At 35.0% G+C, this 69,265-nt stretch overlaps 9 protein-coding genes and 2 long non-coding RNA genes across 12 annotated transcripts; 1 reads left to right on the forward strand and 10 right to left on the reverse strand.

Annotated features, from left to right (window-relative positions):
* Positions 1-4,252: 4,252 nt before the first annotated feature.
* On the reverse strand, positions 4,253-5,158 carry LOC120261917. The gene is made up of 2 exons (XR_005536658.1): positions 4,900-5,158; positions 4,253-4,816 (listed from the first exon to the last, which is right to left on the reverse strand). It is a non-coding gene; the product is annotated as an uncharacterized LOC120261917 (long non-coding RNA).
* Positions 5,159-6,655: 1,497 nt separating this feature from the next.
* LOC120260772 (probable 2-oxoglutarate-dependent dioxygenase AOP1) lies at positions 6,656-8,081 on the reverse strand. Its single transcript, XM_039268332.1, has 3 exons — positions 7,676-8,081; positions 7,234-7,558; positions 6,656-7,112 (listed from the first exon to the last, which is right to left on the reverse strand). Exons 1-3 carry the CDS (start codon positions 8,023-8,025, stop codon positions 6,948-6,950), a joined length of 840 nt encoding a protein of 279 aa, XP_039124266.1. The 5' UTR covers positions 8,026-8,081; the 3' UTR covers positions 6,656-6,947.
* Positions 8,082-10,017: 1,936 nt separating this feature from the next.
* LOC120260053 (probable 2-oxoglutarate-dependent dioxygenase AOP1) lies at positions 10,018-11,241 on the reverse strand. Its single transcript, XM_039267497.1, has 3 exons — positions 10,892-11,241; positions 10,510-10,715; positions 10,018-10,187 (listed from the first exon to the last, which is right to left on the reverse strand). The coding sequence occupies exons 1-3, from the start codon at positions 11,239-11,241 to the stop codon at positions 10,018-10,020; spliced, it is 726 nt and encodes a 241-aa protein (XP_039123431.1).
* A 2,904-nt stretch (positions 11,242-14,145) lies between these two features.
* LOC120261173 (transcriptional corepressor LEUNIG-like) lies at positions 14,146-24,894 on the reverse strand. Of its 2 annotated transcripts, none has more exons than XM_039268937.1 (18): positions 24,659-24,894; positions 23,896-23,993; positions 23,699-23,808; positions 22,411-22,842; positions 22,246-22,334; positions 21,784-21,871; positions 21,635-21,710; positions 21,342-21,391; positions 20,517-20,825; positions 19,581-19,754; positions 17,242-17,472; positions 17,025-17,142; positions 16,771-16,880; positions 16,509-16,658; positions 15,684-15,839; positions 15,353-15,469; positions 14,985-15,191; positions 14,146-14,546 (listed from the first exon to the last, which is right to left on the reverse strand). In XM_039268937.1, exons 1-18 carry the CDS (start codon positions 24,688-24,690, stop codon positions 14,403-14,405), a joined length of 2,691 nt encoding a protein of 896 aa, XP_039124871.1. In that variant the 5' UTR covers positions 24,691-24,894; the 3' UTR covers positions 14,146-14,402. The 2 variants fall into 2 exon arrangements, with proteins under 2 accessions (XP_039124871.1, XP_039124870.1); XM_039268936.1 differs by having other exon boundaries at positions 15,353-15,478; positions 16,771-16,883.
* Positions 24,895-28,932: 4,038 nt separating this feature from the next.
* Positions 28,933-29,771, reverse strand: LOC120261786. The gene is made up of 2 exons (XM_039269771.1): positions 29,593-29,771; positions 28,933-29,506 (listed from the first exon to the last, which is right to left on the reverse strand). The coding sequence occupies exons 1-2, from the start codon at positions 29,694-29,696 to the stop codon at positions 29,146-29,148; spliced, it is 465 nt and encodes a 154-aa protein (XP_039125705.1). The 5' UTR covers positions 29,697-29,771; the 3' UTR covers positions 28,933-29,145.
* Positions 29,772-32,813: 3,042 nt separating this feature from the next.
* LOC120261382 lies at positions 32,814-34,750 on the reverse strand. Its single transcript, XR_005536599.1, has 3 exons — positions 34,620-34,750; positions 34,234-34,386; positions 32,814-34,143 (listed from the first exon to the last, which is right to left on the reverse strand). It is a non-coding gene; the product is annotated as an uncharacterized LOC120261382 (long non-coding RNA).
* Positions 34,709-37,752, forward strand: LOC120261381 (probable inactive receptor kinase At2g26730). The gene is made up of 2 exons (XM_039269257.1): positions 34,709-36,125; positions 36,913-37,752. Exons 1-2 carry the CDS (start codon positions 34,844-34,846, stop codon positions 37,536-37,538), a joined length of 1,908 nt encoding a protein of 635 aa, XP_039125191.1. The 5' UTR covers positions 34,709-34,843; the 3' UTR covers positions 37,539-37,752.
* Positions 37,753-41,393: 3,641 nt separating this feature from the next.
* On the reverse strand, positions 41,394-44,200 carry LOC120260409 (pentatricopeptide repeat-containing protein At5g55740, chloroplastic). The gene is made up of 2 exons (XM_039267884.1): positions 43,229-44,200; positions 41,394-42,988 (listed from the first exon to the last, which is right to left on the reverse strand). Exons 1-2 carry the CDS (start codon positions 44,193-44,195, stop codon positions 41,796-41,798), a joined length of 2,160 nt encoding a protein of 719 aa, XP_039123818.1. The 5' UTR covers positions 44,196-44,200; the 3' UTR covers positions 41,394-41,795.
* Positions 44,201-46,176: 1,976 nt separating this feature from the next.
* On the reverse strand, positions 46,177-52,956 carry LOC120260842 (ABC transporter G family member 39-like). Its single transcript, XM_039268418.1, has 22 exons — positions 52,441-52,956; positions 52,212-52,332; positions 51,783-52,116; positions 51,575-51,651; positions 51,442-51,492; positions 51,246-51,336; positions 50,848-51,149; positions 50,450-50,731; positions 50,061-50,377; positions 49,810-49,970; positions 49,621-49,724; positions 49,370-49,535; positions 49,192-49,272; positions 49,012-49,115; positions 48,558-48,890; positions 48,188-48,478; positions 48,013-48,096; positions 47,799-47,932; positions 47,485-47,712; positions 47,228-47,399; positions 46,887-47,141; positions 46,177-46,676 (listed from the first exon to the last, which is right to left on the reverse strand). Exons 1-22 carry the CDS (start codon positions 52,761-52,763, stop codon positions 46,416-46,418), a joined length of 4,272 nt encoding a protein of 1,423 aa, XP_039124352.1. The 5' UTR covers positions 52,764-52,956; the 3' UTR covers positions 46,177-46,415.
* A 4,391-nt stretch (positions 52,957-57,347) lies between these two features.
* Positions 57,348-58,835, reverse strand: LOC120260843. Its single transcript, XM_039268419.1, has one exon. The coding sequence runs from the start codon at positions 58,799-58,801 to the stop codon at positions 57,635-57,637; it is 1,167 nt and encodes a 388-aa protein (XP_039124353.1). The 5' UTR covers positions 58,802-58,835; the 3' UTR covers positions 57,348-57,634.
* Positions 58,836-59,436: 601 nt separating this feature from the next.
* Positions 59,437-61,341, reverse strand: LOC120260845 (V-type proton ATPase subunit c''2-like). Its single transcript, XM_039268420.1, has 5 exons — positions 61,221-61,341; positions 61,047-61,120; positions 59,906-60,042; positions 59,718-59,786; positions 59,437-59,528 (listed from the first exon to the last, which is right to left on the reverse strand). The coding sequence occupies exons 1-4, from the start codon at positions 61,338-61,340 to the stop codon at positions 59,764-59,766; spliced, it is 354 nt and encodes a 117-aa protein (XP_039124354.1). The 5' UTR covers position 61,341; the 3' UTR covers positions 59,437-59,528; positions 59,718-59,763.
* Positions 61,342-69,265: the final 7,924 nt, after the last annotated feature.

A 69,265-nucleotide genomic window follows, 5' to 3' on the forward strand; every position in this document is an offset into this window, starting at 1 on the left:
GGTCGTTGGATTTCAATCCAACGGCTGCACACCATTCTATAAACAGTAATACTGTGCACTATTCATAAGCACAATAAAAAGTGGGATGCACAGTATTTTAATCTGAATCATCCAATCAATCTCAACACAGTAATTGATTCAATCACAGTCGTCCAATCCTATTAAAGTTACTGTACATCATCTGCGGATGTTCTACGAACGTCCGCAGATGATGTTTGGCCATATAGAGGATGCATCGTCTGCCAACGTTCACAAATTCGTAATCTGTGAACGTTGATGTGGGCCGTTGGATTTCAATCCAACGGCTGCACACCATTCTATAACATGACACTGCCGCACTATTCATAAGCTACAAGAAAAAGTGGGATGCATAGATTTTAATCGAACCATCCAATCAATCTCAAAGACAAAGAATCGATTCAATCACGCTCCAATTCTATTAGTGTATCAGATCATCTCGCGACGTTCTACGAACGTCCGTAGATGATGTTTGGCCATATAGAGGATGCATCGTCTGCCAATGTTTACAGATTCGTAATCTGTGAATGTTGATGTGCCCGCTGATTTCAACCAACCACCGCACACCATTCTATAAACAGTAATACTGTGCACTATTCATAAGCATAGTAAAAAGTGGGGTGCACAGTATTTTAATCTGAACCATCCAATCAATCTAAGCACAATAATTGATTCAATCACAGTCATCCAATCCTATTAAAAGTTATCAGAGATCATCTCGCGGGACGCTGTACGTAACGTCCGCAGATGATGTTTGCGCCATAGAGGATGATCGACGCCAACGCTCACGCATTCGTAATCGTGAACGTTGATGTGGGCCGCTGATTTCAATCCAACGACTGCAAGCACTATTCTATAAATGTAATACCGGCACTATTCATAAGCACGAAGAAAAGTCGGGATGTACGGATTTTAATCAACCATCCAATCAATCTCAAAGACAAGAATTGATTCAATCACCGTCCCAATCCTATTAAAAGTTATCAGAGCATCATCTCGCGAACGTCTCTACTTTAACGTCCGTAGATGATGTTTGGCCATATAGAGGACGATCATCTCGCCAACGCTACGATTCGTAATCGCGAACGTTGATGTGCGTCTGGATTTCAATCCAACAGTTGCACACCATTCTATAAACAGTAATACTGTGTACTATTTATAAGCATAGTAAAAAGTGGGATGCACAGTATTTTAATCTGAACCATCCAATCAATCTCAAAGACGAGAATCGATTCAATCACGACCGTCCCAATCCTATTAAAAGAGTCAGAATCATTCGCGGACGTTCTACTAACGTCCCGCATGATGTTTGTATATATATATATATATATATATATATATATATATATATATATATAAACAGGTAAGAGAAAATTTTACATGTCTTTATTTTTTTTTATAATTTATTCATGTCTATGTTAGACAATATATTTTGTTTAAATTATGATTTTTATTTTTACCACATGTTAACTAAATTTATGTTATAGATGTATTATTTATATATAATAATTATTATATTTAACCTGTACAACAACAGGCATGTAAATATTGTTATTACTCTTTCTTTTCTTTTTTTTTTTTTCCCCATTTTAACTTATTCACACTATTAAAAAAATCAATTAAGATTAGTTATTATATTAAATTTATAAAAAATTATATCAACTCTCTAAAATTAACCCAATTTAAAACAGATTTAGATTTCATTAATTTTTTATTATAATTTAATTTAATTATATCTTTTATTCTTTCTCAACATAGTATTTTAGTTTTTGTTGATTATGATTTATATAACGCAAGTATACTCTATCGCAAACAAGTAATATAATGATAAGAGAGTATCGTTCCCACGAGGATTGAGCTTATTAATTACCAAAATTACTAAACCTAATTCTACTTGATTAATGAAATTGAAGAAGTTTAATTTAGAAAATCTAATTCAAGGACTAGAGAGACAGATAGAGATAAGGAGAAATCAATGTCAAGAGATTCTAGGGTTTCCGACTTCACCTAGACTAATTCCACCTAGATCATCTAATTCAATCAATCAATGTTTGTTTCTTATGTTGTCATCAAATTTCCCTAAATTACATATTGATCTTTCTCAAGCATCAATAGCATATTCCACTAGATAAGTTAACATCATTCTCTGAGATAACTGTGAACCTATGGAACTCATTAAGCTCTAGAAATTTATAATGATGCATACAACCTCATAAATATCTCTATCTTATGATGATTGTACAATATTTCAACCAAGACCTAATTCAATTATCACCTCTCGGTCTCAAATTAAATTAATAATCATGCAATTGGTGATCAAGCAATTACAAGCATTAAGCATAGATTAAAATATCCAACATAATCTTGAAACAAGCATAAATTAAATTAAACAAAGATGAATCTAGGGTTTCATAGTCTGGCTACATCGTAGCCCTAGAAAAAGTATTTAGAACATAATAATTGCAAAGTTCGACATATTAATAAGGCTCATAATCAAATGAACAAAGAAAAACTAAAAACTAAAGCCTGGCAATGAATCCGCGCCGAATCTTCGCTCCCGATCTCTTGATCTCTGAAATTCTCCCCCCTTTTCGTCTCAACCCTATCCTCTTTTATAACATAAAAATCGGGGTAGCGCCAAAGACTGTAGCGCCTAGGCGCTATAGTTTCTGTTTTGCACCTCTTAATGTTGTAGCGCCTAAGCGCTGCATGCTAGCGCCTAGGCGCTAGATTTTCTGTTTTGCTTGTTCACTCTTTGTTGAAACTTTGCTCTTCTTTCTCCAATCTTGTGCCTTTACATGTTCTTCCTTCGAATCATTCTCTTTCTTTCCTACAATGCAATAATACTAAAATTAGGAGTAAAATTGGTTTAAAATAATTCAAATTTAATTCATTATGAGTTAAAGAATGTCTATATATTAAGTGCAAATTATACTCATCAGTTTTCCAAAAAAAATATTAAAAATAAAATAATATATTAAAAATAAATGGTAAAATTAAAAAAAATTGTTCATGTCATCCTATAACTTTAGCACTTGATTAAAATATCCATGAACCATTTCATATTCCCAAAAAGTCCTTCATTTTTCTGATACCATATGATAACTTATTTTTCAGTGCATTTGTCAAAAATGCCCCTCAGTGGTTTTAAATAGAAACTCAAAATAGTAAAAAAAAAAACTAAAATATTAAACATAAAAAACAAATACTAAAAGAAACATTATATTTTAAATGAAAACTTATGTAGTTACACATAAACACAAAATGTTAAATAAAAAATTATAGTTAATAAACAGAAAATAAATTTTATAAGGGGGCAGAATTGAAATTTTAAATAAAACAAACTGATTTAGGGACTAAAAAATAAGTAAACTGAAAAAAAAATGAGAGATTGCAATGAAAATTGAAATATTAGAGAGATTGCAAGGGATATTTGAAAAATTACAAAGATTAATAAATAATTTCCCAAAAAAATTATTTAATGCTTTATGGATTTTTAAATAAATATGTAAAAAAGATTTTAAAAAAAAATTTTAAAATGAGACAAGTAAATGTAGAGCAAATTTTAGTGAAATAGGTAGGGTTCACGCACACATGAACACTGAGATTATTGTCACACAACTATTACTCAGGGCCTATTTGGATAGGCCAGAATTATGGCATAATCTGTACAATATGCCATAATTTAATATTTTCTGAGAATTATGCCATATTAGCTGTTTGGGTACTTATTTTAGAGTATAAAATTATGGCATAATATAAACATTATGGCATAAAAAAATATTCCACTCTTAGTGGAATATTTTTTTATTATGAAAAGTCTTTTTCTCTCTTTTGATCCAGCAACCAGCCACCAGTCCACCGGTGGTTCGCCCAGCCTCCGGCCACCGGTCCCGCCGGCGGTCCAACCGGCCTCTGGCGACCAGTCATCGGACCACCAATAGTCCGATCAACGGTCCACCAGCCTCCAGTGACACTCCGGCGATCCACCGGTGGTCTAGCAGGCTTCCGGCAACTGGTCACCGGCCCAACCACCGTTCCACCGGCCTCCTGTGACACACCGGCGATCCACCGGTGCTCCGGCCGACCTCCGACGACCGGCCACAGGTCCACCGGTGGTCTAGTTGCCGATCGGTCGATTTACGTAATTTTTTTTTATTTTGGTAACCAAACACTCATTCTATAGGAATAAAATATGTTATAATTTCTGTAATAATTACTTGTAATTCCTACATAATAAAATTATACCATATTTTTTTATTTTGCAGCCAAACAAGCTTTCATATTCTAAAAAATATGCCATTATCCTAGATACAAGAGTTCTAATGGTACCGGAAATCCGTTAATAACAAAAAACGCATGTTGTTGTTGCTTGGCATGTTGAAAAACATGCTAGATGTGATAACGGCATTGGTTGGATCAAATGGAGGGTGATCATGGTCGACCACATACTCCCGAAGAAGCCTGGTGTGCCTGCACCACCAACCGAAGCTAAACTCCCAAGCACAGAGAATGAAATACGTACAGAACACTTTTGCCTCATCCATGCAAGGCCCAATTCATCTCGTCCGCTTCCCAATCTAGTAATTAATTTCATGGGTTCTTGTTATCACTGATAGTCCTAAACTTCCAATTACTGTTACTCAAAACCTCACATCTTTTGGATTTAAACCTTGCCTCTCTAATTATGGTTGCTGATTCAGTGTGGCACAGCGCTGAGACAAGATCAACAACAATTCATGCTGCAGGAACTGATGCTGAAGGCAAGAGAGATGTTTAATGGAGGATTCAACACCTTCTGAATAATTTTCAAATCTGTTATTGTGAGAGAAACAACTGGTAGAATAAAAAATAAATAAATAAATAAAAATTCTAGCTAACATTCCATTGTGCTGCCTTCTTTTTGATGTCTGAGAACCGCCTACTTTGAATAAAGATGCATGTACTCTTCACTTCTATGTACATTTATATGCAAGTATGATAGCAAATTGCTCCAGTCCCTCCAGAATACTCTGACGTTCATTTCAGGATACTTTTATTTATTTTGTGGCTGAGAATTTGAAGCACCGAGAGAAAAAATCATAACATTTGTCAACATTAATCTGCTTTTTATTGGACAGTTGAAGCACTGAATTATCAAACGAAACTCCCATCTTGACAACTATATCATTTATTGCTATCAAAGTGTCATCTGAAGAAGAAAATTATTGTTGACAAATGTCTTGGATATTTTTTAAGGGCTGAACTCAACCACATAGAAAAAGAAACGAAGACATTCACCTGTCAATGCCAACTGTGGAAAAGAAAGGATTTGGATAATTAATGTATAACATATTGGAGGGTTTAAATCAAATCACATGACACAAGAGCACATTATTTGTAGCAGAGTGAGGTTATGATCATACAAAGTCATGTCTACCACAACAAAGTTGCTAATTTTTTTTTAAAAAATAAATATGGATAAATCACAGTTTTATTGAAAATAGCATAAGAGAACAGAAGAGCAGTGAGAATCGAACTCTCACCACTCGGTGAGAGCTTTATTGGCGACCCGAGTACCAATAAACCCGAAAGTCGTTGGCTGCTACATCAAGCTTTGGATCATCAGTTTGGTTGGAGACTCTAGCACTAAGAAAATTGAGAGAGCGCTTGATTCGTTGAAAAGCCTCAGTAAGACACTGTTGATGACTATCGGTAGTTGTTGAGAACCAGGAAAACAACATGTTAGCAGACATGGTTGTTAATTTCATCATCATCATTTAAGATATTTTTAATATGATTGTAACATCACCATTCCAATGAAACTTATCCACATATGTCTCAAACTACACGCTAAACTCTGACGCTTGATGTATGCCTAACTCTCATTGTAGAGTGCATTATGGTCCATCTAAGATTTACATCTCTAAATGACCACCACTTACGTGCACAAGGATTTTTTCTTAATTAGCTGATGTGGGGTTAATTATGGATCCATTGAATGGCACCCCTAATTGAAGTCATTAGCTCGTTAGACCTAACCCAAAACCAACCAACTTAAACGCTCTTGTTAGACCTAACACGAATCCAACCAGCCTAGATGCCTGTTAGGTCTGAGTCATTCGGGGGTCCATACCAAAGGACCAAATGCAAAACTAGCCAACTTGTATTCAGGCTTAGGCACAAGACCACAATTTACTAATATCTATAATTCAAACTCAGAGAGAGAGAGAGAAATCAATATTAAACATCTAAAAACAAAGTAGCAGTAAATGTGAAAAGATCTGGTTCAACTTGATTAAAGATAACATGGCATGAACCATGGGTAAATTTTTTAGTAAGTCACTAAACTTTGACTTATTTTTACTTTGATCACTGAACTTCAATTTGTATCAATTTGATCACTCAACTTTAATTTGATTTCAACCGGTAATAAATCAAGGATTTTAATCCCCAATTGATTACATGGTTGTCTAAAAATCTAAATCAGTCCTCCCATTGACACATTATTAAGTCTATTAGCGATGTCCACATCATCGAAAAAGAGCCACATCATTTATTTGGAGGTTGAAATATCTTGATTTACTACCAAGTAAAATGAAATTAAAGTTGAATGACCAAATTGATACAAATTGAAGTTCGGTGATCAAAGTAAAAATGAGCCAAAGTTTAGTGACTTACTAAAAAATTTACCCCATAAACCACATTTCATTACAAGCTACAACATATATAGTCAAATATATAGCAGCCACAACATAGTAAAATAGATGAGTACATGACATTATTATGAGACACATAATTAATATATAACCCGTACAAGCACAACCAACAAAATAGATGATCAACCATGATTCTCGATGCCACAAACGGTCTTAAGTGGTTTGTTTGTGTTTGTCTTGAAACGCTCGTCGGAGATGAAAAATTGAAAATTGTTACTAAAATCAAACGTCTTATATAGTGCTGGCCGGCTGTGTCTCATCAATTAACTCTGAAGGAGCTTGTATAATGAACCCTTTTGCCGCTATTGACATAAATAGAGTCTCATATCTTCTACTATTATTTTTGTTCTTAACAACCCGATGACTTGTTGCTTGCATCCTCCCATTTGTCAATGCCTATTTTAACAAATGAAAGAAAGATAGTGAAAATTGAAATTTAAATGTAAATGAAATATATATATATATATATATATATAGACTTGAGCTGAACTCAAGCCTTATCTGGTTAGAAGTAGACCTCCATAGAATCTCCGACTAGAACAATGAAACAATAAGGGGCAGGCCTAATCCATTGACCAGTACTCTTGATCAGAACCTCAAGACCATCAAGTTCATCTTGCCCAACAATGGTGATGACAGTAGGATCAGTGTGCGATCCCATATATTGATGATCATCTTTATGATCCTCCTCAGTTTTGTAATGAGATGCACTCAATGAGTATTCTGTCTTCTGAATCATCTCATCATAATGCTTGTCCTCAACTCCCAAAGCCTCCATTATCATCTTTTTTATCATTTGATCCAATTCTTTCAATGCCTCCACGTATCTTTCCATCGTCTCACTGTCCATTCAAGTATATATAAAAGGTATATATTATCAATAATACACACACACACACAGACAGAGGGAGTGAGTCACTGAATTACATATATACTGATATATATAAAATAATTATTACCAGAAGTGAGTGTTTCCTTGAGGCCACATGAGAGCAGTGAAACTGGGAATACTCTGCTTGTTTTCTTCGTAGATAAAGAAAGCCTCCACGTTTGGAACATAGAGCTTACTGTGGTAGGTTGCGGAGAGAGACTTGACATCGGCGGGCAGGTCAAACAAGTCGGTGATGGCTTTTTTGAATACCTGCTCCCTCAGCTTCGGATCCAGTAGTGGATCATACACAGCCTCAAAGGTACCATAAATATTGAGTGCGGTTATGACCTCTGCTCGCACTGCATTCCATTCTGATGTGCCGATGACCAGGCCGGAAAAGTTAATCTTGGGCAGTTGCTGATCGGTCTCTGACTTCATCTTGCTACAATGCTATATTTTTATCAATTGGCCACTAGCTCATTTAATCATCTACTATATATATATATATATATATATATATATATAAACGAATTGACAATGAAGTCCTCGATATCTCTTGTAAATATTCAGCAACCAAAAGAAAAATTCTACTTTTCAAAATACGGTAGGATGGAAACAGAGGTCTGTCCTTTTTTTGTGTGTATGGGAGCAGAATGTGAGTGGGCAAAAGAAAAAATCCACCTATTTCTCTTGGAGCAAATACAGCTACTAACACTAAAATATTAGAGAATAGTGAACTAGATAGAGATACTAACAAATGAACAATAATAGTCAAGACATTAACTCATGAACAATAAAGCTACTAACAAATGATAGAGATACTTACATAAGTTTGAAAGTCTCTGTAAAAAGACAAAAAGAAAAGAAAAATAGAATGCATGACAAGAGACACATTTTATTACTAGTGACAACATGGTGAAATTTATAGCACCAGACTCTTTTTACAAGAAGCAAAAACATAGTGAACTAGATGAGTACATAACATAGTGAAATTGATGTTGATATGATATTAGACACATAATAACGTGCACTACCAATAATATTGATATATAAAATCTTATTGATGATCAAACAGGATTTTTGATGCCACAAAAAAAGTCTTGAGTGGTGTGCTTGTCTTGAAACCTATTTTGGAGTTGTAAAATTAAAAATAATCACTAAAATTAAATAGCTTATATAATGCCGAGCACATCAATTAACTCTGGAAGAGTTTGTATGATGAATCCCTTTGCCCTGTTGATATAAACAAAGTCACATATTTTATGCCATTACTCTTGTTCTTAATAACTCGATCGATGACCAGTTACTTGAAGCCTTTCATTTGTCCATGACTATTTTAATAAGTTTAAAAAATATATAATTATATTTGTCTAACAAAGGCAAATCAGATTGATTTTAAAATATATTTACAAATATATAGGATTGAAATTTTATTTCAAGGTAAATCTAGTTAGACTGAAATGATATTGAGCAGTTGCTGCTGGGTCTCTGACTCTGAGTTCATCATGCATGCTACAATTATGAATTGGGAATGAAGCCCTGGAGATCTCTTGTAAATTTTGAGCGATTATATATGAATGGAAACAGATGTAACGTTCTTTTTTGAGTGGATGACAAAGATGAAAGAAGAATTTGAGTGAAAAAAAGTTAAAAATTTTAAATCGGATATAATTGTTGCGTTGATTCCTTTAAAAGCAAATAATAAAAAAATAATAATATAAAGATTAAATATGGTATTGATATATTTTTACATTTTGTTTATGAAAAATATCAAACATCCCAAAGATTTCATTATAATTTTTTTTGAAAAAAAAAAACAACAAACACCGCTCTACAAGGGTGTTCAGGGACAAAAACTATTATACAATTTTAAAAGAGAGAAAAATAATATATTTCCACAGATACTACTTTGAGGAGAGAAAAATGATAACTTTTCACATGGGCCTGAAAATAAATAATATTTTAATCCAAAAATTTAATTTTGGGTCTGTACATTCACCATCCTAGTAATATTCCACTACACAAAGTAGTGATTGTTTATATATTTATAATTTCATGGTGATCAACTTAATACCACAGCCATTTCACTTCACGAACATCACAAATTAATATCAAACATATCCAAGAACAAAATAGCATTAAATATTAAAAAGACGATCGAGTGCATGACACTAGACACATTTTATAACTAGTAACAACATGGTGGCCTATATATATAGCACAAGACACGTTTTTACTACAAGCAACATTAGAGTGACATACATAGCATCATTGCACCAGATACATTTTACTAGCAGCAACAACAAAGTGAAATAGATAAATACATGACATCACGTACATTTTATTCCTTAGAGGAACTTAATAAAATAGATGATGATATGATGTGAGACACATAGCTTGCATAACTTGCAATACCGGTAATATCGATGATCAAACAAGATCATCGATGCCACAAAAGGTCTTAAGTGGTGTTGTAGTCTTGAAACTCATTTCAGAGCTGTAAAATTGAAAATAGTCATTAAAATCAGATGGCTTATATAATGGCGGGTGTGTCGCATCAATTAACTCTGGAGGAGTTTGTATAATGAAACCCTTTGTCCCTGTTGACATAAATAATGTCACATATCTTGTGTCATTACTCTTGTTCTTAATTACCCGATGGCCAGTTGCTTGAAGCTTTCCATTTGTCCACGCCTATTTTAACAAGTGAAAGAAAGAGGGTGAGAGTTGCAAGTTAATTGTAAAAAGATATATTTATATTTGTTATATATGATTGAAATTTTATTTCAAGCTAAATCTAGTTAGACTGCATGAACTCAAGTTTTTCTGATTAAAATAATAAAGGTAATGAGTTTGAGTGGACCTCCATAGCGTCTGCGATGAGGACAATGTAACAATAAGGGGCAGGCCTGATCCACTGACCAGTTTTGATCAAAACCTCAAGACCATCAACTTCATCTTGCCCAATGATGGTGATGAAATTGGGATCAGTGTGCGCTCCCATGTACTGTTCATCTTTATCCTCCTTCTCCTCGCTTTTGTAACAAGATGCATTCAATATATACTTTGTCTTCTGGTTCATCTCATCATAATACTTGTCCTCAACTCCCAAATCCTCCATTATCATCCTAGTTACCATTTGACTTAATTCTTTCATTGCCTCTGCATATCTCTGCATCGTATCACTGTTCCCAAAAGTATATATATATATATATATCAGAGATATATATATATCAGAGATCGATATTGTCAATAATATATATATATATATATATATATACACACACATAAGACATTAATTTACCAGAAGTTAGGGTTTCCTTGAGGCCACATGACACTAGTGAAACTTCGAATACTCTCAACGTTTCCTTCATAGACAGTGATACCCTGCGCGCTTGGAACATATAACTTATTGCTATAGCTTGCGGAGCGAGACTTGACATCGACGGGCAGGTCAAACAACTCGGTGATGCCTTTCTTGAATACCTTCTCCCTCAACTTCGGATCCTGCAGCGGATCATACACTGCCTCAAAGCTACCATAAATATGGAGTGCATTCATGACCTCTACTCGCACTGCAATCCATTCCGGTGTGCCGACGGCCAGGCCGGAAAAGTTGATCTTGGGAAGTTGCTGCTCAGTCTCTGAGTTCATCTTGCTACTATTTTTGGCCAATACTGATCTAATCATCTGTTCTATTTATATAAACGAATTTGGAATGAAGGCCTCGAGATCGTTCATGCATTTTCACCAACCGACAAATCTAGTCTTTTCTTTTTTTTCACCGTTTTTCAAAATACATATATTCATCTTGGATGATTTCAGAATCATGATATTATTTTATCCTCCTTTATTCTATACTGACATGTATACTATTATTTTTTTATTAGATTGTGATAGAGGAAGACCGGGTAATAACTAAACAAAGCGAGATGACTTCATTCAAATTCTTATTCACAGGAACTATGAGTTAGCCCAATTGTAATTGCTCGCGTCTACTTGTGCTTGTAATTGAAAGGTTTCAAATTCGAGCCTCTTAAATTATAATGCACATTATGGTCTCCTATGAGAATTCTGTGTGAGAAATATTTGTCATTCTCCCCTCTAAAGTTGTAGAACATGAGGTTTATTTTTAGAATATCAAGCCACTATAATTAGTGCATCTCTATTCATGTTTATTATTCGTTTTGTAGCTTGTTGATTACATAAAAAAATCCTCATTCGCACGTGAATTGTCGAGCTCAATGGCGTGTGGTGTGCTTTTTTTTTTTGGGAAGAGGGCAGGGCGAACCCACTGGAGGCCGGGAGACGCGCATGGCCTTGGTGGAACAAGTGGAGACATGGTCGTGCTCACGTGGGCGCTGGAACCATCCATACACAACCACTATTCACAACTCCCAGAAATGTGATATGCTTGATAATGACAAAATTGCTAGTGTGTCAAGTCCCAACGGAGCCGGCGTAGCAAGGTGCTCAGCTCCCTTAGTCAACCTCGGCTTGAGGCCCGCAACATCACCAGTGATTTAATCCATTATTTTAAACAGAATTGTTTTTTTTTTTTATTTAAATGATAAAATAATAATAATAATAATAAGAGTTATGTATAAATTAAAGATTATAATTTAGGGTTAGTAAATATTATTAGTTTGCGTAAAAACCATTTGATTTATTAATACTATATTTCTTCTGTAGAAAATATTTATCTATGTGCTTGTCTGTAATACATGATTTGCCCATAAAATATACAAATAAATAAACGGCTTGGTGCATTAGGCATATATTACTCATGCGAATATTATTCATATCATGCCTATAATTTAATAAGGATTAAGGGGTGTTTGGTTGGGGTAATATCACATTATCCCCAGAATGTGGACTAACTAATCTTATAGTACATTGTTTCAGCATAAAAGTGAGAATATCATATTTCTAAAATGTAATAACTTGGTCAATATTACCAGGAATGTGATAATTAACGTAGCAGATAATAATTTCACATTCCCACCATGTAAATTTTTATCCCATTATATCTTTTAAATTTAATAAAATCTCAAAAATATCAATATTTTAAAATTTAAAAATAAGTAAAAAAAAATTATATTTATTTAAAATAGGTAAGTTTTAGTTAATTAATATTAATCAAAATTAATTATATCAAAATTAAAACTTATTTTTTTAATAATAAAAAATATTTATTATTAAATAATTTTGATATTTACTTCTAATATTATTAACTTTGATATATTTAATAATTATTAGATAAAAGTATTTTAGTAAAAATATAATTTATAATAAAAGATTTCCAGCTAATTAACCAAACATTGTAATGTTATATCTAGCCATATTACTGTATTGTCAATTAAAAAAAAATTGCACATATTCTCATAAATATTATTTGAGAATCATATTCTTACTAATCTTATTCATAACGAATATAAGATTTCATCAACAAAACGGTCTCTAACGTTAATTCACTCATTTTTATGTATATATACTTAAAAATTATCAAGTAAATTAAAAGAAAAAATAAATTAATTAAAGTCAAGTTTTGGTTATTTTAATTTTTAAATATAAGTTTTTATCCTTAATTAATAGTTTTAATTATAGTTTTGTTATATAACATTACATTTATTCCAGCATATTTTGTGAGTTCACACAAAATAAAGAAATATACAAAGTTATATTATTTATATGGTAAAATAAATATTTTTATGGTGTTTTATAACCTGAAGATTATCTCAATATTATATATATATATATATATATATATATATATTGGCCATTCATCTATATATATATAAATGAATTGGGAATGAAGTCCTGTAAAACACTTGTAAATTTTAAACAACGGACAAAACTTATTTTGGAACTTGTCTTTGCATGCAATTGACGAAGTTAATTGTTGGCGTGTGGCTTAAGGCAGATCATGTGCTCTAGTTTTGGACATGCGTCAGCTCGTCTCAGTCTCAACAACCACGTGTTTCCATAACCGATGCTTGTACCTCCATTTCAATGACACGTTTCATTTCAGTGGCTGTGAGATCCCGCCATGCCATGCCACGCCACGCCCAGCCATGCAGATCACGTGCTCTAGGGTAGAATTGGACATGCGTCAGCTCATCTCAGTCTCAAGTCTCAACAACGACGTGTTTCCAAAACCGATGCTTGTGCCTCCATTTCAATGACACGTTCCATTGCAGTGTCTGCATGCAGGCCAGATGTAATTCCCACATGATAGTATGATACCCCTTAAACCAAGTTTAATCTATTGCTAACCAGATCCCATTAAAACCTTTTCCAAACAGTAAAAATTTAAAGCATGATTGTGAGCGAATAATTCCAACACTCGCATATGCATAAACCTTATCTCCACTTAATCCTCTAAAACTTGTACACACTCATATTTTTTTTAAAGCAATCTAATAGTTTTATCTTGATAAATAATAATAATAATAAATGAAAGAACACAAATATGTCTCCTCCCCAGCTAGGCTGTAAACAAAACATGGAAAACAAGCATTCATGTGTATATATATATATAGGTCAAAAAGTATGAGCTGGCATCTAATAATGTATATATATATATATATGGATATAAAATATCAGTGGATGTGACAAAAGAACGTTGATAAAAGATAAATTGCCAGGAAGAAGAGAGAACATCTATCTCAAGACCATAAAACTCATCTTGTTTCCTCCTCAGCAATAACAGACAGCTTTACAAAAACCAGACAAAACACAACGGAAACAGGCAGGCACGAAGAGATGTTAGAATTGCTGGGAAAACTAGAGATTTTAGAGGCTTGAAAAGGGATTTATTTCCAGAGCTTGACAAGCTTATCATGACTTGCAGAGGCCACCACCCCAGTAGCGTTTGATACTGCTAGTGCTGCGACGAGCCCATCGTGAGCTGCGAGGGTCATCGTCTTGTTCTCCGACATGTCCCAGAGCTCCAGAGACTGCATAAAATTCCATTACCACAATAGATGAATATATTTATGTCTGCATTTAATTTAGGTTACACAACTACTCTTTTCGTTTCGTTTCTTTTTTATTGTGGTTAATGGAATAGAAGTTTAGTTATTTTATAAAATTTTATAAAAAATTTAGTTATGTTTTTAATTAATGTCATATGAAAAAAAAAATTAAAAAAAATTATTAAAGATAATTTAAAAATAATAATAATAAATGTCTTTTTGATGGAGATAAAAAAGAACGGAGGAAATACTATTATAAAGATGAATTCCGGAAACACGCAAACATATATAAAACCAAAAGGATTCCAATTTTTATTACTATTCTACCAAAATTTACTGTAAAAATTAACGCTCAAATATGAAAAGCAGCTTAATGATGGAGTGGAGATCTCATCGAAGAAAACAAGTTTAATTACTTGCCTGATAACAGCCAATGACCAAGAGAGAAGGGTAGGTGGGGTGAAAAACACAAGAATGGAACTTGTTGCCGCTGCAGCACAACTCATGCATGAACTCGCCTTCGTTCCCCGAACCAAATGACCACACCCTGACCGAATCTTCACTAACAGAAGCTAAGTAACTGCCGGATGGATCCCAACACACAGAATCAATTTGTTTGGTGTGTCCCTGCAGATTGAAAACCACAATGGATGAGAGATAAGAGGTCAATATTCAGGAGAAATGCAAAAAACAAAATAGCAAAAACTTTATGTTCCATTTAAAACTGAATAATTCATGAATCATTGCCGTAACTTATGTATGTGTGAGATCTCCTATTTTGTAATTACCTGTAAAGAATGCAGAATAGCCTTAGTCTCCACATCAATGACCGAAACTGTGTTCTCAGCTGCAGCTGCAATGTATCTGCCCAAACGAGGTTGAAATCTCATTTGGGTTGTTCCCCCCTGCATGATCTCAAAATAATAATAACAATAATAACAAAAGAAAAAAACATAATCAATAATATGAATGAAACACACAAATAAATAAATGAATTGCTGCAGGAGCAATTATTAATAGGCTTATATCAGAACAGGAAAACTTAAACAATGAAAACAAAATATAAGTTATTCTGTGAAGTGTGAAACAAAAATTTGTCAAAAGAAAATACATGCATACCTTAAGAACACCCATGCAGCACCCTTTATTTATGCTCCAATATCGTATTTCACCATCCTTATCGCAAGAAGAAATAAAATCTTCCTTGATTGGGTGAAAATCTAGGGACACAACAGATGCCGAATGCCCCGTAAAAGTACGAAGAGAATATCCTGGCTGCACCAAGGAGGTATCCAATCAAACAATTGTTCAGAAAGTCTGTTCTTTTACAAGGAAATCTGACAAACATGAAAAATGATTTATAATGCAAAATGCCCCAGAACCACAAGTGTTCCCTTGCTATTTAGCAAAGTTTTAGAGGCTTGTACACCAAGGGCTGAAATGATGAATATTCTATGGAAGTATTCCTTATCAGTAATATTCTACAGTTGAAATATTTGAAGCGTTGATTAATAATGACTGCCACGTGTACTTGATAAATTACCAAAACCCACATGTAGAAAATCACCAGAACGCAAAAAACCATGACAAGACACAGGGAAAAAAGGAGCTTGTATGTCTGTCAACCGTCTATGGCAAAAGCTCCTCACGAAAACAGGTAGCAAGTAATGAAATGTCATGTGATTTAAATTTATTTGCAACAGCATAACCAGCCTAACAGTATGTCACGCTGTAGATGGCACCAGATAGACTACAGCATTCTAGCATTGAAAACCCTTCAAAATTGATATGCTGATATCACAATGCAGTCAAGAAGTAAAACATAAGTGCAGTATAATTTCCCGGCAACGATGCTAAAACTCACTCAGATGGTATTTAACAGAAGCCACTAATTTCAGCTGTTATCATAGAAAAAAAAAAAAAGAAGAAAAAAGCATTACTGACATTATCTGCATCCCAAACTTTCACGGTTTTGTCAAATGAGGATGTAGCCAAACGAGGAATGCTTGAGGTAAACCGAACATCAGTGATCAACATAGAATGCTCTTCTAATGTGAACTTCAACTTCAAATTCTCAGCATACCACAAAAAAGCCTGTATAGCCAGATCAACAAGACACAGTAAGGAACTTGCATCAACTTGAATTAGCAAACACCTCAATCAAACAAATGATTGGTAGGAGAAATTCTATCAGTTTGTTTTTAACCTTTTTATCATGGCCACCTGTAGCTAATAGCTTTCCATCAGACGAGAAGTGGCAGCAGTCAACTTTATTTGTACTGGCTTGGGTTGAGCAAATCTCTCTAAAAGAACATCCTGCTAAAGCAACTTTGGAAACATCACATAAAAGGTAATAACTTATAGATAATAAAATGATAACACTCATGTTCCTATCCTTAAACTATTCTTTACTAGCTCTACTTTCAATACATCAACTCAAAGGCCAAAATCAAAACATACCTTTGGTATCATCCATACCGCGACCTACTGTATCCCTTGGATCAGGGTCATCATGAGACAAAAATGACTCCACATTATCATCCAGAGAACCATCCTCAACAAAATGATCCATGTCAGCCTGAATTTCAATATGTTTATTATAACAATGCTAAAATAGACTGCTTGCATTCTAGGCATATAAGACAAGTAGGCAAACAAAGCTTAATTGTATACTCACTAACTGGGTTGTTGGAGATGTTAGGGCTCCAGTGGCATCAGAGGCGAACCCCATCAAAGGCTTGGAAGAGCTGTTGTTGTGTTGCAATACATCTCCTGGTGTATGAGTAGAGGGTGTCGAGGGTGCTGAACTTGGTGATGGTCCAGCTGTATTCGCAGTTCCTGAACTATTCGCAGGACCAGATGATGATACTGGTTGCTTCCTCTTGCGAGCATTTTGATTCTTTGAAGCCTAGAAAGTAGTGCAACACATGATAAACCGCAGGATTAACAATGGAATTATTTACTTGCAAGGATATTGTTTTCAAGAGAGATCCGACACACAAAATTCAACAACCTGCTCAATAAGCACATGTTTTCACAATATGAAAATGGGCATCTGGCATGAATGCCCAGTGGAATCCATACCAAAATGCAGGCTCAAGTATCTCTATGCATGCCCTTATATGAGTATATTGCATTTGTGTCCCTAAGAAATTTAGTGTTCAAAAATTTCCTCAAGGTTAATGAACTGTTCAAACCATACAATTTTATCTTTTTTATATAGGAAAACATATTCAGCTAGCACATTTTGCCAATTTAGAGAAACAAGAACTGCAGCTGTCGCTGGAATTCAGGGTTCACTCTGAGAAACAAGAGACACATGACATGGTTGAATTAATACATTCAAGATAAATAACGATTCACAACAAGGGTGTTCTTGAAATAACACAGATTTAAAAGGATACAATCAGAACTTTACAAGAGAAAACCTAGAAAGTCTTGATAAAAGAAATTTGATAGTAAGTGATACAAAGTCGATAATGTCAGAAACTATCATCAACTGATATTGTTATAAACGCTTATCCTGATTTGTTTCTTGGTTATTGTGGTTGAGATTTTATCTCAAGTTGGATATTATTTTTAGATATACTTTATGCCTATATATATTCCACGTCAAGTAAAGGAATATTTGTTCTTCTTTTCATAAGCGAGGAGTTTATCTTACATAACTTTTATTAGATATCTTACTTTACGCCTATCAACCACGTGCATTTGACACTCAAATGTTAAATGAAAAATCTTATAACATTTCAACTTAGATTTAGGTCTTAATTGTTCATTAATCATAGTATTTTTGCTTGAATACTATCATTTTGGCTTGGGCTACTGCTTTTTGGTGCTTTATATGCAGGTGGTTGGAAAAAGTTGTGAAGATAAAAGAGTACAAAATAATAAAACATCAAAGAACACAACCTGCTAGTGTAACCCACCAGGGGCATGGAGCACAATGCAGGATCTCACTTCAGAGCGGACCATGACCCACCCATGGTGCACACCACACCCATGGCATATGGCCGCCGAAGAAAACCCTAGTTTATTTCACCCTATATAAGACCATGGAGAGTTTTAGAAGGGGATCTTTTGACCACCGTGGTTAAAGTTCTAGGTTGAGAAGCATCAAAAGACAAAAGCACGCACACCAAAAGACAGAGGAGATCAAGAATTAATTGAAGGTCTATCGACTTTCAAGCGTGGATTATTTTATTTATTGATGCTTAGTTTGAACATTATGAGTTATTATTCGAACATGAGCGAGCAGATTTATCTTTGTAGGGTTAGGGATTAGCCCCTTGACGAGCAAAAAAAAATCTTTATATCGACTTTTCTTTTGATTTTAATGCTTGAATTATGTTTGATTTAATCCGTTAATACTTAATGCTTGTGAATGTGATGAATCCCATATTTGCATGATCTTAGACACCAAAGAAAGGACCGAAAGGTGAACTATGGTGTTAGCCTCAAACCATAGCTGATCTAAGTTAGATACATGAAAGAAAATAGTGAATTAGGAAAACCCCACTCAAACAACTAAATCTTATAGAAAGAGTCATAACATTATAACATCTTTTGTTTATCATTGCGGTGAAACCCTAATCCTAGAAAGCCTTTGAATTTTGAATTCTCTCTTTGCCACTAGCTATATTTTAATAGTTTTCATTGCAATTACAATTAGTTTTATTTATCTTCTTTATTCTTATTTGGATTTGTCTAGATAACCTTTAGTTGTAAGAAATTAGTAATTAGCATCATAATCCTCGTGGGAACGATATTTTATTTACTACCCAAGCATTTGCGGTACACATCATCAGACACCTTGCTAGCTGTTTACATGACATCAAAAGCAAATGGTTGTACTCCCTCTTTGTAAAGAAAGATGCTCATAGGTGCAAATGTAAGTTTATAACTAATTTAGATGCAGGAGGAATCAAGTGGTACAAGCATCTATTGTGCCTCTCAGAATAATTCATTGTACAAACTAAAGCCCAATAACATGGACAACTCAATTTTAACACATACCTGATCAGTTCCTCGATAGGAGTTCGATGTGCTTCCATCAACTGCTCCACTCCCAGTTCCTATTTTCTCTGGCTGATGAAGATGATGATTTGAACTCTGCAACTGTTGGCCTGAAATAGCATGCTGTTGGGTGCTGCTCTGTTGTTGTTGCTGCTGATGTAGCTGAGCTATCTTCTACTATATATAAACAGGAAACAATAACATATATGGCACCAAAATGACAAATTAAAGCAGTTCGCAAATACAAGCAGATCAAAATTTTATAGCACAAGGACTTTAATAATTACACAAAATAGCCAGTGGATAGATCCCACAAATCAAAAGGTAATAATAAAAAACATGCCAAAGAAAAATGGGGCTGTTTCTCATGCAGTGGCTTTTAAATGTGTGCATCAGCTTTAGTACACAATATTTATTATTGGTAATTAAATATCACTGTAGTGGGCACAAAGAATCAATAACTTCAAAATATTCATCAAGCCGTGTCTAGTATTATACAGAAAATATCAGAGTTCATTAGCACCGCTGCACCAGTGAAAACATCAAGAGACTGGCTACATTTATCAAAAATGATGGTAGCACCTAATAATGCAGCCAAAAATTATAGATAAGTCCTCTGACAAGTTCACTGGAGTATGAAGTATTAAAGAAACCCATAGATAAGAGTAATTGGAGTATATTTCCAACATTCAAGAAAGCTTGATTTTATACTCTAGCTAACAAAAATATGTTTTAGACATCAATACCACAAAAATTAAATGTGTCCCACAGTATTTCATTATTTTGAGGCAGGCATCAGCAAAAACCTTAAAAAAAGAACAACATGCAAAATAGGGGAAAGAGATGCGCAACTAGAAGTAACAATTAAGAGCACAACACCAATGGTAATAAAAAAATCTAGGAAAACTAGGTAATTATGGTGAAGAAGGGTCACACCTTAATCAGTAAATCAGTATCAGTACGAGGCAGAACAGGACTTGCAGCTTGCATTGGGGAACCTGCATTCTGAATAACATCACCGACGATAGTTGACTGGCCATCTTTGCCAAGCACCATATTCCTATTGCTTAAAAGCATCTTTAGCCTCCTGGTGTCAATGTCACCAGTAGTTGGAGACGCCAAATTTTGTTGTGCTTGAAGAAGTTGTTGCTGTTGTGGGCTCAAAAATTGAAGTTGATGAAATGGATGGGGTGATTGCATGAATGGCTTCTGTTGTAGGATTCCTGACCGAAGCTGATCAAGCCCCTGAAATGTTTATGTGAAATACTCAAGACCCACAAGCACTTCAGATAGGAAGAAGTACCAGCAAATTAAAAGTTAAAAAAAGAACCATTTTTGAAAGATACAGGTAGAGAACAAAAAAAGAGGACACTTCATTATGAAGACATGGTGCACTCAGAAGATCTGCAATTAATGGTCGCAGATTCTTAGATTCACACCAAAAGTATAGTTGTATATGGAAGAGATAAAAAAGAGGAAGAGAAGACTTTATTTCAACATTTCAACATTACTGAGAATGGTATAAACAAACACAATAGAGCTGAAGGATAAGCGAGTTCTAATAAACCCCTTAAATAGAAGACCAAGAGAAGCTAGGAATGAAGAAAGCATATTCTAGTAGCAAGATAATTTGCTAGGTCAGAAAGCTACACCAATAACGTACATCAGTACTCCAACAAAGCATCATCAAGCAGAACTCTCTCTACCACCCTAGGCCATTGAATTGAATAGATTCTAATATAAAGCAATTTAGAATCTTACTGTGAGAGGCCATCCTTTCAAAGTCAAGTTGTTCCCAGCTTGATTTGATCCTGCCAACACCAAAGAGTCTCAATTTACTTGGGTCACAACAAATAATAAACAAAGGATGAAAATGCACCTGAATTAGCATTAGACCATATGTTAAAATAGAACAAAGACTAGTAATCTCGCTCCTTCTAAAGTAATGACCATAGAAAAGAAAAGAAAAGAGAAGGGGAAAAAATGAAAAAGATGAAACACCAAGGAGAGAACACATATCCACACACAATAAAATAAAATCGAACTTTATGAACCTGGCATCCCTATCAATGACCCATCAGGAGCAGCAGCTCTAGAGTTCAACACTGGATTTATCTCAGACTTAATGTCCTGTAAGAAAAATGAGTCATACCACCAACAAAATGATAGATAACAGCAATAGCATTATGCAAAAGAAACCCACAGGCATTGGTCCAGGAAGTTGCTGATTCCTTTGCTGAACTTGCAGCAAAGTCCCAGGAATACCACCAGCAGATCCATGCAAAACTTGCCTGAAATAGAGAAAAAACATGAATTAAAGTGCCACTTCTTTAGTCACTCTGTCCCTGTAACATCCCGTACAAGGTTACACAAGCATTATATATATTGTATAGGTCCACTAATTTACACAACCTTAAAAGTTGAATTTCATACAAAAAAGCTAAGGTTCCATCCACCTTGTCAATACTAAAAAATTCAATCAGCAAAAGCACACCAGCTATAGCTTGGAAATCAAAATTTATTTTATACGCCAAAAAGGAAAAAGGCAGATGTAAATGGTATATAAAGAGATTAAACTTAACAACATTGGGGAGTAATGGAATATTACATCATTCATTAAAGTCTGCATTAATTAAAAAGTCAAAAACCAATAGGGGAAGTATACCCTGATGATTGACCAGATGCTGCAGGTGACTTTAGCATTGAAGCCTGGCTTGGATCCAACAGCTGGCCAACATTTTCACCAAATCTTTGCTGTAATCATATTTCCAAACGAGAGAGATTAGCGCTGACACTATACAGAGTATGCAGTTTATAATATCAGGGATACCTTCATGGATGCTTCATCCAAAGAATCCCGCTGTAGAGGTAACTTTAATCGTTCCTCATACATCCTAGTTGCTAAGGCATTGGCAGTTCCGGGGCTCGGGCGCATTAAAGGATCACCGCCAACAAGCCCATTTGCTGTGCCATTTAGTAGATGAGTTCCATCCCTACGCTGCTGCTGCTGCTGCTGCTGCTGCTGCTGCGGCTGCTGTTGTTGCTGTTGTTGCTGCTGCTGCTGATGATGCTGCTGCTGTTGTTGTTGTTGCTGCTGCTGCTGCGCCTGTCTCTGTAACAATAGCTGTTGCATTTGAATCTGCTGCTGCTGCTGCTGCTGCTGCTGTTGTTGCTGCTGCTGTGGCTGTTGTTGTTGCTGCTGCTGCTGCTGAGGCTGCTGTTGTGCATGTTGCTGCTGCTCCCGAGCTTTAATAAGCTGTGTCTGGCATTGTAGATAACCTAAATGTCAGTTTTAACTAGTACATTGCCTAATTTACTCATAACATTGAGTAAGTTGTCAGTCATTGCCACATGTCTATAGAAACTGAAAATTGGACAATAATAGCCTTTCTTAAGGTTTATATTTTTAACCAAAATAAGAATTAAAAAAAAAAGGAACAAACCTAGCATGATCTTCCCAAAATGGAAAACTTATTCCTACTCAATTCATAGCCAACAATAAGATTTTAGAACCCCTTTCTGGTAAAGTACATTAGAAAAGATCTCCATGATTTTGTCGAAAGAATAAACCAGAAAAGACAAATTTGTAAGTGGAGTTTGATAGTGTACACGACCAAGAATGATAATTTCAACAAATAAATGGACAAATTAACAGAGTATTGAGTGAGATATCATCTATCACCTGCCCATTATCTGTCTACAGATATTGCAAGCAAGACAACACAAGCACTTAGTATTTTTATATAGATATTTAAAGGAGGAAACACAAATTTGATTTCTTTTCAAGAACAAGAACAACCGTCTAAATTTAGTCAAACAAAAAAACCAATGAGAACAAGGAAATTTTCATTTCAAAATTGAATAGAAGCTATCCATATAAGTATTTCAACAAGTTGAAAAGATCTTCTAACCAACTGCATTAATCCAAGAAACGGCATAAACTTGTAATAATGAAGATCCAAATAAAAGGTTAAGCAATCTTATGTCATGGAATATTGACAAGAAAGCAGAAAACGTAATTTTGACGCAATCTTGACACATAAATAAAAATCCAAGCTGTGAAGATAATCACAGAGAGCAAAATGCAATATAGAATAAGAACAGCCCTTAAAACTTGCCTCTATGTAGGATGCAGCAACGTCAGAATGCTTTTCATTTGTCCTTGCAATGAAGATATCCCAGAATACAGACCACCATTCAAACAGAAAACCACCAGGGGCATCAATTGCTGAAAACACGTGTAGCACCAGGATTATATGGAGCAAGAAACCAGAACAACTTAAAAAATTAAGCTGAGGACACGTTCATCACTCACCAACGGGGTCCGAGGATACCTTCCCTTCAGCCTGAAATGCTTTCGCAGTCGCTTGCAAATTCCTCTTAACAAAATAGTCATATATATACACATCCAGCCTGTCCCAACATAAGCTCAAATGAATTAATATGAAGAAAAAAAAAATCTGTTCCAACTAACACAGCAAGAGAAAGAAATAAACTTAACAAGCTCAAATCTGTATCAACAGAGCATAACCAGACCACAAGTAAACCAACCCATCAACATTCTAAGCAAATGGTTTCTTCGTTCAGGAACCTTAATCAAGTTCTCTCAAAAAGAGAACAAAACGAGTTATATAAGATTACAAACAACCAATCAGTGTGTATTTTGATCAAAACAATTACCCAACAAAAAAAGACGAGGAAAAACGATGAAAAAAACCTCGGTCAAAAGTGCTTCAGTCTTCATCGATGGCAAAAATGGCAAGCAAAATCTCTAAGCAAAATCCAGCATCTAAGATTTTCTATAAACAAAAAAAAAATAAAAATGCCATTTTTTACCATTAAAACAACCAAAACAACTAACCCCGATTAAAAACCATCTAAAATCTACTCCAAAACCCTAACAAAGCTTACCACAATCTAAAATCTCTCAGAATCTACATTAAAAACCAAGTACAGCAAATAACCAACCCAAACAAACAATTCCAACAAAACAAACACCATCATCATAAAAGCAATATATAACAAAAACCAAAACTTTAACAAACAAAAACATCACAGAAATCACAAGCAGAGCTCACATTTTATCAGCTTCCCAGTTGGTCTGCGCCATAATCCCCCCCAAAACCACAGACAACTCAAGCGATATCCAATCTCCTTCTCAAATTAGATTCAACCAACACCACCATGCGCGAAAATCCTCCAAAATCTCAACTCAATCCCCAACGAAAGCCCTCTCAAAGCCCTAACAAGGGAAGCCACCGCAAGGAATTCCGAAGTGGGGCAGAGAGAGCAAGAGAAGAGAGAGACGCCGAAGAACAACAGCAAGAGAGAGAAATAAATAATAAACAATAAATACTCAATTTATTACGAAATTAAAAATAAAAGCCCAGGTTTTGGGACATCTTAGTTTGACCACAAACGTGGCAGACACGCAGTGGATCAAGTGATGGGTCACTTTTATTGTATTTTTTAAATTAAAAAAAAAGCTAAAGAAATATAGATAAATAATAATTAATTTTTTCCCTTAATTAATTTTCCTTATTATTATTATTTTTAGTTTATATTCTACGGATCAGTCTTGGGACATTCACCTTTTCTCCAGCTACGGCTCAGGCGTGTTCTACGTCGCCTTCAAATGTTTTTTACGAAATTTTCACCGTCCGATCAAAATCGCCGCATGATGGACGGCTACAAATAATTCCATCAAGTACCATTTCTTGCAGGTAATCATCATAATAATCTCGGAATACCCGGCAACAAAAATTCGTTAAATAGATTAAACCCGTTAAAAAGGATATCGGGTTCGGGTTAGGGTTAAGTTGAAGCCCGAGACCCGAGTGTAACGCTTTGGGTTGCGCTGTGAGGAGAAGTGGGGGTCCACTGATTTGACCGCTTGGATATGCGTGTCTTTTTTGGATTTCTTTAAGATTTTCCTCAGTGCCGTACGATTTCAATCCGACCAGTGAAATGGACGGCTGAGATGCCTCTCAATAAACGGACTTAAATCGCCTTCTCTTGAATCGGAATATCTTAACCTGGTCTGTGTTTTACGAGGTTATTATGGTCATTATCTTAGTTTCTGGTCTTTTTTATTTAAGTAAAATTACCAAAATGACATTCCATGGGGACATCATTCCTTGGCCGCCTGGTGAGAATCGGAAGGTAGATTGAAATGACATGGATGCCCCTGCAGTATGAGCTGAGGAATGCGGGGTATTTTAGTCATTTAATACGTTTATTCTCCAGCTTTTGTACGCCGCCAATGAATGTCAGACCCTTCCCCGAACTTAGGTCTGCGCTGGATGCCTACGTGGAACACGAAATGACAAAAACGACCTTCCACCATTAATGTGCATGAATGCTTAGAAGGGTAAACTAGTAAATCTAATTGGAGAGAAAACGTGCCCAAATGATTGGAAAGCAATCGGGACCGTACGTTAATTGGACGGTCAAGATGGATCTTTCCAAATAGGATCATAGTTGATTCGCGGATCGCACCGTCCAAAACAAGAAGCTGATTTTTAAAAATAAATAAACAAACAATTGAAAAGTAATGCAGATAAATTTAATTTAAAAACTGGCATTATGCGCTCATTTTTAATAAATTTATGATTTATTCAAAACTACTGCCATTATTTCTTAGTCTGGCAATTTAAAAACAAAATTTACTATTATTTATTTTGATTTTATTGTATTTTGATTTTATTTTTAAAATCAAATTGCCAGATGAGGGGTTATTAACAAACTAATTAATCCAATTATTAATTGGTATGTGGATAAATATAATATAATGTTTATATAAATTGATATAATGATTAAAACTATATGCACATATGTATCACTGGAAATTTTCAATTTATTAGAAAAAAATATTATTGGATAAACATAAAATATAAATTAACAATTTTTTTTAAAGATTTTAGTGATAATTTAAAGATTTCTTGTTAAAACAAATTTATTCATTTATAACTATTGACAAAGTACTTACTGTTTTTATCCGAAAATGAGAATATCTCCCTCGATTAATTTTTTTGAGTTTTATTAGGGTAGTAATTTTTATTTTATTTTGTCTTATTCTATTTTATTCTATTTTTGTGTTAAAATTAGGGTAGTTATTTGAGATACAAATTAAACATGTCTATGCATCAGGCCAAGCCAGGCTGGGTTGAGTCTATAATTACTAAAGTTATAGCTTACCCATGCCGGCCCAGGCCCAATAATGCGGGTCTTAACTTTTACAAGAACCCGTCCATATTTGATGACCTTTAACGAAGGCCCGCCCAAATAGGTTTTTCATCAAATAATAAATAAGTTATAAAAAAATAACAATAATATTAATCTGTGAACATAACCAAATATTATTTTACAAAACACATTAAAATTAAAACACAAAATGCACAACTTTATTCAATCACAAAAACTAAAATTTAAACCATTATAATCAATGGAATTAACAATAAATATATATTATATAAGTATACACAAAAATAATTAATAAAAAATTAATGGCAATTCAAACCATTATATATAGATGTATATACAAAACTTATTAATAAATATATTTTATAATTCAGGTCGGCCCAGGCTTTTTTACAATAAAACCAAATCCGACTCTATTTTAAAATAGGCTCTTTTTTTATCCAAGACTAGGTCATCGAGCATTATATATTTGTCAAATCTCTTTCATTTTTCGGGAGGACCTTTTAGCTTGGACAGGTTTAATGCAAATCAACCTTTGTAAAGAAAAGTTCTTAAAAAAACCCAAGTCATTGATGATAATTTTTCTAATTATATTTTGGTAGTACATCCAACATTTTTAAAAAGTGAGGAATATATACAAATATAGGTTAATACCTCGATATACTTTACAGTGAGTTTTGAGATTAAATTTTAAATCATTCCTAAAATAAATATTTACACACGTGCCAATAGATAAAAATGGCGTTTGTGTTTTTGATTCACTAGATGATGTACAACCTCTTGATGGTGAATAATTAAATGAGTAAGAAAGAAGTTTGTGCACCACAATTTATACTCTCTATATTGTTTTTTTGCCAATTTTACGTAAGTTGTAAGTTTTCATGTCAGTCAATGTATGCAAACATTCTTAAGTGTTTATATTTCCCTGTCATTTTCATTTTCATTTTCATTTTCATTTTCATTCTTATTCTAATATAGCACATGGAGCATGTTGTGCAAAACCAAAACACGTTGTTGATTTAATTGAAAATGAAAAATTAAAAAAAAATTATAAAGATCATATTGATTTTTTATTTTATTTTTTATTAAAAAAAAATAAAAACCACCTGACTATTATAGATAAGGATGGGTGCAATGACAGAAAATTAATGGATAACAAAATGGAAACATAAAATTAGCCTATAATTATTTATAAAAAGTGAATAAATAACTTTAGATGAACAATAAGGATAAATTCAGACACAAGGACAAAAAAAATAGTTTTCAAGTGTTGATACATGCAAAGAATTTAGGGTTCAACTGTTGTCTTGACATTCATCTCTGTGTTTGATGAGATGCACATGAAGTTCAAACTGGTCTTGATGATATGCTCATGAAGTCAAACTCACGTTTAATAGTAAATACTGTTTCTTTTTTTATAAATTGAAGACAAGTATTTTTTATTTTTTTATTGCATTGTATTTGAGAGGTCTTAAGTTTGAGACTCGAGACCTCTCAAATACAAGTAAGGTAGAAAACCATTAGCCTATGTTTTGGTTCCTTAGTAAATGCCAATTCCCATAACATGTTCTTTATTTCCTTTTAAGCATTTTTTTTTCTACCTAGAAAAGTAAAAAATAATTATTTATAACAGAGTAAACCAAACCAGGATTTTTTTTTTTTGTTAAATGATGTAAAATAACAAAATGGTTTTAACAGTTCTTTTTTTTTTTTGGGGTAAATTAAATTAAAAGATCATCTCTCCAAGCATTTTTGTGTAATGATAGTCTCTTTTCTTATAAAAGAGGACAGAGATTGGTGAGCCATGTCTTATTGTCTCAATGGCTTTTCAACCACCAAGAGAACACTATTAGTCAATTCCCACATCCCCAATGGAAATATCTTCATTGTAATGCATTGCATTGCATTCTTTTTTTAGTGGGACAATCAAAGGTTCAAAGCCTTTTCCCAATTTTGTAGTAGTACAATCATTCCTTTCCTTCTTTCTTGCTTGTATATTCTCCACTTTTTCTGTGTACTCCATTTCTTGTACTACCACTAGTACAACCCATACAAAACTAATTATTTCTCAAATAATATACATATATACACACATCTTTGTCTTATTCAAGACCCACAAATTTTTGTCTAAAATAAAAAAGCAAAATAATCATATTCAGTCCAACAGATTATGAAGTTCATTTTATCCTTAATTTTCACTTATACATGTATGCAAATCACATTACATAGAAATAATCACCTCCACTGCAATAAAATCAAACTTTCCAACTTCTTAAACTGAATCTCTCTTTTCTTGATTCAAATATATATATATACACACATAAATAATTTGAATGACAAAGCAACACATATGTATAAGGTCTAATTAAAGAGAGAAGCAGCCAGCATTTGTTCTAACAAAGTCCAAGATCTTGGGAGCTGTCTGAGAGGAGAAGGAAGCACGGCCGTCGGATCGTTGACGGATCGACGGCCGAGGGAGATTCTCTGGAACAATAGTCTCCAATGAATTGGCATGCCATGGAGGGCACCTCCTTTGATCACTCCATTTTACCAATTTTTCTTTCACTGCCATTCCCATCACTGGCCGGCCGGGGTGATCAGTGTTCACGGCGGCGATGCTGTTGGCTTCACCGGCGAAGATGATAACGCCGGAGCTTATCACTGCACATGCCAAAGTTGCCATGCATCTTCTTCTTCTCCAGCTAATTTCATCCTTGTTTGTCTCCCTGCATGTTATCAAAACAATTAATAAGAAAAGAACTTCACTAATTATTAATTTGGTATGCATGTGAGAAAGAAATTAAGGACTTACCATGAAGAAGGAAGGGTGGTGGGTTTAGTGGCAGTGAGATGAAGGTGGTGGTTGTTGTTTGGACAAGTAGAAGGCTTGAGCATGGAGGTAATGGAGATGGTCATTTTCTTTGATAGGTTTTGCTAGCTAGCTTATAGTGTGTTTTCCTTTTGTTTATAGATGATCAAACTATATCTATAAAGAGAAATATATATATATATATATATTAATAAATATTTTATATATAAATAGAGAAAAGAGAAAACATGAACCCTTAAACAATGGAGTTTAATTCTCTGACTATTGCTTGCCGTCTAGAATGACTAGTAACGTGAGGTTATTAACTAACACGTTGGGCCTGGAAGAGCTTTCATGGAGGAGAGATATTTGTGGGGCTTATGAAGTTTGATCAAGTTAAGGCCGTTGATTCTTAAACTGATGGTGGTGATTGTAGTGATGGGTGGAAAAGTAAAAGCCAAGTCGGTTTTTTGATCTTTGTGGACACATGCAGTCATGCACTGTTTTTTCTTGATTTGGTTTTGTTTTGTTAGGTTAGGAAGGAATGTGAATAATGCTTGTGTGACTAGTGGCCAATCTGGTTGCTTTCAGTTGTATAAAAAAGACTTTTGGGTTTAGACTTCTCATTGTTTTGGAAAAAAGTAGAAAAAACATATATATGTTAATAATAATATATATATATATATATATATATATATATTTTTTAAAACATGGTTTACACCAGGAAAGAGAGTAACATGACAATTAACAAAGCATATAAGGTAAAAGATACAAAGAAAAGAGTCAATTAAGTGTGGAGACAACTACATATAGGATTACGAGTTGAGATAGAGCAATACAACCCCAGAAGAAAGGTGAGCGGTATCATCTCTTAAGATGACTCCAAAACATCACGCAAATCTAATTAATGCTTGGCAAGATTATAAATTCTCCTAAATCACTCTCATTGCTTCCTTTAGGACCTTAGAAAGTCGAGGCTTTTTTTAACAATGTTGAGTGACTCCTCCAATTTTAGTTTCTTTGCTTCAGGGGTTACAAACACTAAAAAAATGAACATATGAATGACTTTGATTATGAGCATAATCAATAGGCACCATTAAGTTTAAAGATCAAATTATTTCTTTCCATCAAGATATTCCAAATAATTGTGTGTAAGAATACTCTGGGTGTCTCTATACAAGGTCTATAGGTCACAGCCCTCCAGACTCTTTCCACAAATTCCTAGAGGAAGTAGAAACATTTATTGTCATGAATATGTGACTGAAGAAGTGCCAAATGCGTGCTACAAAAGGTAACCTAAAAACATGTGATCAACTGATTTACTAGCTTCATGGTAGAGCACACAAGTGGCAATTGGAAGTTTGTTACATCGCCCTGGCTATAAGGTTTTTCAAGCGTGAGAATCTTATTATCAAACACTAATCAAAGAAAAATATTGATTTTTTAGCGAAAGTGGCCCTTCCAAATGAGAGGAGGTAGTTGAGCAATAACGCCTACCATCATTTAAGAACCGATACGACTTAACAGTACCACTAGGGGTGAAGTTCCACCATTTGATGTCCCTGTTGTTGAGAGAGGGTGAAGAATTCCTAGAAAGTAAATCCAAGAGAGAGGCGAACTCTCTTAAAGTGGCCATCTAATTTGAGGAGACCTTGAATAAATCCAGCCAAATGTCCTTTGGTGCATAACCATTAAACTAATGGTTGAACCAAAAGAGAATAGATTATCCATCCCTAATGAAGGGGGAGATTCATGCTTTAAAGTGGAGACAACCAAGAAGTCCATTCCAAAAAAATGATCTTTTGAAAAGCTGACGATGGTGCAAGTTTTAGTTTGGTTAATCGAAAATAATTAAACTAGATAACTCTAGATCCACACTAGCTAGGACCATATGTAATTTTCCATCACCATTTTCCAATAAGGGCATTATTGAAATCAACAAGGTTTAAGATCCCCCAACCTCTTGTTCACAAAATTTGCATAAGCGTTTCCAGTTAACACCCTAGCTTATCAATTTTAGCTCTCTCTAGAGGAAGTCTATTTTAATACAATCTATAGATTTTACTATCTAGTTAGGCAGTGATGGACATTCAATATGTTAGAATTAAAGGAGGAGAGAACTGAATTTACCAAGGTGAGTCTCTCTCCAAGGAGAGGAGTTTGGATTTCCAAGTGAAGAGTCTACATCTAATCTCATGGATAAGTTTCCCCCGATCCTAACAACTGGGATGTTTGTCAGAGATTAGTATACCAAGATAAGTTAGGAGAAGGAAGCCCATTGAGCAGTTAAGGGCCCTACTGCGTGAGTACTCAAGGGGTTGTCCAAGATAAGTTAGACTTCTTATCTCATATAAAACAATGAATTAAAAAAAAGAAAAGAAATTATAGCATTGACATTACAGGAGAAGACCATGCGTTAAGCATGCTAAGAGACATATAATTTTATGAAGAGACTTCCAAGAAGTCCATTCCAAAAAAATGATCTTTTGAAAAGCTGACGATGGTGCAAGTTTTAGTTTGGTTAATCGAAAATAATTAAACTAGATAACTCTAGATCCACACTAGCTTGGATCAGATGTAATTTTCCATCACCATTTTCCAATGAGGGCATTATTGAAATCAACAAGGTTTAAGATCCCCCAACCTCTTGTTCACAAAATTTGCATAAGCGTTTCCAGTTAACACCATAGCTTATCAATTTTAGCCCTCTCTAGAGGAAGTCTATTTTAATACAATCTATAGATTTTACTATCTAGTTAGGCAGTGATGAACATTTAATATGTTAGAATTAAAGGAGGAGAGAACTGAATTTACCAAAGTGAGTCTCCCTCCAAGGAGAGGAGTTTGGATTTCCGAGTGAAGAGTCTACATCTATTCTCATGGATAAGTTTCCCCCAATCCTAACAACTGGGATGTTTGTCAGAGATTAGTATACCAAGATAAGTTAGGAGAATGAGGCCCATTGAGCAGTTAAGGGCCCTACTGCGTGAGTACTCAAGGGGTTGTCCAAGATAAGTTAGACTTCTTATCTCATATAAAACAATGAATTAAAAAAAAAAAAGAAGAAATTATAGCATTGACATTACAGAATAAGACCATGAGTTAAGCATGCTAAGAGACATATAATTTTATGAAACATTATTAAAATAATCGGATTGAAGAGTACGAATTCGATTATAGTTTATAAATAGCGATAATAAATTATTTAAGGTGATGACCAAACATATAAAATTAATCTAGAGAATTAGAAATATGAAAGATAATGATATAACATATATGACAAGTCTATGATTAATTTATCTATAATTCTTTTAAAATTATGCATTAGAACATTCCTAAAACGAGGGGTTGACTGGTGAATAATATAAATGACAGTTGGTTTTAGTATATTAATTTTTCATTGTTTTTATTATAAATTCCAATTAATTATGTTGAAGTGTTTTCAAGAGGAGTTGCTACAGGCTACACAAAATTCTTACATTGAGTCAATAACTTATTGAAATATAAAATACAAATAAAATTTCAAAAGAATGCTTATTTTGAAAGCTGCATAAAATAACCAATCCTTTATTGCTTGTCAATGATAGGTGCTTATGAATAAATAATAAACTTCCAAATGTCATAAGATGGTTATTACAATTTTGCTAGATTAATCTCATTATTAGTTTCCTTTCCTCTGTTGCCTTAAAAAGGGGAAGCAAAAAACTTATTTTTGAATGATGAGCATGGAGATGATATACTAAAGATTAGCTCTTAAACAAAGCATTAAAGATAAAATCACAGTATTATCTTGATTTTGGTGCAAAGTATTATCTTAAGTAATATTCTTAACATTCAACATATAAAGTGTTCATCTTCAAAACTTCAAATTCATCAGAGTTTGACTAGAATCTGTTTTGCTAAGGAAGAACACACATTTGAGTTTGGCCAGAGTCTGTGCCTTTCCTTTGCCTATGTTTGTTATCAAGGATAAGATCAATAACTACAAACAGAACTATAAAATCCGAAGACTATAATTTAAGAACACAAGCATGTGGGAATATTTTCAATCCTCCAGTCCAAAGATTTTGGATTTTGGTCTGCCTATTTTATCTCAAAAGATGCAAACATCCACCATATTCTCAGGCCTAGTTTCTTTGTTAGGAAATTGAAATGCTGCCACTAGTTTGTGTCCCTTCTCATGTATGCAAACTAGTGTCCCTAGCATGTAATAAAATTTCGAAAGGTTTTAGAGTTGTAGTGGTTTATTTGCTTGTGTAGTACTTCATATGACAATATGAATGTCATGTCATGATGCCATGTAACTTATGGCTCCAATGCTTCCACATTGATTTAGATCTACGTTCTTCCTTGCTTATCTTTCAAGTCAGGCAATATTTCTAGTACTATTCAATTGTTATAATTTCAATTTTTCAAACTACAATTAATTCATTCCGGACTTAACTTAAAAAACCAAATAAAAACCGAAGAAGTTCTTTAAAAATCAAATGCCTGGGTAAGCTACTTACCAGTACCAGCAGCGCACTGCATCATCATGCACGGATGCACCAACCTCTGAGAATGAATACAGAGACTCAGTACATACTATTTAAAAAGAAAAATGGCATGTAAATGGTGAAAATTAAAAGAATTCTACAAACATACCAAACAATTTGAATTAAAGAAAGTTCAGCGACAAGCACTAAACTTTCAATCTCGCAGCTAGCTGCAGGCCTGACCTTTTTTACAGTTTCCTCCGCTACCCATTGGACCAACAACTTCAGTAGAGTCAGTAAAATCATCCACTGAGCTACATGACTGGACCAGTGGACCACTCTAATTATTAAGTTTAGTACCTCAATCAACAATCAAAAAGTTAAAATTGTTTTTTTAACTTTTTATCTGGCAATTATTAAAATGTCACAATTCATGAATGATGAACCTAGATTCATAAATATTTGATAATGTGTTTCTTAATTAATGCACAAAAAGTCAAATAATGCAACACAATCATCGGAAAAACGGCAATATATACGAGTAAAATCACTTACAATCGTCAGCGGATCGCAGCCGTCCACGTTATCTCTATGCCACGTGGCATTCCATCATATGGTCACAGGCTGGCTCACACTCCAACAACGACTCATCGAGACCTGCAAACAAAAAGCTCACTTCCCTCGTGACTTCCCTTCCCTCGTTGTCCCTCAATGCTTTCTCCCTCTCCTGCTCTTCCCAAACCGAGTCACTGAGTCATCCAGCCGAGCTGAACTCGGCGATGGCTCACACTCTCTTATCAACACTAGTGTTCCTTGTCCTTATCCGAGTCAGCTCAGCCGAGCTGGCTCGGGACCGCGCCGCGCTTCAAGACTTCATCGCCAAGACACCGCACGAGGGCCGTCTCCGATGGAACTCAACGGTGCCCACGTGCGAATGGACGGGGGTCACGTGCGACGCTAACGGCTCTTCCGTCATTGCTCTCCGTCTCCCCGGCGTCGGTCTCGTCGGCGTCCTCCCGGCCGGGACCTTAGCACGTCTCTCCTCCCTCCGTGTCCTCTCCCTCCGCGCTAATCGTCTCTCTGGCGCTCTTCCCGATGACTTCTCCTCACTCGTCTCGCTCCGCCACTTGTACTTGCAGGAAAATCTCCTCTCCGGCGAGTTCCCCGCAGTGATACCCAAGCTTGTGGGACTCACCCGGCTGGATCTCTCCGGCAATGGCTTCTCCGGCCAGATTCCGTTCGCCGTAAACAATCTCACCCAGCTCACTGGCCTGTTCCTTGAACGTAATCGCTTCTCCGGCACCCTTCCCAATATCGCGATTCAAACCTTAAACGCTTTCAACGTCTCTTATAACCATCTCAACGGATCCATTCCCGAAACCCTAGCGGACTTCCCGGCGTCCTCCTTCACCGGAAACATACAACTCTGCGGCGGCCCATTGCAGCCCTGCGAGCGCCCTTTCTTCCAATCTCCATCGCCGGCTCCAACTGCTACTAGAACGAGATCATTCAGCAGCCGGAAGCTATCCACGGCGGCAATCATAGTCATCGCGACAGCTTCAGCGGCAGTGGTGTCCGCTCTACTACTGATGATGATCTGGTGCGCGATGAGGAGGAGGGAGGAGAAGGGGAAGCCACCGAAAGCGCCGGAGAGTGTGGTTGCGAGGGGAGTGGACCCGATGGGGACGGCATCGTCGTCATCGAAGGATATGGGAAGTGGGGTGGGGGAAGCGGATCGGAACCGGTTAGTGTTCGTCGGAGAAGGAGGGGGGTATAGCTTCGATCTGGAGGATCTCCTCCGGGCGTCGGCGGAGGTGCTCGGAAAGGGGAGCGTGGGGACGTCATACAAGGCTGTGCTGGAGGAGGGGACGACAGTGGTGGTGAAGAGGCTCAAGGACGTGGCGGCGAGCCGGAAAGAGTTCGAGGGACACGTGGAGGCCTTAGGGAGGGTGGCGGTTCACGCCAACGTACTACCCCTCCGAGCATACTACTACTCCAAAGATGAGAAGCTCGTCGTCTACGACCACCTCCCCGCCGGTTGCCTCGCCGGCGTCATCCACGGTCAGTGAGTCCCATTTCTCCTAATTCATTATTATTTGAAAAGCCACTGGAATTTGCAGAAAACTCCCTTGTTTTTTTTTTTTGGGGGATAATAAAAAAGGACTCCCGGGGTATTTGCTATTTAGGATTTAGTCCCTGGAAAGTGGAAACGCGGCATTAAGTTTGAATTTTAGTTATGGTATCCCACTGGCATGTCTCTGACGTTGTTGCCTTCTTGTCCTGGTACTTGAATTTGTTTTGCTTAATTGTCAACGTTGGCCGCCTCTGGGAATTACTTTATTGTTAATTAATCAATGCTTAACTAGTTTAACTAAGCCTTCCTGTTTTACTAACCTGCATTCAATCTTTAGCTTGAGTTTCATTGCTTACATTTGTTTCAGTAGTGAAATGTGATGATTAACCAACCCTTTTGATAACATGCTATGCTGCTAATCTTTAGATAACATGCCTTAACATTTGTTTCAGCGGTGATGTGTGTATTTTACATTATTACTACACTGTTAATTAACCAACGGTAAGGTTGTTTAATCTTAAGACATTTTGGATAAGACTGTTAGATTATGATTGTCTATGAATAATTGTCTGGTTTAGCATGGCACATGTGATTAAGACGCATTGTCATTTTGTCATTAGTGATGTGCATTGATATGGATATGTAATCTAATGCCATGTCGGTTCATTGACTGCAATGCACCATCAGTATCTTAAGAAAAGTTTAATGTATGCAAGTTGCAGAAATAATTAGTGGATAAAATGCCTGTTTCATTGTGTGGTTTTAATCTGTCAGGGACTAGAGGCTCTGGCCGGACGCCGCTGGATTGGGACGGACGGCTGCAGGTGGCCTTGGCTGTAGGTCGTGGACTATCTCACCTCCACAACTCAGCCAAGATCCCCCATGGCAACATCAAGGCCAACAACATCCTCCTCCGTGACAACCCTTCATCCGCCGTCCTCTCTGACTTCGGTCTCACCCCACTCTTTAGCTCTGCGGCGCCACCTCCTACCCGTGTTGCCGGATACCGTGCGCCAGAAGTGATTGAGACTCGTCGAGCTACGTTCAAGTCTGATGTGTACAGCTACGGTGTGTTGCTGTTGGAGCTCCTGACGGGGCGGGCACCAAACCAGACAACAATTGGGTCCGAAGAAGGCATTGATTTGCCACGGTGGGTGCAGTCTGTGGTGCGGGAGGAATGGACGGCTGAGGTGTTTGATGCAGAGCTAATGCGGTCTCCCGGTGTTGAGGAAGAGATGGTGCAACTGCTCCAGATTGCAATGGCTTGCGTTGCCACCATGCCAGAGTCCCGGCCGGAGATCGGTGAGGTGGTGAAGATGATCGAAGAGATTGTCAGCCGATCAGAGCCAACGCCGCCATCTGATGATCAAGAGGTTACCGAAGGAGTCAGCTTGAGCTGAAGGTTACTGATGGGGGAAGGGAATAGTTTAGATTCAAATTGTGCATTATGTTATTTATTTAGTAGTGGCAGTTTTTTTTTTTCTTTTTCCCTTTTTTTTGTCACGATCTGATTTAATTTGGGGGTGGGCAATTGGCAGAGGGGCTTGACGTCCATGTATTCAATCGCTTATTGGAAATCAATTTATCAAGTGTTTGCAATATTTTGTTTCTGAATATGTATGTTCTTCAATCAAACATCTCATATTATATCCATGATACAATTGAGCCGCTACTTTACAGAAATGATGATTTTTTGTCAGCTAATTAACTGTATAATATTTTCAAGTGGTAATTGCCAAAAACCCTTTGACAATTTTCTTTATGGACAATTACCCCTCCTAACTTTTAGTATCCTAAAAAAACCCCTCTTTTTTCCTCAACTGACTTTTCAACCTGCATCTAACGGATAGAAACAGAATCAATTAAAATTTTCATGGACAATATTAACCTTGCATGGGAAGTTGTGGACAACCACTATATAGTGCGATGACCATCATGCTCATTATGTAACCACTTTGGCACTTGAAAAGATAAAACCAGAAGATAAACAATATTCATCTTATTGGCGAAACTTTTTCCCTCTCTTCGGCCTTTCATCCACTTGCAAGAGAGGACCCGCACTTCTTATCCTTGTTCTCCAAGCGTTTATCCCCAAAGATACTGTGTTATGGAGAAAATAGTTACTAGAAGCAAGCTTCCTTAGGACCTATGTTGTCATTCCTCGAATGCAATGAGGTGAACTTTGCTCTCCGCTCATTTCTTTTCTTCTTCTTACCGAGTCTTGGATGCATTCTTTGGCTTTCAATACTGACCTTGGACATCCGCTGTCAACTTAACTTCCTTCTCATGTTGGAAAGCTTCTTTCTTTTTCTAGTTTCTGATCTTCCTTCTTGCTTTAGAAACTATGGATTCCTATTCAAGTCCAGGCTCCAACAATGGGAATGGAAGAAGGACCACCTTCGATGGATTCTGATTTCAAGTCCTTGTTCAATGTTGATGGGTCACTGGGCTTACAATAAGTCATTAAGAATTTGTGTTATAGTTTTACCTTATATGTTAATGCGTATCTGATTAAGTTTAGTAGTTTCTGTTTAATAGTTTTGGGTTTCTGTTTATGAATACACTTTTTACGTTTAACAATAGTTGTTTTGTTTAAGTTATCTTGTTTCCGTTTATCAATCCTGGTTTATGTTTAAGTTAACACGTTTCCGTTTAATAGTCTTGATTTCTGTTTAACAATAGTTGTTTTTTTGTTTAAATTACCTTATTTTCATTTATCAATCCAGGTTTGTGTTTAAGCTAACGCGCTCATCCATTGCAACATAGATTACATAAAAACGATCACATGGGAAGCAACAACAACCATTCAAATCGATTCTAGCCAAAATCAAACAACCAAAATTACTAAAAAATCAATAAAATGATCCAATAAAGATTCGATCTTCAAAGTCAAATACCAAAGCCATCACCAAATCAATTAAACAAAATAGAAAAAACAAGAACAAGAACTTTAGGGAATTGGAACGTAAAAGAGTTACCTTTTCATAGATATATGGATCAATCTCTCTGGCTTCGAGTTGAATGAGGCGCCTGAGAGAAATGATGCAGCTTTTCGCCTCACAGCTTTGCAAAACGAAGGATTAAATGCTCATTTGCATATTACCCCCTCAAATCCTCTCTAATTTTTAATTAATTCTTGTTCACAGCCTCTCTCTCTCTCTTTGTTTCTTTAGTATTAAATGATCATCTAATTTATCGGATTATTTGCATATTACCCCCTCAAATCCTCTCTAATTCTTAATTAATTCTTGTTCTATAAACTTTAGGGGCCGTTTGGTTCGCGGTTATGATATATTACCACGTAACGAGATTACCGTGGTAATAAGATTGGGAATGTTATATGCCCAGGAATGTTGTGGTAATTCATGATAACCATGTTTGGTTGGAAACTCATGTTACATAGTAATAAACTTGGTAATATTCTAAATTTCCGAAAATACCCTTGTGTCTACTATTTTATGAAAGTTTAAATTTAAAATAAAATAAAATTTTGGATAAAAATTAAATTTTTGAAGCTAAACATATTCAAAAAATAATGTTATTTAAATTTAATTTTTTTATCCAACAAATAAAGTATGAAAATTATTATATTTAAACAAAGGGCATATTTGTCCAAAAAATATTTCAGATTACCACCCACTTGGTAATCCAACATAGCCACCTATTTTGGTGGTAATGGGATTACCAAGTTTCTTGGTAATCTTCCAAGGTTAGTAATCATAGATTACCATCAATATTACCACCACCAATAATCCAAACATGGTAATGTGAAAAGATTACCACTTAACAGACGGTAATGTTTGCACATTACCGCCAACCAAACGGCCCCTTAGATTATTTTACCATAATCCTTTAAATCATACAAATTTCTATCAATATTTCCCTTTGAATTTAAAAATTATTATCCCCTCAAATCCTCTCTAATTCTTAATTAATCCTTGTTCGGGTTTCAAAATTATCTTTATTTAAAATATGATTTAATGAAATGTGAATTTGAATATGAGTTGTTAGAAGTTGAAGAAGTAAATTAAATATAAAGATAAATTTTAACGTTTTACGTTTAACAATAGTTGTTTTTGTTTAAGTTATCTTGTTTCCGTTTATCAATCACGGTTTCCGTTTAATTTAACACGTTTCCGTGTAACAATCTCGGTTACTGTTTAAGTTTACTCGTTTATATTTATCTAATTACGTTAAAGCACATTGTCAAATGTTTTACTTTTAATTTGTTGGGTTTCAATAGTTTTACAATATATGTTAATGCGTATTTGATTAAGTTTGCTAGTTTGTGTTTAATAGTTTTGGTTTCTATTTATGAATACATTTTTTACATTTAACAATAGTTTTTTTTGTTTAAGTTATTTTGTTTCCGTTTATCAATTTGGGTTTCTGTTTAAGTTAACACGTTTCCGTTTAATAATCTTGGTTTCTGTTTAATAGTAATTATTTTTGTTTAAATTACCTTGTTTCCGTTTAATTATCTGGCTTTGTGTTTAAGCTAATGTGCTCCCAACAATCAGCCCCATGGTAAACATTCCAACAATTTCAAATTTATCCATACAAAAAAATGGACATAAATCGGATGAATAGGAATTAAAAAAAAGACACACACATGTACCAATTCAAAATCTCCAAGGGGATCGACATAAACCCTAAATCGGTCCTCCATCTCAAGCCTCTTCCTTCCTCTCTTACAAAACACCTCATACCTTTCACCCTCCTCATCCTCTTTCCGCCCCCTCCTTCCGCCCCATCAGATTTCTTCGGTTCTCCAAAGCACAGCACATCCCCCATCGGTATATCGATCATCGCCGGTCTCTTCCTATTCAAGGCCGAGCCGAGGCCAAGCGAGCCTTTCCCACCCAACTCCGCCTCCAAACTAGAAGGCAAATCCAAAGAATCCATAGCAACAGAAGGCGGCGACGAAAACAAACGAATCATACTAGAGATGCACGGTAAGGCTCAAGGTCTTCCAAAAAATGTTTAAAAAGAAGGAAAAAAAATGGATGATTTGATGGTGAAAAATACAATTTTCAAAAGGATGATGTGTTTTTTTTTCCACCATTGCAAAGGGTAAAGATGGAATTTAATTAAATGAGCTAAACATAATGAGCTGCAGGGGGGAAAATTGAAGTGAAACAAAAAGGAAGGGTTGCATGGCAAATTCAGAAGTCAGAGGGGCTATCTGGGAAGTTTTGAAACTGTTAGGGGGTAAAAAATAATTTTCTAAATTTTCAATAGTTAAAGCAAATATTCCAAAAAAACAGAAAGCTTGTCTCAATATCTTCCTGTCCTTTTTCTTTTATTATTATTGTTGTCTTTGTCCTTACAAATTGCGTGGGAAGACATGCATGATGGGATCTACCTTACTCGCTGCACGCCTGAGCAGAGCCAATCACTCCGTCCATGAGAATTTCTTTTAGCTTCCTTGTTGGCCAGCACATGTCATGCCTTCAAAGTTCAAATCTTTCATTCATTCATGCTGCTTTATTATTTTAACGAAAAACTCACATGCCAATCCAAATCTGAGGTTGCAACTTTTAGTTCTTCAACTTCAAGTGTAATCTGCACTCCAAAGACTTCAAGATTATCAGCAGATGTGCATTTGATGTATCATCATCCACAGCAAATATAAGAAGTTCACTTCCAATCTGAATCTAACTTGATCCACAATCTTTTCTCAGCCCATTCATTCTCATCAGTGTCGCTATTCTTGAAGCTCCATGCCACCTTCCATGGGCTGCATGTATCTTTGCAAACGATACATAATTCACCGAGTTCTCTGGTTCCACCATGAACTTGTGTCTTGGCACATCCTTTTCGTCTAATTTAATCATATAATGTTCTTTGCACAAAGTAAGTAATGATCTGACCACATGATCATCAGGCTTGAAGGGTAATGCAGAGATTATCCGACATGCTTCTTCGAAGCTACCACGATTTACAAGTAAACTTACCATACAATCATAATGCTCTCTTTGCGGCTTTATATGGTAAATAGAGATCATTTCAGTAAAAACCTTTACAGCTTCATCAGCAAGCCCTGCATGGCTACATGCTGACAGTAGAGCAGTGAAGGTGATTTCATCAGGCTTGGTTCTGAAATGTTGCATATATTGGTACAATTCAAGAGCTTCTCTAGCTTGCCTGTGCAACGCATATCCAGATAGCATTGCATTGTACACGGGCATCTCCTTGTTTGAAACCATATCGAATACTTTCTTTGCAAGATCAATGCTTCCACATTTAGCATACATGTCGATCAGAGACACTGCAACAGATACAGATGACAAGAACCCTTTTTTCATGATGTACCCATGGATGACCCTTCCATACCATATTGAAACCATATGAGCACACGCTAGGATAACTCCGGCAATAACCATGGCACTTGGTCTGATGTTCATGGATAACATCTGCCCAAAAAGCCAAATTGCTTCATATCCACATCCATTCAGAGCTAAGCCAAAGATAAGTGTAGTCCATGTAATTAAGGTGGGATTCACACCGGTGAATTGCATTTGTGAGAACATATCAAGGGCCTCTTTTACCTGCCTGTTCTGTAAAAGTCCTAATATAATAGAATTCCATGAAACTACATTTGGATGAAGGCCATGCAACTGCATTTGATAGAAATGTTTCAGGGCTTCCCCACTCAAGCCATACTGAGCATAAGCAAAGATCAATGTGTTCCACACCACCAAATCTCTTGAGGTTGCAACATCAAAGACTCGTTGCGCAAGCTCCATCTTCCCGCAACTTGAATACAAATCTATCACAGCGCTCATGACCGATAGATCTGAATCAAGATTATTTCTGATGCAAAAGCCATGACCAACCCTGCCAAGTTCTATCTTACCAACATTAACACAAGCTGCTAATATAGAACACAGAGTCACACAATCAAATTTAAAGTTCTCCCTCCTCATCAGACGACAAGAATGAAATGCTTTCTCAATCTGTTCATCTTGCACATAACTGGAGATCAGTAAATTCCATGTTACCACATCTCTATTAATTATACAATCAAAAACAGACTCCGCATCTTCTACCAAGCCTACTTTGCAATAGAAATTCAAAAGAGAAGTACCTAAAATGTTATCAAGCTCCAAACCACTTGTCACCGCAATTGCATGAGCTTGCCTGCCTTCATCTACAGCCTCTACGTTGGCTGATGCAGATAAAAAGCTAGTGATACTAACTCGAGTCGGCTGCACACCGTCAACTCTCATCTCAGAAAACAGCTGCAATGTCTCCTCATCCAGACCGTTTTGAAGAAAACTCACAAGCATTGAATTCCATGAAACCACATTTCTCTCAGGGATTTGAGCAAACACCTTCAGGGCGTCCTCCAAAACCCCACATTTCCCATAGAAATCCACAAGACTACTAAGAACATACACACACTCGCCAAAACCAATCTTCATGGCGTAGCCATGAATCCCTCTCCCAATTCCAACCAATTGAAGCGCCGAGCAGGATTTCAAAGCATTCGGAACAACAAAATTATCTGGAAAAACACCAATTTCCACCATTTCACAGAACCCAAGCAGAGCATTTTCATGAAAACCATTCCTGCAATTCAATCCAATCATGGCCGCCCAAGAGAAAACATTCGGCCGGCGTAGCCGGCCAAACAAGTCCCCGGCTTCCGTAGAACAATTACACTTTGCATAGAAAACCAACAGCTTTGTCACCAAGTACTCGTTTTCACTGAAAAAGGAACCATTTTTAAGGATTCTGGCATGAATTTGTTGACCTTCTCGGAGAGCTCTCTCATAAACGCAACCCTGCAGCAACTCTCCATAGATCTCCGGGCCAACAGGGATTTCATCAGCCTCCATTTGATTGAGAATACGGAAAGCTTCATGATTCAACCCCTGCTTTGCAAGTGAGGAGATTTGGTGGAGAAAGGAGGTGTTACAGACTCCACCATTGACGTTGCCAAGAGATTTGGAGAGATTGGCTTCATGAATTTGGGTGGAATTCTTGGTTTTCATGGATTTTGGAGGTCCCAAGAGAGGGTTTGATTGGGTGGGAAGAGGAAGGGAAGCCATGAATGCCCTGCATGAGAGGCTATGGGAGGATAGGCAAAGCAATCTCCACTCACTAGTCACTCCCACTGGTGATGTGCCAGGGTATTCTGGTCATTTCTCATGATAATATCTATTTATGAATAGATATTTTCTACGATGAAATGATAAAATGAATAGATATTTCCAGGAAGGGTGGGTAAATAGTGTAAGATTGAATCTATTGCTTCGCAATACTATGCAAATACGTTATAGAGATATGATAAAAATATTGTATCAATATTGTTTATCTATGATTCATAAGGTCTTTTATGGGAGAAGCTGTAACTTTTAGAATTGTAAGATATCGGGAATTTACAATTGTGAGGTTGTATTTATTGAGATATCATTTTGGATTTATGTGGTAGATTTTAATTGCGCCATATTCATAGGGGTAGTTAAGCCATTATAGCTGGTGTACCACTATATCTGTTTGTCTTTTTAACACATATTTATGAGATGACACATATCGTTTTTGTAAAAAAAAAATTATTTATATGAAGTCCTCATAAATTTGAATCTACGTAGTTCACTAGATGGATGCTCATGTATATATATATATATATATATATATTAAAAAATAAATTTTAGTGAGAAACCACTTTACCATTGTTTAATCTTAACGTCAGTGCATAGGTAAATGCAAATATTATTTATTTATTTCAATAAACATAGATGAATCACTAAAATATATTTAAAAGAAAGAAAAAGCCATGGAAGATGTGAATATGCAAGACTTGGCACATTTGGGTTCATTGATTTAGGTTGATCTTGAGAGCACTGACAGACTTAATAGAAGTATCTCATATCCTCAAACTTTTAGTGGCAACAAATTTTGGTGTTTAACATTCAATGGTTGTTTGGAAGTCAAATCCTTTATTTTAGTGTGATTGTTTGGAAGTCAAATCTTTTTATAGGTTTTTTTTAACTATAGTGGCACTCTTTATTCAACAACTCAGACTATTTTAAAAAGCGCATATTCTGGGAATCAATTTGTATAACTAGCTGACACGGAACAATCGCATCCTCACTTCAGAAATCCTGGCCACCAGAAAATACAACAAATTTTTGACAAAAACTTATATTCTTTATCATAGAATTATTAAATTAGTTAACTATTTGTTACTTCTCTACTCTTGTGTTATTAGCATTTGGGGTTTCTTTAACATAATATTTAGCTTTCCTGCATCACATTCTTTGCATGAGTTACAGAGTGTTTGGAGGTCCAAACTCCCTCACCCCCTCAGAAAGGTGGGGATCTCCTTACTAAGACTACTATCTAGAATATTTGATTTAAAAAAAGAACATGCATGTTACATAATGATATTTACTCTATGTACTCTTCTATTGTTGTGAACATCATTCATATGTGTTTATCATGGAATTCTACAATCTATGATGCAAAAAAACCATATTAGAGGACTCAGTTGTGTTAGCTAAGCATAATTTGGAGTTCCTAGGACACCGTACAGACTCGGGTGATTAAGAGGAGAGAACAGCTTCGCAGGGAGTACCTTTGGGATGCGTCTACCCCTGGATGTGTCAAAGTTTTGTATCTTTTTGTTTGAATCTTAATCTTTTTGTTTTTCGTCCGTGTTGTTTTTATTTTTGTTTCTTTAACTGTGCCAATCTCCACTTTTAGTGGATTGTTTTTCTCTTATATGACAATTGTCTACTGTCCGTCCTTCATTGGTGTTGTGCTCTCTTTCTACTCTAATGAATTAGGGTGGTTTAACCATTTTTTATTTTTAAAGTCGAATATACACATTACGTAACACTACAACGAAGAAAGGGGTGGGAAGTATGGTATAATTTTTAAGAAATGACTATCCCAGGAATCATCCATATCTATGCCTTCTTTGTCAATCTGCTCTGGGTTCTTCAATCAAATCCAAAACTGGAGGAAAGCGCCCACCAGCACTTGGAGAGGTGCACAGGATTTTAAATTGAGCCAAGTTTTGTCGATCAAGATTTCAAACCATTATATTATTGTTTGAGTTGAACATGTCAACATACAAGATTTGACACACTAATATTATATAAGAGCGTAGATGAATATGATTGCATTACACAGAGAACACTACTACTCTTCTATTACACAAACAAGAAGAAGAAGAATATCCAGAAGTGTAATAGCATCTGGAATAAGTACAAAATATGGTTTATAATTATCTGGAAAAGATAAAAAAAAAAAAAGAGATCACACTATCTTTTCTGGAAGTTGAGCTGCCTAATTCCTAATGCAAAGACGAAGGCAAAGAGCAAATTGAATCCAATCTCTGCAGCAGCAACTCCTCCTAAAAAAGAACGCTTGTAACCAAAATAATCCCTTACGAACTGCTTCACTGTCTTCCCAGTGTCGTCCATAGGTGTGTCAATGTCCCCAAATTGAGAGGATATTAAGCCATACAATGTCCATGCAATTGGGCATGCCCAGAAGTACCATTTCCACCATTTCGGTATTCTCTGCAGTTAAATATATATATATATATATATATATATAATATCAGTATAAGATCTTGAATTCTATTAATGCAATTATTATAGATAACAGCGTTCTAATAGTTTCACATTGGTTACATAAATTCGGGCATGAGCAATTATCATAGACAGTGTAACGTCAATGAAGCATATGGAAGTACTAATACAAATGATAAAAGATTTGAAGAATTTTACCGGGAGAGGGATCACAAAGCCTGCAAAGAGATTCCAGATGGCATAGAAAGCAGCGGAAACAATCGCAGCAATGTCCGAGTTTGGTGTCAATGCGACAGCCATCATTCCATAGTAAGTGAAGTAAAGGAAGGTGCAGAACATTATGTAGAGATACCACATGAACTTTGAGAAAGTCCAATGAAAGTTTATCATACTGTAAGTTAGAACCCCATAAATCAATGTCTGGGCCAATGTGTAGGGGATTTCAATTGCAACCTGTAAATCAATTCATCAATCAATTTTAAATTCAGGCTTTGAATTTTTTTCTGCTTTAATATATATATTTGTGTCGGTTTAATTACCTGCGCAAATGCATAAGGAAGAGGGGAGTACATCCCAGCAGCTTTCTCTCTGTAAAATACAGTTCTTTCAACATCCACAGCAGGTTGTACAGTCTGAGAATTTTGAACTCCAATGAACAAAACTGCAGAATATAGAGCTCCCATGGCATTGAAGAGATCCTGTCTTGTTTTTCTGCAAGAGGTTTTTAGATTAATAAAATCAGGTAATTAAAAGAGCTTTTTATACATGTTTTTGAACAAATAAGGGATAAACATACGTTTTCGACCCAAGTCTCCAGAAGATGGTGCCAAACATGAGTGCAGTAATAGTTGTGAAGAACATTCTGACGGCAGTGTAAGATGGATTTCTCCAGTATGATTTGTATTGTTTCCAAAAGCAAGCAATGCATTGAACCATAAAATTTTGCGAGTATTTAGTGGGGAAGTAGAGATCTTCAGTGCCTGGAGGAGGTGTACTCAGCTCACTGATCAAAGCTTTGTTTCTCCTTCAGTATCAAAAAATCGAATCAAGTTCCAGAATCCATGAAGATTTGAGTAAAGTTTTGTTGAGACAACAAACAATTAAACTCACCGGTAAAGGTCCGAGTTCTTGTATATTTCAGCAAAGTTTACCCCCAAGAAATCTTCTTGGCCTAATGAAGTCACTTCCAACATCCATGTGGCTGGATTGTACCCATCCTTAATCTTACTGACTCCATTTACACTCTGCAGAAGAACAAAAAACCAAATCCATTAGCACTTATAATCAATAACTCTCAGAACAGACAACCGATAGCAATTGTTACCTCAAAGTACTTGATAAGCTCACAAGAATTGTGCCCCAATGGACCAACATAAATCTCTTCTCCTCCTCTTTTCATCAGGAATAACTGCATGAAAAATCTCACTAAATCAAAAGAGAAAACACAAAAGAAAAACTAAAAACTCTTTTCCACAATGTATATTAATCTGATTAATTACCTCATCGAAAGCTTCAAAGATATCAATGCTAGGCTGATGAATGGTACAAACAACCGTTCTTCCAGTATCCACAGTGTTCCTCACTGTCCTCATAACAATTGCGGCAGCTCTTGCATCCAATCCAGATGTAGGCTCATCCATGAATATAATAGATGGATTAGCAACAAGCTCAACAGCAATTGTCAGCCTCTTTCTCTGCTCTGTTGATAACCCACTTACTCCTGGCAATCCTACCAATGCATTCCTCAATGGTGTCAACTCTACCAATTCCATCACCTCATCAACAAACATCTGCAGTAAATCACCATTTCTTCAATTTACATTCCACAATTCATGCATATAAAGTTGATATTCAATCATTGATACATACCATCCTTGTTTTCTTATCGACATCAGAAGGTAAACGGAGCCAGGCAGAGTAGACGAGCGATTCATAGACAGTGACAAAAGGAGAGTGTATGTCATTTTGCTCACAGTATCCAGAAATTCTAGCAAATGTTTCTTGCACCTTAGGATAACCAGATATGGTGACACTGCCATCTATATATCCTCCGGTTTTCCTTCCAGCCAAGACATCCATTAGAGTGGTCTTACCAGCACCACTGACACCCATCAATGCAGTGAGCACTCCTGGCCTGAATGATCCACTGACACCTTTAAGCAGCAAAAGCCGATCTTCTGTGACACCTTGAGATTTCATTTCCTGCAAGTCCAGTAACCAATTTTAGAATGCAAACCTTGATCTTTCATATCATTTACAAGGTAGCATATGTTTTTTAGTTCGCATCTAACAATGTCCGTTGTAAGTATTGCATCTAGTTTACCTGTGGCATGTCCACGGCGTACTTGACATCATCGAAGGTAAGCGAAAGAGGAGCAAATGGAAGCACCATTCCCCTGTTCCGATTAGCTTCAGCCTCTTGGTTTTCTGCATTTTTTTTTTCGTGAATCATATCAGTACATTTACATTGTCAGTAAAGACAGAAAGAAATCGAATCCTTCACCTCTGCTCGCTAATTCTGAGCCTTCTCCTTCCCCATCATCAGGCTTGTCATCTTCAGCCATTGCAGTGCCTTTTCCAAGTGCTGCATTTCGGTTTCAAATTTAGTTGAAATTGTTTCTGAACAAGAGATTATATGAGTGTGCATATGTGTGTGTGTGTGTGTGTATAAATATACTTACGGTCAAGGAAATCAAGAGCGAGAGTACATAGAGCATTGAAAACAAGAACATATCCAATTAATCCAGCAATTCCAATCCAAAACCATTTTGCTTGTGGGAATATACCACGATTCTCCAACACTTTCACTCCGAGATATTGCGAAACTCCATTTGTTGTGACATTCACCTGAAGGAGAGAACATGAATGAATTCTTCAATCGAAAATCATATGGCTCTGAGAGATAAATAATCATGAAGGAATGAGTTCCTACCTTTTTCCAACTATGGCCGAGAAATTCATTCACTGCTACTGAATTCTGAGCATACATCAAGGGTGATGCCCAGTAACCCCAAATCCACCATTTCTTAATATCATCTACAGAATGCAAAACAATTAATAAATAAATAAAATAAAGATGATGATAGACAGATAGAGCAATGGATGGGCTATAAATATATACTTCGTGCAAGAACAAAGCCACCAAGAACAATGAGCACCAACTGCCCAAAAGAACCGAATGTGTTGGCCACCACCCTTTCTCTGCCAACTGCAGCAAGAAACCTGAAAAGCCCAGAGGCCATCTGACTCACTAGTGAGTAAATCAGAAATTGTCTGAGCATCCTGCAAATAAAATGTAGAGGTACATTTGTCGTCAGCAACTAATTGGATAAATATTGATATGAGTATATATAAGTCTCAATCTCTTTTCACCTCTCTACATTTGGATCGAAGCCGATGACATAGTAAGTGACACCAACCCAGAGACCGCATTCGAGGAATGAAATAGGAATCTTAAGGATCCATGCAGGGAGAGAATATGCCCATGCAGGAAAGAAGAGGAGGTCTCTCTGTTTGTAGAACACGGGGAGCTTCGCAATGCTCATAGCAAGCTCAGCAAAGCCGTTGAACAAGTGAGTAAGTAGGCCGACGAAGAGTGCACCCATGTAAATCGACCCATCATCTGCTGTATCATGGTGCATCTTTGTTCGAAAGAAGACAGTCATTGAGATGAGCGCGAGCACAAAAAGCTGAAATGAAGAGCAACTCAGTAAAGTCCGGAGATGATTTTGTCTTTTCCAATTTTTTAACTTATTTCTCACCTGGAAGAGTTTGAAGATGTACACAAATGAGTTTCTTTTCATCAGCAGAAACTCTCTTTCAAAGCAGGCCTTGAGTAACTCTTTCTTGCTGATACCGTATCTTGATTTTGTCAAAGCGGCCGGGTGGTTCTTGCTCTTGTCAAAGGGGACACTAAGTTCATATTCCAAACGACGACCAACATGGAAGGAGTGGAAGGCATTGGCGAATTCTTTAACTGTAATGAATCGATAAGGCTCGTTACTCTTATTCCAGTATTGCCTCTGATCCTTCTTGGATGTCACCTATAAAGACAATGCAAATTATACACATTATTTATGTGTAACTTGTTTAATTTTTCAATGTGTGACTATCAAGAAAAGAGAGCTGAGACTATCAAGATTACTAGCAATGTTATTACCTCTTGGAGGAAGTCTGCAACACCTTTTCTCTCAGGACATTTAAACCCCATGTATTCGAAGAATTCGAGGACATGTTCACGAGGACCTTGATAAACAATCTGGCCTTCAGAAATAAGGAAAATGTCATCAAAGAGATCATAAGTCTCAGGAGCAGGCTGAAGTAGAGCTATCAATGCAGTGCCGCCGAGGATATGAATGGTTTGCCTTAGACAATTTACTATCTGGTATGTTGTCGAGCTGTCAAGACCAGTCGATATCTCATCCATAAACAGAGCCCTCGCAGGACCAACAAGCATCTCCCCTAGAAACACATATTCAAGAAAACAATCAAGATTTCTTTTTTTTCTTTTATCTCTTTTATTTTTTTTTCAGACGATGAGAACATTAAATGTGCTACCTGTTGTGACTCTCTTCTTTTGCCCCCCTGAAATTCCTCTCAACATTGCATCGCCTACCATAGTATCAGCACATATGTCTAATCCTAATATCTGCAACTCAAGAACACAAACGATCAAATCCCTGCACTCTTTTCAACTCAAAACAACACCCTAAGATGGAAATTCATGTATTTATAATTGTACACACACACACACCTTCAGAATGTAGTCAGTAACCACACTCTCTTGTCCTTCCAGTGAAGAAGCCTGATCAATTCAACAGAGATTGAGAATCTTACATATTTAAACCAACATTTGTTTTAATTCTTTGAAGAAATATTGTGATTACCTTCATGTAGACATCAATATCAGCATCTGGTTTAATACCTGCAGCCTTTTCTCTCCTTGCTAGCTCACTCAACATGTCTGCCAAGACATGACAACAATATACATTAAAAGACAAATATTTACCCCTAACCAATACAAAACTCACAAAATCTTTAGATTTAAAAGTAGAGGAAAAAAGATAAGTTCATCGGTAAGAAACAGAGTTATACCATAACGAGTTCCGACACCTTGGCATCTTGCAGAGAAGGCCAAGGTTTCTCTAACAGTCATCTCTCCAATATGCAAGTCATGCTGACTTATATAAGCAGAGGTTCTCTGTGGGACAAACTCATCCATCCCATGTCCATTATAAGTCACTCTTCCTGATGCTTTAAGACTCTGATCAAGCTTGCCAGCCAGAGCAAGCAGTAAGCTTGTTTTCCCTGACCCTGGAGGGCCTAAAAGCAATGCAATCCTTCCTGGTTTGACGATACCACTAATGTTATCAAGTATGGTTATCTTTTTCTTTCTAGTTGGAAGAACATGAAGAGAGTTCAAGATTGCCTTCAGAAAAAAAATCAAAATCAAAATCAAAACAAAACCAATTAGCACTTGTTAACTTTTTGTTTGCAGTATCTCATGAACAAAAATCTATGTACCTCGATCTTGTTAACAAAGAAATTTATGACTGTTGGAACAGCATTGCTGCCCACAAAAACTTCTGCCTTGATCTCAAGGTTCTCGAACCGCACTTCAATCGTTGGATTTTCAATACCAACACTGGAAAACAAAAACACAAACACTGTTTGATTGGGAAACAAAAAAAAAAAAGAAACAAATGGAAAAAATTGCTAACTACAAGTAAAGGCTGTAAAGCTTGATTATTACCGGTCAAGTCTGTTCTTGAGCTTCATCAAGAACTTCTCATTGTCTTCTTCAGCAACTCTAACAAGCCTCTCAATCAAAGTTTTTCTTTCCTGAAATCCAAGGTTAGCAATATCAATCTCGGCAGTCTCACCAGTGAGTCCGGTGAGCACACCTTTCCTCAACCGATCATAAGTTGGCAGTTTCTCAAGTGCAGCCCATTTCAGAGCTTCTTCATCATCTTCCTCCCTTGAAGACCGGGAAAATATCTCCGTGGCTGTGCGGCTTCCCCACGCAGAGCCACTCCGGCGCAAGCTTGAAACAAAATTGCTTGCAGTTCGCTCCATCAAAACTCTACTACTTTTTTTCCAATCTCTTCTTCTATATATCTCAATTATCTTTAGAACAACAAAAATAAAAAAAAGAACCTGAACTTGAAGAAAACTTATGCTTCAAGTTCAGTGGCACTTGGCCATGAAAGTTCTCTAAGGAAAAACACTGTTATATAAGGAAAGAGTTTGAACATTCTGGTAATGGTTTATTTGGACCAATATCATGACGAAGATATTGTTCTTTTTCTTCTTTAATTGTTGTTTGAACTTCAAACTTTTCTAGAAGTAATACCATGACCAACAACTGACCTTTCTTGCTTGCTTATTCCATTAAGATCATTCTTAATGTGGATGAGCATGTACATCTAGAAAACGTGAATTACTCTAAACTTTGCTTTAGATTTTTCTTTCTTGTTACCAAGTCTCGTTCTAAGTTGTTGTGGTTGGTGGCATAGACTAAATAGTAAATGGTCATACACCAAATAACGTACAAAAAAAAAATTACGTAAAAAGAAAATCATGAACACATAGGACTTAGTCTATTGACACTAAAATCCACGGAACCTTCATTGAGTTTATTTGAAGGGCTAACTTATTATGAATTCTGAAAAAAAAAAAAAAATTGAATTGAATATTAAAAGATGTGGAGATTTTCTGAAATGTTTATTTAGATCAGGTCTTCTTTGTAAAATTTTGTGAGCTTAGCTTTGCTTAGTTTTCCTAAAAATTCAAGCACGCGAATTTGACTTATCAATTGCTTTAAGTTTTTTTTTTATTATGTATATCCCATAAAAATCTTACATTACTTTCTTTTCTTTTTCTTGTTTGTTCCAGGTTTGTCAGTTCTGCTTCTTTTGTTTTAACATATATAAATATATATATTATTTATCCATATTATTAAAAAAAAAAAAAATCTTACATTATAATCAAGGTGGAAGTTTCAATAAGGAATAAAAAGTAGAATTGTCAAACCTTGATATTAATCGTAACTTATGTGTATTTTTTATCCAATCACTACTATTATAAGATCAAGACTTTTACAAAGGAATACATATATAATTATGAAATTTGCAAGGGTATAAATCGGAAAAAAGAAAAACCTATACCAATGGTCAACTTCAGGTTATAAGTTATAACGTCTAGGAATGCCATGGTTGCCACCAGTCACCTATCATCAAGTATTTTTTAAAAAAAAAAAAAAATGGCGTCCCAAATTTCTTCTGGACTAGTTGCTAGTCTTTGGTCAAGCTTTTTACTGTGCCTTGTCACCACTAGTGTTCCTGTATTGTCCTCAGTGCCAAAAAAATTTAATAGGGAGTTATGACATTTTTTTTCTCTTATTTTATAATTTCTCGTTCGCAATTGTTGACTAAATAAATAGATGATATTTTTCAATATTAGAAGTAATGACAATGTGACTTTAGTCATAGACTTCTACATACCAGTGATATCATCAAAGGTTTATCTTCTTACCTTTTTTAAAAAAATATATATATATTTGGTTTGAACAAAGGAACTTATTAGATGCCCAAGATGGTGGAAAGGAAAAGAATCTTCTTAGAACTTGGTTTGCTACATACCCCAAAGCCATGTTTGATTCACATAATCTTGGAAGAATTCTTAAAGATTTGTAGACAATATATATGTTATATTCTTGCATTTGGTGTTGAATTCTCATAAACTATCCTAATATGATTCTATTTGTAAAGCTATGATAAATGTCCAAGAGTCAATTAAGTTGTTTTTTTTCTCTTCTTCAGAGGAGTTGAGAGGAGGTTTTTTTTATCACGGCCAACAATCCATTCTCTTTTTTTCCTTCCTTACTCTCAGGTACTTCTCTTCCTTGAACTATGATTTGTATTATTTGTATGATTAGATTAATTTTTTTAATTAAAAGTTCAATCTTTTGATAAATTTTTAATTATTAAGGTTGCACTATGACTTTTTATTTATGTTTGTAAAAATTCTAGATGAGAACTGTTAATATAGTACATGACCAAAAAAAAAACCTTCATGAATTTCTATCATACAATGAATATTAATACATATAAATTAGGAAGATGTAGAATTAAACTGGATAACGGAATATATATATATATATATATATATATATATATATAATAAAGTTAGCTTATTATGATAATTTAATCTTTTCAATATATCCAAAATTTTAAAATTTTATTTTGGTTTAAAGTCTGTTTAATTAGAATATTTATTATTTGTATTATTATCTCAATATTTGTTTCAATTCAATTATATTACTCAATAATTTTAATTATAATCATATTATTCTAAGAGGACACACATCCCTAGTCATTTTATTTTTTATGTAAATCTAAATTTAACGACTAACGTTAATTCAGACACAACACCGAATAATTTTAAATAGTATCGAACAGTAAGTCTAAGAACATCCGTGAATAATGTTTACTTATTCAAATTGTCATAAATAAAAACTATAACTTAAGTTTTAATATCATTTAATTAAAATAAAATATTTTCATAGTTAATGAAATTTTATGATTTATTCTAATTAATATTTCACTAATTTTATTATTTAATTATATTATTTATTATTATAAACAAGTTCATATATACCTATAAAAACAAATAAAATGCATATATAACATCATACTCTTTAAAAAATTATTGTGATGTAGACAAATATAATAAAGAAATAACAGGATTTCTTCTAGAATGAGGGCAAATTGAAAATTTTACAATGTACATAATATATTCCTATGGATTTTTCAAATCTCAGTAGAAGCAGTTGCCTCCCACTGCCCTCAATGTGTATCCCTAGAGGCATTTAAATTGAGCACCATAAAATATTATAATTTAAAAATATAATAAGATCGATGATATTTTGATAATTTAATCTCTTGAAGTAGACATATTCCAAAATATATATAAATATATCTTATTGAATTAAACATAGTAATGTCATATTCTTACTAATTTTTTTATAAGTTTGAATAAGGTGGATAAACCACTAATTTATTAAAAAAAGAAGTACAGGGAAGTATAAAGTATAAAAGTAGCAGGGAGAGAAAAAAAACTAGAAAGATAAAAAACTGCAAACCTCACCAGAGATGAGGAGAACAGAGAGCAGCTAATTTTTATAAGTAAATCTAACATATTATTTCAAGATTTCTTTTAAAGTGATTCTTATGTTCTACTTTCATGGGAATGTTATTCTTAGATAGAGCTATATATTTTGTGAATAAAAAATTCCCACCCTTCCAAATACAATGAAAGGTCTCTAGGCCTCCTGTAAGAATAACTTTCGATCCTCATTTAAGGAAACCTAGGACCTTATTGCTTGGGCTACAGTTTGGAACATTTGATTAGAATGGAGCGAAAGTATATTTTCAATACGAAGCTGTTCTCAACCATGTCGATTATTTTTTAGAACTAATCACATGTTTCTTTTGTGGATAAATACAACTCCTAAGGCAAAGAAAGCCAAACTAAAAGAGTCCGTTATAACAATTAAACACAACTTTAAGTTTTTGGAACCTTGTGCAAGTGAAACAAGTGATCCCAATGAGATAACAACCACTTCGAGTGCCCACTAATTCTGTGAGGTGTCTATGTTACCTTAAGGTAATCTCCATCGCATTTTCACCTAGAGCAATATTTGTTGTTTTGTCTCATTGTCTTGTCTTTTCTTGTTGGTCCACCATTATTAATGGATCTCTTATCTATTCGGCTATTCCTTTTGGTCTGGTCTTCCCATGTTGCTCTTCCTCGTGTTATAATGTTTTTTTTTTTCGTAATTCTTGTTTTAATGAACGTGATTTATCTATTTTCTTTTAAAAAAATTAATGTTAATCATTATATTCACAAAACATATTAAAATACACCAATAAAAATAATTAATAACTTACCAAATTAATGTAAATATATAAATTACAATTGTTGTAAATTTAAAATAATAATAATAATAATTAGAAATTTATAATCATCATTAAGTATTTGATTTATATTATTACTGTACAATTCTAAATTAACTTATGACGGCATTAAATATTTAAAAGAAAATAATTCTCTGTACTTGGTTTTATTAAAGAATTCAATTCTTTGTCCCCACCAACACTAAATGTTATCTACAAAATTAAGTCCCCACCAACCGTAAATATATCTACAAAATAAAGTGGATTGAAATTTAAAGAAAAAGACATCATGTAGTAACTTGCTAATGCATTTATTCGGTCTCATATATACAAAATCATTCTACTTTTATTTGGACGGTTTGTATTGTAATTAAAGAACTACCAATTAAGGCAAATCCAAAAGGATAGAGATTTTAATAAATTTGGCATGCAAAGAATTAATGGATCAAATCTAAAATCTTAAACCCAGAACCATTTATGAATAAAGCATATGTTAATATAGTTTAATGGTGCAATTAATTTAATGTGAACCCCCCTAAAGAACCAGAAACAACACCTTAGATAAAGCCACAAATTCTTCCCCTTCATAGAAGTTATCTCTTTCCATTTATTTGAGATATAACAACTCCCCTATTGCATTCACTCTCGCAATCTCTCACATCCCAACTACTCCTCCATCCCCTTTTCTTAACCAAACACTTCATAGACTTTATGAAATTTAAATAATTTTATATATAAATTGTTTTAGGATGGATTACTACCCAATTATTATATAAGAATGCGCATAAGATCATCTCGGGACGTCCATAAATAATGAGTTGACAGCACTCCTCGCAAATCACTATTTACTAAAATGGATGATTTGAAACTATTGAAGTTGAATTCAATAGTGGATAAGTAGATAAGTTATTTACGGACGTTCATAAAGATCGGTCCCCATGTATATATATAGTTTTGGATTAATAAGTTGGGTTGGCCCAACCAAACCAACTAGAAAAGCAGGCTAAGGCCAGAGAAGCAGGAGGAGAGAACAATGCCAGCCATGTTGAAGAACCCTGTGGACCCGGATTCCGGAGCGGGGACCGGGACCCAAACCCAACAACCGGCAGCGTCTCGGCCCAACCAAGTTATAGCCCAAGATCCCTCGAGATTTGAAACCAGAACGATTCTCAGCCGCATGATCATTCCCATGCTTTCGTTTTCCTCCTCCATGCACCCCATCATCACTCCGAACGGCCTTCTGATCTTCTCCACCACCTCCTCCGGCGCCGCCGTCACCATCTCCCACGCCACTCCTCCGCCCGCTGCCGCCGTCACCGCCCACACCTCCACCGCGGTGACCACCCTCATTCCCACCCCCACCGCCGTCGATCTCACCACCACCATCTTCCCATCCCCACCGTACACTCTTAATGGGTCCTCCACTTGTCTTGGGATCAGCGCTGCACTCAACCTGGGCCGTAGAACAATTGGATAATCTTCATCCGATGGTCCAGCTCGCAGGATCACGCTTTCGTTGCCAAACTGGACCAGGTTCAGCCAGACACCGCCACGTACCGGTTGAAGGTTGGTGACGGCCTCGGATGACCGCCAAGTGCCGGTGACGGAGCCGTACTCATAGAGGAAAGGACGATCTCCGACGATCTCGGCAAAGAGGAAACGGAAATGGGAGCCATCGGAGATGAGCTTCAGGCCCGATCGGCGCCAGGAGGAGGTGCGACGGGGGCCGAGCGGTGGATGGGGAAGAGTCGAGATGGATCTGGACGAAAGATTCAGGGCAAGGAGCTCACGGCGAGAGTTAGAGGCGAAGAGGATGTGATCGCCGGAGGCGGCAAGAAGGTAGGGATCGGTGGAGGAGGGGAGGAGAGCGGAGGGGAGACGGAGCCAACGGGAGGAAGCAGGGTGGAAGACACGAAGGAGGGCGTCGCGAGGGAAGCGCTTGGTGAGGACAAAGAGGCAGGGGCCAGAGGAGGCGGGGGAGTAGAGACGGCGGAAATCGGAGGAGGCGAGGAGAGAGGAAAGGGTCCGGGAAACGGCGCGGAGGAGGAGAAGATCCGGGATGGAGAGGCGGAGAAGGATCTCGTGGATCAGCTCCGACGGGAGAAGGCACAGCCCCACGGCAGTGTTGCTCGTCGGCTCCGCCCGATCACCGTCCATCTGAAGCAGCGTTTCTCAGCTTTTGATGCCTTTTTATGGATTCCTTCAATTTACACTGTACTTGATCGGGGATTCCATATCCGCTGTGTAACTCCTAACAGCAAACAGACTAGTCTACTAACGTGGCTGTACCCTATTGGTCCTTAAAAAAGAAAATTATTAAATGCTTTATTAATTATAAGAAATGCACTGAGGGAATGAATATTCCACCGTCCGGCTTTGAATATATACTGACAAAAATAAAGAAGTTGGGTAAATAAATTAGAAGAAAAAGGTTTGGATATATAGAAAATGACAAGTAGCTAAGTAAATAAATTAGTTGGATTATATCAAGGGGATGGATAGATGACAAAGCGAGCACGCGTGGAGTTGATGGACGAGCATTAATAAAATTTTGGCCGATGATTTTGAGTGATTAGTGACTGGATGAGCATGCGATGTGCGGCAGGTTGGATGTTTTTAAAAATGCGTCTCATCCTAATGTCTATTTGTTTGATGAATTTTTTAATATGGTTTGATAAGCATTGACATTGATTTGATAAGCTATAGAACTAAATTTCAATGTCGTATGAACAAATTCTATTATATTTTCTTTGGAGCGCTTCAGAAGAGTTATATATACTCACATAGATGGAGCTTTGTTGAGTTTGTTCTGCATCACTTTCACAGTGGTTGGTGATTGAGAATGACGCCTGGTAAAATTTACTGCAACATTGGTGTCTTCAATCTGAAAACCATACAAGAAAGCAGAAGAAATATATTTAATAAAACAATCAAAGTATGATCGACAAATGAAATCATGCAAGTATGACCTCAAGAAAATGATCATCAAAATTGAAGTTGACTTTAAATGACACTAAAAACTCCTTATACATAAATTAAATGTGGTAGTATGAATTGCATTCAGCTCACACACTTTTCTGCTGGCCAAGTCCGCTTGTGATGACATGATAATCCGACAATTACTCCAAACAACCCAAGAGCACTGCCAAAGATTTCAATGACCGCGATATTAACAAAGAGGGAGGAATTCAGCGAATTGGAAAGAGCATAGCTGCTACCAATTAATCCCACAAACTAGATTCGCAAAACCAAAAATGATACCAGAAGCAAATATTGCATATCCAGCTCTGAGAGACTCAGCTGCATATATCTGAGATGGTGGCACACTTTCCAGCTTTGTTTGTAAAATGATAGCAATAATGACTCCATAAATGGCAACAGTTTCACAAAATATCACACTGCAAAACCAAAGTAAAAATAAGGAAGGAGATTCCTACAAGCTACTGCCTTAACTCAAAAATAAGTAACATGTCAATCTACATAAGCAGAAACAAGGTTTTATACATTGTCCATCCATGATAAGCTTGTTCATAAGCACAGCATAACACATAAAGGTAAAAGGCAGTGTGGTCTAGGCAAGTATTTTGTAAAAATCTTGAAGCGAAAGCATGTTAAGAGGTTAAACAACCATTGGCTTGAAAGGACAAGGCAGGTGCACCGCACCATCTTCCCACACCTTTGATTGATAGCTTAGATGATTATATCATCATTAACACAGCATGACAAAATAAACCATAACCACAAGGTCCACAGCCATCAAGCCAAACCTGAACACTTTGGAGTTAACCACATGAATCTTTATCACCAATCAGTTATACCTTTCTATACTAGTTTTTAATGTTTTACTTTTCAAATTTTTGGAGAACAAGTTCTAAACATCTCTAGCAATCAGTTTCATATATGTGTTTCCATTCATCCGAAGTTCCAAACTATACTGGAAGAGGTAACATTTAATCATATCCTCACCCTTTTCCTCAGTGTCACATTTTGTCATTATAGAGGTAGAGCAATCAAGTTCATACCACTTGGGTAAGATATAGAGCTAATCTGATCTTTCTGGCTTAACAACCAACAACAAGTCTCCAAAATACAAAGTTGTTTGACCATTTTGTTCAATAACACTTCCAAATCTCAGGCATTAATGCCTAACCCTCAACTTTAGTGTCCAAATGACTCATCTTCTCGAATGGCATAAATACTAGTTCAATTCTTATATAAAACCACTAAGCGACAAACATCTAGTGATCAAAATTTACCAAAATTCCAACTTTCTCTTAAAAACCTAAAAAAATAATAATATTTATTTTTAAAAAAAAAACACAAATGTCCATATATCAACAGCGTGTAAGGCATCCAAGAAATTATAAGAATTAAGCTTCAGAGAAGCAGCAGATTTGCACACCTGATGAAATTCTTGGAGGTGATTCCACGGGCTTTGATTGAGGCTCCAATCAAGCTACTACCGGTTACATAAATCAAAAATCAAATTGAAAAAAAAAAAGGAAATTTTCAGCGAACAAACACAAGAAAAACAAAAACAAAACAAATTGGTAAGAGGATGAATGCCGGGATGAGAATACCAAGCAGCGCCGAGAATAGAGACAGCAATGGAGACGGTGATCCCGATTGAAGAGAATGTGTAGGGAGAGATCCGCATCAATGCCTGCGAGCGCGAGCTCGATCCCGGATTTTCCATGTCCTTTGGTTCCCTCCAATCGATGCTCGGCGACATCAGGGCTTTTATGAATGCAATTGAATATAGACCGGTAGATTCTGATCGGACGGTCCACGGATTGACAAGGAAATGATGAGAGCAAGAACCTGCCGTTTGTGAAGGCCATGGCCCAAGACCCACAGCCTAATGTTCAAGGCCCACTGATTGTTATCTTTTGTGGCTTGTGAATAATTTTTTTTGTCTTCAAATTACTTTTCATGTTATCTTCTTTAAAATATATTGCGTGTGATTTAAATTGTCAGAGAGTACATTAATGCACCTAACTAGAAGTTAGTTTGCAACACCAAAGATGGTTTTCTTAAGTGGTACTACAATCTTGTCTTTCAAAATCAAGAATATATATAAAGATGAAGCACAATTACAAATTTAACAAATATCTGTCTTTATTATGTGTGAATTTTGGTGTTTGATCTTAAATTTTCTCTGAAACGAACACCTTACATGAGTGATTCTATGAAGCTGAGCAAATGAATTATTTTTTTTAAATATTTTATGTTGTTCAAATTATTATGGATTTGTTGTATTACATTGTTATGCACTTTTTTTTAATATTTACTTTTTTATTTTCATAAATTGGTAGTTCATCTCCATCAAATTATATTAAAAAAATCCAAAAGTTATAATGCAAACAATAACTTTTTTTTTTTAAAACCAACAAAATAAAAGTATTCAATTGAAGCAAAAGCCTCTTCTTGCCTTCGTTGGAGTGTAGGCAATAGAGTTTTTGAAAAAAAGTGGATAAACCACTGTTTATTGAAAAATAAGAAGAGCACACCAGGAAAACAAACAGAGCTAAGAGTTCTCACAAGAAGTGTAGAGCTCAGGAAAAGAAAATACAAGAGAGATAAAAAGTAAACAAGGTAAGGCACTGGGAAAAGCGAAGAAATCCGATCGAGTCACAGGACAATCCGAAAGTGCTGGAGTGGAGTAGATTACTCCTGATTCAGATGAGGGCTAGTGTTGCCGATGTAGTCTTCAGTCCGAGCGCTCAGGAAGTCGAGGGAGCGCTTAATCTTCAGAGAAGCTTCGTTGAGATTTTGCTGATTGGGAAGAGGAGCTGTAGAAATCCAAGTAACCAAAGATATTAGAAATTTTTGAATAAATTATGAGTAAAAAGGTAAAAGCGAGTGCATAGGAAAATGCGCTTATTTCTTTCAAGCCAAATATTCCAGATAATGGCTCTAGAAAGTAAATCCCACAGCAGTCTAATGTTTGAGTGTAATGAAGGTATCCAGTTGGTCCAGATGATTGATACAGCAGAAGGTAAATCTGGTAGCTCAAGGGCGTTAGAGAAGAAGGACCAAATACGGTTAGAATAAATACAGTCCAAGAATAAATGTTCCACTGTTTCTGAATCATTATGACAAAGAAAACAAGTGTCAGTGGCATTAGGATTGCACCCCTTTCTAAAGAGGTTATTGAGAGTATGAATTTTGTTGTCCCAAACAAGCCAGCAAAAAAGTGTAATTTTGCTTGGACAATGAATTTTCCAAAATTTAGGGTATAGCTGACATCGTAATCCTCCGTCAATTAGAAATTTGTAGAAGGATTTAACTGAGAAAATGCCGTTCTTTTCAAGTGTCCAGGTAGAGGAGTCTTGCTGATCTTGATTACAATCTGGAATTAAGCTTAAGAAATTGGCTAAATCAACTCGTGAAGCAGTATGAAAAAGATTCTCAGCAGAATTGCGAAGGCATGAGAAGAGTCTTAAGGAAATCCACTGTTGAGAACAATCGTTGAAAAGGGTTGGCCAAAGATCCTTAAGAGCATGATTCCCTAACCATCTGTCAAACCAAAGAAGTGTATCATTGCCAATGTTGTCAGACCTGGACCGGCCCGGCCGGTTCAACCGGAAAAACCGGGAACCGGCCATGTGACCGGCCCGGGTATACCCCATTGACCCGGGTATTAAAAAACCCGGTGTTAACCCGGTAACCCGGGCGGTTCAACCGGGAACCGGTTGACCCGGCCGGGTCAATCGGGTCACAATGTTTAATTTTTTTTTACAATATTTAATAATTTATTATTATTTTCTCATTAAAAACCACAAAATCGTATATATTTATTAATATTAATTTATAATTTATAATCAATAAATAGAATTACATTATATATATGTATATACCAACAAAAATTAACATTTAAAAATAAAACATATTAATGTATTATGTAAATACTTTCTAAAAATTTAATTTATTAAGAAAATAAAACAATAAATGAGTGTAATTTTTATTATAAAAAAATATAAAAATTAAAGTATTCTAATTAAATAAAAAAATATAAGAAAAATTTAAAAACAAAAATAAAAAAACTCAATTGAGATATAAGAATTAGTGAATTAAATTTCTTATTTATTTTAACAAAAATCAACTAATAAACAAATAAATAAATAAATAACACCGAGAGAAGTTCGATAATTATATATTAATATATTAAATTTGTAAATATTTAAAAAAATGTAAAAAAATAAATGACAAAAATTAGAAAAACTCTCATCGTATATAAGGTCATTTATCAATTTAAATATCAAATTTGAGTAGGTTTTTTTATAATATAATTATGGATTTAATATTATATTTGCTTATTATTAATTATTATAATATTTTTTTTATATTTAATTATTGACCCCGGTTCAACCCCGGTTCGACCCGGTTGAACCCATTGACCCCTGACCCCTGGGCTTAGCCGGGTCATTGCCCGGGTCGGGTCTGACAACCTTGATCATTGCCATCTTTAATAGTTTTGGTAATACATGATCTAAAAAATGGAAGGGAGGTAATGACACCGGCCCAAAAAAAGGATTTGTTCCTTGGAGGAGTATGAAACAAAGTTCCAGGTAGGTTAAAGGTGTAATTGGATCTGATGATTTTGGCCCAGCACAAGTTAGAATTAGTAGTGAGTTTCCACCACCATTTCCCAAGAAAGGCAATATTGAATTCATGAATGTTGAGGATTCCCCAACCGCCCATGGAACGAGGCCTACAAATTCGATTCCAAGCAACCAGTCTAGCTCCTTTAGAATTCAAGTCAGAACCTTTCCAAAGGAAGTCCCTACGAGTCTTGTCAATTTCTTTAATAACCCAAATAGGGAGTTTAAAGACTGTCATCCAGTAAACAGGTATTGTGGATAGTACCGAGTTGATAAGTGTAAGTCGACCCCCTAGGGATAAGTAAGTGGTTTTCCATGAGGCAAGTCTCACATGAATGGTTTGAATGAGTTTATTCCAATCCTGACGCCTGGGTCGTCTACCAGAGAGAGGAACTCCTAAGTAGGTGATAGGGAGGCAGTCTCTGTTGCAGTTGAGAATTGCTGCAGAAGAAATATTTGGCTGGAAACCAAAGTTTGTTGAGTATAGGCAGCTTTTCGAGAAGTTAATAGATAAACCAGAGGCTCTTCTTATTGTCGCAATAGAGTTCTAATTGTAGCTTTTCCATATTTTTGGAGTGAATATATAATTATGGATTTAGACTCAAATATAAATAAAATTGACTTTTTTTTAAATTTGTTCACAAGGGAAATATGTGTGCATGTGTGTGTGTATATACAGTGTTTGGCATTAATTTTTTTTTTAAAAATGTGAAATTTTTAAGTGCTCTTCTTCATGGATAACAAAATTTAATAAAATATAAATGAAATGACCTCCCACCCACCAGAAGTGCATATGAGTGGTAACTGGTAAATTAAATTCAAACTTATATAAAGAGCTCACAAATTGTAAAAGACGTGACATGAAACGTGGAATGTGTCACAAAGTCACCAATATAAGAGGACATTATCCCAAATAATATAATGCACTCACATCATCTGATCTTATTGTTTTCCACTACACCCAAAAAATCATAACTACACAGGAAAATATTATTTTGTTGATTTTAATTGAATGTAGACTAGACTAGAAGGTGATGGATAATACACTAGCACCACCAAAGAATTATTAGTTTAATGATATTGATTTCATTCCAAAAAATATTGATTTTATTGTGAAAAATATTGATGTATAAAATTTAAATTCCTCTAAATACAATAATAATAACATGGGTCCCTAATTATAAGTGCAGTCTAACCCTCATGTTATTGGGTGAGGTCGTATGAACCGGAAGATTAATTCCCGGTATGTGCATACACTTTTAACTGTGCTTGTTATATTTGTCAAATAAATAAATAAATAAAATCATATACAAGCACCAAGCTTAAATAATAAAAACCAAATTAAAATAATTCTAGTTATTGTGAATTTATCTTCTTCTTGGAAACATTTATTAATAATATATTTTTTTTTTCTTGGTAGGTTGATCACATGAAACAGCAAGGTTATTCAAATTCATATGTTCTAGATGGATCATGTGCACTATAAGATTAATTATTAATAATAATAAGGTTTTGTTGATATAATTTTTTTTGAAAAGATAGGTATTATTAATTAATGTTTCATATTCAATAAGATAAGAGTCATATTCATTATGCCATCATGCCATCAAGTAATCCATGACCATTTGAATTTCTAGTAGGTCCATGAAAAGGCCAAACCTTTTGTTCTAGTCTTATTAAACATAATCATGCCTAAATCTATATTGATGGCAAATAAAAGCATGAGGGGACAAAAGGAGAGGTTGTGTTTTATTTGGGAAACTTTACAAAAATATATCAATATAAATAAATGAAAAGGTTTTTTAAATAAATATAGTCACCTTTAATTAAATGCTAGGATTTGTGGTTTCTTTTTTTTAATAACTTGTTGACGATTTTTTCAAATATATATATTAAACCATCGGTGCATTGATTAATTGAATGGTACTAAGTTTATTTCCTTTATGAGAAATCGAGGATTTGACTTCCTTCTAAAGTATGATTGAGTAATTTTAGTATATGTGTAACATCTAGCAATGGCTTGTCCATATATATATATATATATATATATATATATATAATGCTTATCAATAAAATCATCTTCTTGATGGGAATGGATAATTTATGAGATAGTCATTTGGTATCGTTTCTATTTTTTTGTTGTTATTTCGTTTTTGTTTTGTTTGTTTTGTTTTACTTTGTTTTTGTTTTATTTTCAATTTTGAAAACAAAAACATGTTTGGATACACTAATTATTGTGTATTTTAAAAAACAGTAAACAAAAACATGTTTGGTTAGCACAAAATTATTATAACATTTTTTTTAATCATTTTTTTCAAATACATATTTTTAAATTTTTTTTATAAAACTTTATTTTTCATTTCCTTCTAAAGTATGATTGAGTAATTTTTTTTATGAAGTACATAAATCACAATTTATTAAAATGATTTTTTTTTCTTTTTTTTTTTGTGTGTGTGATTGAGTAATTTTAGTATATGTGTAACATCTAGCAATGGCTTGTCCATATATATATATATATATATATATATGCTTATCAATGAAATCATCTTCTGCTTGATGAGAATGGATAATTTATGAGATAGTCATTTGGCATCGTTTCTATTTTTTTGTTTTTATTTCGTTTTTGTTTTGTTTTACTTTGTTTTTGTTTTATTTTTAATTTTGAAAACAAAAACATGTTTGGATACACTAATTATTGTGTATTTTAAAAAACTGTAAACTAAAACATGTTTGGTTAGCACAAAATTATTATAACATTTTTTTTAATCATTTTTTTCAAATACATATTTTTAAAATTTTTTTATAAAACTTTATTTTTCATGTTAGTTTACTTGATTATATTATTAAATAAAATTAATAATATAAACTGTCATTGTATGGGTAAAAAATATCTCATAAAAATTGCACTATTTGAAACTAAAAAATATTTTAGCATTTGCCTTAAAAAATTTAATATATATATATATATATATATATATATATATATATATATATATTAAAATTAGATCCATCCGATTTTTAAAAAAAATAAAGGTAGAGGATGGGTAATATAGAGATATAGTCATAATTTGTTTTGAGATAAAGTAAAAAGTTAATAGCTCAAACAATAGATTTTTACAAATATTTTTTCAATATATATATTATGTTATATCATAGTTTATAAAAATCAAGGGTCAAACAATGATTTTCACAAATAATTTCTAAAAATATAATTTTTTTAATACTATATAAACTAATTTGTAAAATATCAAGCCAAAATAATGAATTTTATATAAATATTTTTCTTAAAAATAGTTTTAAAAAAATTGTTGTTATTAATTTGTAAAAAAATTGATATATTTTTTACAAAATTAAAAATTAAAAGGAGAAACAGAAAATAATAGAAGAGGAAAGGTTTTATGGTAGGAGGAAAAGTTTTGAAAACGTCTCCAAAATAGTTGAAGACATAAAATTGTTACTTTATGTTTTTTTGACAACATGAGGATTGTTGCCAAAATTTTTTAAAATAAAAATAAGCTTTCAAACATATTTTCTCATGTTTCCAAAACATAAAATTAAAAACAAAAAATATGAATGGGCAACAATGCCAAACGACCCCTACATAAATAATAATTTTGTAAAACTTTTTTAATAAAGTGGACAAATCATATTCGCATTATTCACCATTTGTGATGAAGAATTGATTTCATAATTTTTCACATGGCCCCTTATACTTTACTGTTGGAATATTCTAATATCGGTACAAATGCCATCATTTATATTTGAGAGTAGTTTGTTCACTGAAATTAAACAAGAACATTATTCATTTAACATAATTTGAAAAATTAGTCTATTTGATATTTGAATGGTTAATTGTGATTAAATTGATTTAATCTAATTTTAATACCTTGCAAACACCCTACCAATAGTCTCTTGTTATTGATGGTAGACGTGTGCATGTGTGTGTATATATATATGATAAAATTGGATAAGTCAATTTTTTTTAAAGCATATAAAAGATATGAAAACATGAGATACAAAAACAGAACAAAATACCAAATAAAATAAAATAAAATGAAAGGAAATGAAAAACAAGTCCACACAGGGCTTAAAGAATCTAAGGGGTGATTATCATACGCGTGGGATGATTCAATTCACACCACAAACTGCATTAATATCAAGAATTAATAATAAACCAAGTTTTTTTTTTAATAAAATTGGATGCACCATAATTTGTTTATAATGAAAAATAAAAATGAACGAAACAAATAGAATACAACAAAGACAAGAAAAACTTTCATCGACCATGGAGAGTGAAAAGAAGGTTAAGAAAAAAAAAAACAAACAAACAAAAGAAAACATGCTCGATTTTGCTTCTCAGGAATCACTAGTGTCTACATTAGCATAAGATTTATCCAGCTTAACTGCAAATAGGGTCAATAAAATTGAGGCCTTCATTGATCAACGTGACAATTTTTTTAAACTTACTCTCTCAGCTCGTTTTTATCTATTGTGGTTAACCGAATTTCACTTATCAAAAAACTTAGTTATTTCAAAAAAAAATATAAAAAATTAGTTATCTTTTTAAAATTACCCCTAATTTATATCTTTACATTTCTCGCTCATATTTAATTTAAACAAGAGAGTTGAATAAAGTGTTATTGGTGATTTTGGAAAAAGCATAATAAATGTTTTTTGATGTTAGAAAATAACAAATAAAATGAACATGAATTTATGACAGATAAAAAAATAAACGTAGGAAGTTTTTGCCATTGTACTGCAAGCAATTAATTTTGCACATGATCCAATGGACTGAAATGAAAATGCTTCTTCGGCATTAATAAACAAACTGCACCAATATCACGAATCAGTAATAAACAAGTTGTTTTAAGTTACTCCCTCCTATATTTAAAACAAACCCCATATATATATATATATATATATATATATGAATACATCAACTGCGGATGTTCGACAATTAGGTGAAAAAAAAACATAGGCATAGACGAGTTCATGGGTGATGTTTTTGTTTTTATAA

This window comes from Dioscorea cayenensis, chromosome 5, assembly GCF_009730915.1.
Source record: "Dioscorea cayenensis subsp. rotundata cultivar TDr96_F1 chromosome 5, TDr96_F1_v2_PseudoChromosome.rev07_lg8_w22 25.fasta, whole genome shotgun sequence".
Lineage (NCBI taxonomy): Eukaryota > Viridiplantae > Streptophyta > Magnoliopsida > Dioscoreales > Dioscoreaceae > Dioscorea > Dioscorea cayenensis.

Excerpts from the sequence above, each read along its gene's own strand:
- LOC120260772 (XM_039268332.1), bottom strand. The coding sequence starts at position 8,025 with ATGAAGTCAGAGACCGATCAGCAACTGCCCAAGATTAACTTTTCCGGC. Across the intron at positions 7,559-7,675 it reads CAAGGAAACACTCACTTCTG|TGAGACGATGGAAAGATACG; the intron begins GTAATAATTATT and ends TTGAATGGACAG. Across the intron at positions 7,113-7,233 it reads TAGTCGGAGATTCTATGGAG|GCATTGACAAATGGGAGGAT; the intron begins GTCTACTTCTAA and ends TTGTTAAAATAG.
- LOC120260053 (XM_039267497.1), bottom strand. The coding sequence starts at position 11,241 with ATGAACTCAGAGACTGAGCAGCAACTTCCCAAGATCAACTTTTCCGGC. Across the intron at positions 10,716-10,891 it reads CAAGGAAACCCTAACTTCTG|GATGATAATGGAGGATTTGG; the intron begins GTAAATTAATGT and ends AATGGTAACTAG. Across the intron at positions 10,188-10,509 it reads TGAGGTTTTGATCAAAACTG|GGACAAAGGGTTTCATTATA; the intron begins GTCAGTGGATCA and ends TTATGTCAACAG.
- LOC120261173 (XM_039268936.1), bottom strand. The coding sequence starts at position 24,690 with ATGGCGCAGACCAACTGGGAAGCTGATAAAAT. Across the intron at positions 15,479-15,683 it reads GCTGCATGGGTGTTCTTAAG|ATCATGCAGGGGGGAACAAC; the intron begins GTATGCATGTAT and ends TATTATTTTGAG. Across the intron at positions 14,547-14,984 it reads TGGTCATTGGCTGTTATCAG|TCTCTGGAGCTCTGGGACAT; the intron begins GCAAGTAATTAA and ends AATTTTATGCAG.
- LOC120261786 (XM_039269771.1), bottom strand. The coding sequence starts at position 29,696 with ATGACCATCTCCATTACCTCCATGCTCAAGCCTTCTACTTGTCCAAAC. Across the intron at positions 29,507-29,592 it reads ACCACCCTTCCTTCTTCATG|GGAGACAAACAAGGATGAAA; the intron begins GTAAGTCCTTAA and ends GATAACATGCAG.
- LOC120261381 (XM_039269257.1), top strand. The coding sequence starts at position 34,844 with ATGGCTCACACTCTCTTATCAACACTAGTGTTCCTTGTCCTTATCCGA. Across the intron at positions 36,126-36,912 it reads CCTCGCCGGCGTCATCCACG|GGACTAGAGGCTCTGGCCGG; the intron begins GTCAGTGAGTCC and ends TTAATCTGTCAG.
- LOC120260409 (XM_039267884.1), bottom strand. The coding sequence starts at position 44,195 with ATGGCTTCCCTTCCTCTTCCCACCCAATCAAACCCTCTCTTGGGACCT. Across the intron at positions 42,989-43,228 it reads GGAGCTTGATAACATTTTAG|AACTTGGCAGGGTTGGTCAT; the intron begins GTACTTCTCTTT and ends TTGGTAAGATAG.
- LOC120260842 (XM_039268418.1), bottom strand. The coding sequence starts at position 52,763 with ATGGAGCGAACTGCAAGCAATTTTGTTTCAAGCTTGCGCCGGAGTGGC. Across the intron at positions 52,333-52,440 it reads CTCAAGAACAGACTTGACCG|TGTTGGTATTGAAAATCCAA; the intron begins GTAATAATCAAG and ends TTTGTTTTCCAG. Across the intron at positions 52,117-52,211 it reads TCTTTGTTAACAAGATCGAG|GCAATCTTGAACTCTCTTCA; the intron begins GTACATAGATTT and ends TTTTTTCTGAAG.
- LOC120260843 (XM_039268419.1), bottom strand. The coding sequence starts at position 58,801 with ATGGACGGTGATCGGGCGGAGCCGACGAGCAACACTGCCGTGGGGCTG.
- LOC120260845 (XM_039268420.1), bottom strand. The coding sequence starts at position 61,340 with ATGGAAAATCCGGGATCGAGCTCGCGCTCGCAGGCATTGATGCGGATC. Across the intron at positions 60,043-61,046 it reads ACCTCCAAGAATTTCATCAG|TGTGATATTTTGTGAAACTG; the intron begins GTGTGCAAATCT and ends TTGGTTTTGCAG. Across the intron at positions 59,787-59,905 it reads ATATGCAATATTTGCTTCTG|TGCTCTTGGGTTGTTTGGAG; the intron begins GTATCATTTTTG and ends AATCTTTGGCAG.